This window comes from Leuciscus leuciscus (assembly GCF_965113295.1).
Source record: "Leuciscus leuciscus genome assembly, chromosome: 4".
In the NCBI taxonomy this organism is placed as follows: domain Eukaryota; kingdom Metazoa; phylum Chordata; class Actinopteri; order Cypriniformes; family Leuciscidae; genus Leuciscus; species Leuciscus leuciscus.
This window is the reverse complement of record NC_138728.1, coordinates 11,923,371-11,995,459: the sequence shown is the minus strand read 5'-3', so window position 1 is coordinate 11,995,459 and position 72,089 is coordinate 11,923,371. Positions and strand designations below refer to the sequence as shown.

Sequence of the window (72,089 nt, the reverse complement as noted above, 5' to 3'; positions counted from 1 at the left end):
GCTACAGACACCGAAACGGCCCGTCTGAAGGAAGCTCATTCTGGGACTGGCTTGTAGTGGCTATAATTCTGCACCGAGGCTGAATTTTTGGAAAGAGATTTCAGATACAGTACTAGGGACCACTAAGGCCTATATTAAAGCCTACAAAAAGTAGCAGGTCATGGGACCTTTAACTACAGGGCTATATATAGAAAAACCATTTGGAATATAGATTTTGTTGTTGTTGTAGTTGTTGACATAAAATAGATACAATCTGAAGATATTTTAAACATGGACAACTTGTTTACGCCAGTAAATGATAGTTTAGCATACAAAATAATCTAAAACCTAAATAACTCTCACTACCACAGATCAGGATTCTACAATCAGATCTGTCATCCTGGACTTTTGATGCATACCACCCTTGATCACAGGTCAGTGATCATTTTATAAAGAAATGAAAACCACATGTGTACAATCTTCTTCAGTCCACATCCTTGTTTATAGGTAGACCTGCCAAACTGGGTGGCCTGAAGCTCCTGATATAAGACCTGACCTGCCTTCAGCCTCGGGGCTTAACGTTTGTTATAGGCTGCACTGCCAGGGGTCACAACCTCCCATGTCACGCTCTAATTATGATTGTCACATTGATGAGCCAAAGATGGGCATGTAAATAGTTTGTGAGCAAACATTTTTTTTTTCGTTGATAGTAGGGGATGAATGCCGTCTCATGTGTCCTAGTGAAAAGTAAGCCAATAAAAAATAAAAAAACATTTTACCATGTTTACCATTTTACCAAGCTCATTCACACCAAGAACGATATAAAGATACTTTAGCGATAAATATTTTAGCATCCACACCAGCGAACAAAATATTCTGTTTATTCTAAGAGTGCGCTACAGTTTTGTCGTCTGCCGCTTTAAATGCTCAAGCTCTTTAAAGCAGGATGAATTCTGATTGGCTGTCAATGTTTTAATCGTTCAGCAGCTGGAAAAAATTGCTCTGAAAGTGATTCCAATGATATATTTTCTCTGTTCTCTCTCTGTTCTAATGATAATTCTCATTATCATTATAGTTATGCTGTGGACTCTGCTATTCTTTTGCATTTAGATACATTTTTAGAACTATATCTTTATCGTTATAGTTATCGACCTTGGTGTGAGCGGGCCTTTACTCCTAAAATCAGAAGAAAAAAAAAAAATCCTTTTAAAAAGCTTTTAAAAATCCTATAGCTCTCTGCGTACATGAAAACTTACAGCAACACATGTACATACAAACACCCCCAGATTCATTCTTTAGTGTCATGCACACCATGTCAGAAAAAGAATTAGTCTCTTCCCCTCCTTTCATTCAAGGCCATCTATGATCCCATTGGGAGACTGTTTCATATTGGGCAGTTCAGCCTTTGGTTTTATAGTCAAAGCTCGTAAAACACGAGCAGGGGGAACGGGGAGTGACTGTCTGCCACACTTACATCAAATATGCTGCGCTCGGCTGAAGAGGTTCAGCGCTCTGAGAAAACACTGAATGAAGTGCAATGAAGTGCAAGCCTATGTTGTTGCACGTAAATCAAAGACGGAGACGGGTCGAGGCCATTTTTATTTCTCTGTGAAAGATTTATACAGCTAAACAAAGAGAGACAAAGAACCTTCAGTCTTTGTTCAGCTGAGAAAGAAAAAAATGATGATAGAATGTAAGTATACTTAGTGTTGCTTGTTAATGCAAGACTTTCTTACTAATGCTCAAACTTGAGATAAAGCAATCAGACTTAAAATGGAAAAGAACATTGGGCAGACAAAGAATGCCACAGCCATTTCTGGACTTGAAGGTGGGCTCTTTTGACTTGAGCCACCAACTACTCAGAATACACTAGCAACCGCATAGCAACTGCACTGAAATATCCTGGCAATAACCACAATAACCCAGCATCATGGAGACATGTTGCGCATGTTACGATTATTAGTGCATAGCGAAAAGCTGCCACTATTTAAATTTTAAACATGCATGTACCAATTTTGAACAAAGCTTTCATGAAGTCCTGAAGTTCATAATCTCTAAATGTGAGGTCACATTTACAGTTGTTCAGTGAATGTTTTGCAGGCACAATCGAGTAATTTCTATAGGATCTACACAATCAGGAATTTCGTGTGAGTGGGAAAGATGTCCCCCATGCAGATTTTGCAATGGGTTCAAGACCAACAAAAAGTTGCTTGGTTTGAAATTGAGTTCATACATTGCTACACTGTTCTCAGACTCAAAAATGTTGCTGAAAATTCACTAATGTGACCACACCTCAAGTCTGTAAATGTAAAAAGGATATAGAAAAAACCTGTCAGCTAATGTATAAAAAGGGGATCATTGCAGGGTCTGTAGTTTTCTTCATTATTTAACGGTGCAAAAAGCCCTATTCTGCTTGTCTACACTTTATGCCTACTTACTTTTTGTTTTTACATGTTTGATCATTATATTGTTCTCTTCCATGAGCAGAAAGTCATGGAAAGGCAAGAAGGCTATGAATCTGTGTTTGTGTAGTCTTGGCAAAGTCCCCCACACTCCCAATCATCCCTGTTCCAAGAATAAAACAGCACAAAGCAAAATGAGTTCAATTCATTTTTCACTTGTATCTGATTCAAAGAGCAGCTGTTCATAAATATGTCTGCATTCTCTAGGGTTTGGAGGAAAACTGGGCTTTTTTTTATTTTATTTTTTTAAGCACACTCATTGTTATGTTAGTTTTAGTTCCTCCTCCAACTATAGGGGTTTGTGAGTGTTTTTACTGCTAGAAAAAAATATGTGTGTTTAATCTATGTATCATTTTCCAAAGCCCCTGCAAGACTGCTAAATGCAGAAGCGTCTTTGAAGACTATTTGGCATGAGTAGCCAAATGCATGTCTTACAAACACAAGCACCCTATGCCCATTAATCAGTCAGATTAATCTCCGAGAAAACAAAGGAAGAGACTCCTTAACCATTTCCAACAGAGGTTGTGTCAGAAAACAGACGTTGCAAGGTTATAGGATTCATCAGATCATATTTCATCAATCCATGCATTCATCCATTTCATACTAACCTTTTGTTTTCAAGGGCCTCATTCTTTCTAGGTTCCTCTTGCGCATCACTGGAGTTCCTGTCAATCTTCTTAGAAACACTTGTTCCCCTTTAGACTTGGATGGATTAGGGTTAGGGTCATCTCTGATAATCTTGCCTATAAACACAAGATGGTTAACATAGACTCAGACCAATAAATATGTGTCCTCACAAGTGTGTATTCATCAGTATAATTATTTTACCATTATAATGCACAACAATGGCTCAATTTTAAAGTGACTCAGATTAGACAATAGCAGCTTTTATTCGTCTTGAGCCAATGAAACAAATTATCTTTATATAAATCCTTATGTATTTGTGTTTAAAAGAGTTGCTTAGTAGATAATTCAATCCAAAACAAAGCATTACTCTCAACCAATGAAATGTTAAAACCTTGTCAGTGAGATCAGGGGCATTCTGGGTTGAAAGGTTAATGCATGCATGCTACTCACCAATGACTAGCTGGGGCAAAATCTGTTGTCACGGTAAATAGTGCCGTCTATTTGTTGTTCAGACAGGTGCATGTGCAATCCATATCCCAAAACAACTGGGGGGCATCAGTGAAAGACAATCCTGAAAGAGAGGAATAGAGAAGAAAGTGAATGTCCACAACATGAAAACACTGAATCAAACATGCCTAAAGGTTAAGGGCCGACCTTTGTTCACAAATAACTTCTCAGTAGGAAATGTTGTGCATGATTCATTTTAGGGTTAAAGAGAGCTCTGGGGGCTATATGAAAAATGTGATGTTGTAAAACACAGACTTACAGATCTTGACAAGAGTGGGCTGCACTGCAGGTGTCTGCCAAGGGACATACAGTAAAGTGCCCGCACACACGGAATGTAAGAGTCATAGAAAGTTCACGAGTATATATGAAATCCCCTATGCTAAATATATATGAAGTCTGAATGATATACAGGGTCAAAAAGTCTGAGACCAAATGCTGCTATTGTCAGTGCATCCAATTTAAACCTGGAAATAATATTTAATATTAATAATAGTAATATTTAGACTACTGAAAAACTTTGGTTAGGATATGGTCCAGAAGAAACATGATAACCAACCTAGAATGATCAAGGGCCTTTGTGTCAAAAAAAAAAAACAGAAAGAGAAAAGTAGATTAAGGCTCTTGTGACCATATAAAAACCTCTTGTGTGAGTTTTTATTTCATGTTCAGTAACTTCAGTATTCTGTGTTGTGCTTGTGGTAAGTTATTCATTAATTGGCATGTGCACGCACAACATTCAGCCCCCCATACTGGGGGTCTGACCTAACTCCAGCTGTGAATCAATGCAGCAAGTGAGAGAGGTTCAATAATGCCTCATCATGGTGGTTTCAATGCCGTATTGATCTGTAATGCCACAGATGCTCTGCAGTGAGAGTTTGAGCCTCACGTCACCTCTTGTATGCCACGAAACTCACTGCCTTTGCAATATTCTTTTGAAATGAATGTGTAAAATCATCCAAACATGTTTAATAATGATTGAAGGGCTAGGTCACCCCAAAAAAATAAACATTCTGTCATCATCTACTCAACATCATGTCATTCCCAACCCGTATGACTTTTCTTTCTTATGAAGCTCCAAAAAGCAAAACAAGCACCATAAAACCATCATAAACATTCATCATAACATCTGTCCTCTTCATAACATCTGTATGCTCCAAGAAATATGACAGCTTTGTCTAAGAAATTTTAAGTCTTGAAAATCTTGACTGGCAGCCATAGTCACCATTCACTTTCATTGTATGAAAATAAAAATTGGAAATTTTTCCTTAAATTTCTCCTTTTGTAGAAGAAAGAAAGATATTCCATTTTACAAGAAATAAAGACAGAATTTGATTTTTTGGGTGAATTATCCCTTTAACTTTCCCAGGCTCGTCTCACCAATAAATGACACATGTTAATTGAGACAATAAAATTACAATATTGACCTAAAAACATAGCAAGACACATTCCTGTATACATTAAATAACTTTATATACTGTAAATAATGGGGCTGTAAATGCCGATTTAATCCTTCGACATCATAAATTACACTTTCACATAAAACTGCACATAATAGCTGACCCCTATTAGGGCATATAACATATTTGCATTGACTATACATCACAGCAGGGGGTTAAATACTGCCCTATTTTAGAGCAGTACAGCCCTGGCACATGAATAATCTAGCAAATGAGGTTAATTGCAGCCATTGTTTAATGATGCTCTGGTCTCGTTATTGTATTATTTGTGAAGCTACCTCTAATCTGACAGGTCGATCCCACAGCGGGAAAATAACTTTCCAACCCCAATCCCAAACACATATACAAACAGAAGAGCCATTGGAAAAGAGGATGGTGAACAGCCCTTTTGGAACAACACACACAGTTAGTGGTGACACACAGGGTTCTGTTGAGGACAGGTTGACACCAAATCCCTTTGTGAACCAATGGTTCGTTAGTAACAGCTGCAGTGTTTTTATACGGGCCTGAGGGCTGCATTATCCATGAACCAAAGTGTAAACAAATGACCAGGGTTTGGGAGGGGGAGCCTGGATCTTCCCTGGGGCTGTGCCAACATATGGAGGACAGAAGAACAATACTTGCATGTATGCAATAATGTTTAGGCTGGTTTAAACTATTTAATTCATTTTGGTATATTCAGGGTATTCATTAAAAGCAGAGAAGGCACCAGATTAATCATTTATAGGTGTAAACTCTAAATTTAGGGTGATGAGTGCCCCTTAAAAATGTCATTAATAATTTATTAATTTGAAAAAAAAAAATTGAATTGAATGCATGAATGGGAATGCATTATTTGAATAAAGGTTTCCTTTATGTTAAGACTTACAATTTAAGTCTTTAAAATGCATAATATAAATCACTTTATAAATTGACATATAAATATATTATAAATTAATATTTAAAAATGTAACAATAAAAGTATACATTAATAAATAATGTTTAAGTGCAAATATATTAAAAAGAAGTTTAAAAAATGTATTATAAGAAAATGCATCAATATATTATTGAAAACATAGCTTGAAAGCCATAGTCACTATTCACTTCCATTGGACATTAAATTTAAAATCCTTTTGTGCAAAAAAGAAAATCATACAATTTCACAAGACATGAAGGTGAGTAATGATGAAAATACAATTAGCTGGGTTTTTTAACGGCTTTGCACTTAAAATGATATATTACTGTATTGTCTATAAACTACTTTAAATATACTCGCACTTAAAAATTATTTTAAAAAGCATTTAAAGTTTTTTTCATCCTTTTAATCCATTTGCCAGATGCTTTTCTTTATCCAAACTAATTACATTCTAATTATTCATCAGAAATAATTCACATTGCAACACCCTTCTAATTATTACATGAAATTAAAACTTTCATGTAATTATGACTCAACGTATTTTGCTCTTTTTTGACTTATTTAACATGGACAAAACAACCAGGGCTGTGTTTCCAAAAGCATCGTGAGCTAAGTTGATCGTAGAGCCCATTGGTGGCAATTTGTCTACGATCTACTTAGGCTTACAATGCTTTTGGGAAATGCAGCCCAGGTCTCCTACATGTGAAATGTGATTAAAGTCTTAAATTCAATCATTTTAAATGGTTTAAGCTAAAAAGCTACACTAAAGGGTTAAAGATGCAGACTTGTGATACTGCCGTCCCTGTGGTCACACATTTGGTTACTTTGGCCATGATGTGGCCACTGAGCGGCCAAAAATGAGCCTAATAGATGATGTATGTTGGTCTGTCAGATGGAAAGGCGCCTTGTTGGCAATGTTCATCCATCATGATGCCCAGCCATCCATTTAGCCTCTGACACTACACCAACCAAACAGCCTAATCCAATTGCTCACGCTAAAGGGACAAGTTTAGGGTGATAGGGTGACTTTTCCTAAGGGGTTCCGGTGGCTCTCTTTTGACTCTAAAAATATGAATGTATTTTGTTTAGAATTGTAAAAATGTAGTCCATGAATGTGAAAATGATAATGAATGAACAAAGGCAATGATCTTTTAAATAGAATGTGTGTCTGAAATTCATTCTTTTAATGTTTTCCTTCAGATAACTGTAAGCAGACCTGCAGGTTTGTGCTTAAACATTGTGTCTCTCAAATCAATGTGTGGGTGTGTATAATAATTTGTCCACCTTCTTAATGATGAAGTCAGACCCCATTAGTCTACCGAACGCCTCAGTCTCCTCAGCCACTGGGGTGTCGCCACTGTTTCCCTCTGGGACAGACGACCTCTGACTTTAGCAGAGTAAAGGTTGTCTCCGTGGGGAACCCTGCAGCTTTGGGGGCATGTTCCTGCGGAGAGAAGAAAGAAGCATGTAAACACACAGTTGGAGATATCCAGAAAACACTCAAATGAGACAGTGAGAGTGTTCGTACCAGTCAAGAGCCAATCCCACCCAATCCACATCCAACTCACTGATGTATGTCTGACTGAACTGTTTTGTTTTACGATTAATCTCTTATGAAGTATTGCATGATTATATCTTACACATCAATATTACTTTCATAGCCGTGAACAAATGAACAAATTGGTGCTCAAGAACCATTTCTTATTTTATTATCAATTCTGAAAACAGCTGGGCTCCCTAATATTTTTATATCTTTGTGGAAACGATACTTTTTTTTAGGATTTTTTGATGGAAAATAAATACATTTATGTTCATTTAAAAAGACAAATAAAACTTGTATTCACTGTTAAGTGTTAGTAAAGTTGAGACAAGATGGCTGGTGACAAACAATGTTAGCTTCACACCCAATAAAAAAAAATATTAAGCTTTATTGATTTCATATTTGCCACTCCCTTTTCATCATCCAACACAAGCGTTTTTAGAGCTCAGAGTGTTTTGTCGAAACCTTATTAATTTCAGTAATAAGTAACAAATGATTAATGTTGTATTCCTTGGCTGTCAAGCTAAGTGCAGAAAAACACATACAGTGCTGTTATATATGGCAGCCATGATGAAGACTTTCACTTCAAACTGGTAGGAGAGGTCTGGAGGCCCGAGATCTGTTTATGCTTTGTTTAAAACCCTCTCTCACATTTGTTCAGCTGGGTTGCTTTTCTTGGCATTAAACCATGAGGGCCCAGTACCGCAAAATCCAAATCCCCCTCAACCAGGTCCTCTCTTGGCTCCATTGACAGTCTGCACCTTGCCAAGAAGAGATGAGGAAATATACATGTATGTAAAATGTAAAAAACACATTATAGGTCTAACTTTAGCATTAAAACATTTTATCCATGCATATTTGTTCTGCTCCAGTTCGTAACAACCTCTGATACTGTTGAAACCCCCATGATCCATTGCAACATCAGGGGAGTCCATGAGCCCACGGCAAGTTTTTTGTGGTTACTTGTGGGATTATTATTCCCTGTGGAATGTGTATCTCTTTGTTTCAAGGGCATCTAGTTTGTGATTCATGGAATGGAGGGGTGTGTTGGACATGACTGTAGTCATTAAGTCTAAGTAAACAATGACTCTGTAAGTACGTTGAAAATAAGGGCTCTTCTGTTCATATGATAAGAGGATGTTGATGGAAAGGTAATGCGAAGCATGTTGACGACCGATCTTTGTGGGTCTTGGCTCTTTTGCCGTGGCTTTCTCTTTTATTCTTTGTCGCTCCCTTTGTTATTTTCCTTATTGTTGTAAAATACAATATTTGTAACACACCACATTGAAGGATCATGTGACACTGAAGACTGGAGTAATGGCTGCTGAAAATACAGCTTTGTTTCACAGTAATTTAAAATATATTCAAATATTTATTTTAAATTGTAAAAATATTTGACAATATTATTGTTATGGCAATTGATTCAAAAACAGCTCATGATATCTAGATTATTTCCAAATGTCACACGTCAGGTGCGTTGGTGGCGCCATTTCAGATAAAGTGCCGGCATGAATTGAATGTGAAAGGCGCCAGAGGTTTCACCTATTCTCATGGCTGCTAGTCCATTTGGCGTGACCCAGACTGGCTGGGGGTTTTTCATAAGGGCATCATGACAGATGATTAGTGAGGACACATGCAGTCAGAGATTGTGGTATGAGAGAACGTGGTGTCCTGGATAGCAGAGGGTAGGTGTCAAAATGTTTATCCATACCACGTAGAGAACATATGACAAAGCTACATACCACTCTATCCTCAAAGCTCCCAAACAGCGTATTATTAACTCCACACGTCATTTTGAAAGGACTGCTGCAAATCACCTCATCTCTTCATGGAACCTTGAATAAATCATCTAGTTCATCAATCCAAACCAGATGAGCTCTGAAGAGGCGGATGAGTCTTTAAATCAGGCCAATATGAAGTGACATTCTGCATTCTGTGTCAGGGCTGAATCAGACATTAGACATGCCCAGAGTCAAGTCTGACACTTTAAGCCTGTTCAGTAGCACTCAGAGCAGGTCAAGCACTGATCAACAGAGTACACAAAATGAGATCACAGTGAATTCCATTTTGAGTCACTGCATGTCATTTTAATTTGGCACATTGCTCCTTAGATTTTGAATATAACTTCAGAATATATTTGATAATCAGCATGATCTTTTTGCTTTGGTTCATCAAACAAAATTAAACATTATATATAGGTTATTCCTTTCTCCTTTGATCATGTCTTAGAGCATCAAGTGAGTCTGGATTGCCACTAGCGCCCCTTAAGAAAGAATGAAAGAAAAAGCAAGCAAGTAAGTAAATAAATAAATAAATTTCTCATTAAACAAAACTATCAACATCTGAACCCCTTGGGAGCTGAATTTTTTTCCACTGTGTAATTTGGTCATTTGTTTAGTGTGTGTGTGTCTGTGTGTGTGTGTGTGTGTGTGTGTGTGTGTGTGTGTGTGTGTGTGTGTGTGTGTGTGTGTGTGTGTGTGTGTGTGTGTGTGTGTGTGTGTGTGTGTTCAAATAACAGGAAAGGAAGAAAAATTGTCTCAAGGGCTTCGTTCCAGGTGCATCTGGTATTTTGTACAGCTTGGCATCCACACTGAGGTTGCTAATGGATCGATATGAATTACAGAAGGAAGATTCCTAGACAACATGTAATCAAGTTCTAAAACAAGTTTCTTATGCCCATTGTAAATTCTCACTGTCCTAAATGCAAAAAAAGACAAAAGCGCACTTTTCCATAACAACTTTTAGCAACTTAAGAAAATGAGTCACATTGAATTTCATGACACCAATTTGCTACGGTTTTTAAAGCTAGCTTCACATTTCAGCAAATAATATCTGAAAATCAGACAGGAGCTTCTTTGCATTTCTTCGCCGGAGATACATAAATGCAAAACGGTTTGCTGTTTTTCCTCATAGAATCCCAGTCACCGAAATAAAGATTGCTGAGAGTGAGGAGAACGATTAACATATCCGAAGTGTATCTATAATGATTTTACAGTGTGCGCCTATCCTCCGGAATAGTTTGTGAGCAGAGCATAGCGCTAAAGGAGCAGAGATTACATTCTACACACGTTCAGCTGTTTTCGCTGGCACAGGTCTGTGTTTACATAGTTGTGAGAATGGTGAGAGATGCCGTGCTCCGTTGTGGAAATCCACTGTGCTTGTGGAAACTGAAAAGCCGTCTACCTCAGCCCTGAGGTGACAAGCCACTTCCAAACTGGTTAACAAAGTTTAAAAGCCAAAGCTTTTAAACACAGATGTGCCTTTGGAATTTTCTCTGTAAAGTAACTGTCAATGCAGTGTGGTTTGATTCCACTTAATCAGTGAGATTAGACCGTTAAAGATGACAAGTGCCTTTTCTGGACAATATGATTGATACAAGCAGGAAATATGTCATAGATATTCATAGTGCTGAGTTAAGTTGAGAATCTACTTGTGTGTTTGTAAGTTGGCACTAGGAAGCCATCTGTCAGGCCAAATATGGCAATGAGAATGTATACTGGATTGGAGAAAGTGGGGAGGAGAAGGTCCTCTGTGATTAATTAGAGATCCTGATGGCAAGGACAGGTGCAGTCTGGAGAGAAAGAGAGAGAAAGACTGGTGAACAGTCCTTTGGGAACAAAACACTCTAACACACACAACATTCTATCTGAGCACTTAGAAAGGGCACCTCGCTTTAAGCACCAACACTTTTAGATACATAGACACTCGTTTATCATAATGCCATCATGTTTTGCCCTGCTATTCTCAGCAAAAGGTAAATTATCACACAGGGGAAGAATATATGTGTCTGTTACTATCTGTCTGTCTGTCTAGCTTTGTGTTGTGCCAACATTCAAAATGTGTTTACACAAGGAATATTTGGACATTTTGGAATATATGGTTAAATTTGTCAACCCAGCACATTAAAGCATTTATTTGAAGGAAAATGTAATTATTCTGTAATCAAGTGCACATTTGTTTGTGTGTAACTCATGAGTGAGAAGAGCAGAGGTGTGCTGCTCATTATTTAGACAGTGGCCCTTAAAGGGATACTCCACTTTTTTGGGAAATAGGCTCATTTTACAACTCCCCCAGATTTAAACAGTTGAGTCTTACCGTTTTCGAATCCATTCAGCCGAACTCCGGGTCTGGCGGTACCACCGACGGAAAATGAAAAGTTGCGATCTTCTAGGCTGATATGGCAAGGACCTATACTCTCATTCCTGCGTAATAATCAAGAAACTTTGCTGCCGTACCATGAGTCCAGCAGGCGTAATGATATGACGCAGTGCCTGAAAATAGTCCCCAGCTCGATAACTTCCAACATGACCGGGACTAAGTTTGACTAACCTATTAGACCTATTTTCAGACGCTGCGTCATATCATTACGCCTGCTGCACTCATGGTACGGCAGCAAAGTTGCTTGATTATTACGCAGGAATGAGAGTATAGTTCCTAGCCATATCAGCCTAGAAAATCACAACTTTACATTTTCCGTCGGTCTTAGTACACGATGTAACTACAGAAGAGTCAAGTTTTAAATAGGAAAAATATCGAAAACTCTTTGGTCATTTTTTTGAGAGAGATGCTAATGGTCCTGTCCGATTCAATGATCTATGCTAAGCTATGCTAAAAGTGGTACCGCCAGACCCGGAGATCGGCTGAATGGATTCGAAAACGGTAAAACTCAAACATAACTCTGGGGGAGTTGTAAAATGAGCCTATTTCCAAAAAAAGTGGAGTATCCCTTTAACACTGACTATCACACTAATGTGTGTTTTTAAATGTCTCTGGCCTGCAGTGTTGGGGAACATGCATTACAACTTACAATTAATGTGAGTTAATTAGATTACTTTTTTCAATTAACTAGTAAAGCAACTTCTTTTAAATTTACAAAATATCTGAGTTACTTCTTCAAATAAGTAATGCAAGTTACTTTGTTTTCCCATTTATTGACTGACACCTCTACTGTCCACATGTGGAGAGAAATCGTGAGTGAGGTGCAAAGGCAACGTGTGTGCTGTAAACATGATGGTTATTGTAGTTCTAGACTAGGGGTGCCCAATCCTGCTCCTGCCGATCGACTGTCCTGCACAGTTCATCTCCAACCCTAATCAAACACACCTGCCTTTAATTTTCAAGTGATCCTGAAGACCTTAATTGGTTGCTTCAGGTGTGTTTGATTAGGGTTGGAGATGAACTGTGCAGGACAGTCGATCGGCAGAAGCAGGATTGGGCACCCCTGTTCTAGATGAACTGTGAGCACTTTTTCACTATTGTTCAAGTAAAAGATTTCCTGTATCATAAATCGATTAACTTTTGCTTAAAAACAACGAAAAACTTAATTCCTCTAAGTTGAAAAAAAGGTCACTCCAGATTACAAAAATTTGGAACAACTATAAAAAAATGTTCCTGCTTATAGGTAGCACTTCCTAAAACTTTCTGCAACTGTTTAGAATTTTCTAGAAATGTTTTTCTAGACCCAGAGGCGGCGTCAGCCAATTTTGCCGGGGCTTCAGCCCCGAATGTTTTGAGTGTTGCCCCGAATGTATTTTGAAAAGTTGACTGACAAATATGAAACCGGACAATAGCCAAACCCCCGAAATCATAAGTTGCCTTATTTCATTGTGCTTTGGCTTTGCTGCTGTCTCTGACTGGTGATTGTTGAAATCTGTCTCTCACACAGAGACGCACCACGTGAGTGATTTCAGCCTATCCTAGAATATCTCCAGGATTTGCGCAACAGAAAACAATCTCACAGCAATTAAAAAAATGAATAAATAACGCAGTCAGCACCGCCGCACAGTCCTCTGTCATACCAGATGTTGTCAGGCTATATGTCAGTAAAACTCGAACTTTCCTGACGTATCAGCCGTGTGCTCGCGCCGTGCACTTTTCAATATAACGCGCAAATGCGGCGCGCCCTGTATCACGCAAAAGAAACTACGAGTGCTCTGTCGTCAATTAAGTATTGAAATAACCAAAAGGGAGATTAAAGCTGCGTCAAAACTCTATGTCGGGGCTTTTATATTCTTTTGTAGGCTACATAAATGTTACACATTTTGGCGTAGTCCTACTCATTTTTCATAATTAATATTCTAACATTTGATCAATATTGCAAAGTCATCAAAACTGACTCGTGTCATAAAAAATATATATATTTTGTGACCAAAAATGTGAAAAATACATCTAGCCTAAATGATCGTTCATGACATTCTTTTAACTATAAGCAACGCAATTTGTCTAGATCTGTAATATTATTTCCTTTCTATAATGAGCTTGTCTTTGTTTAAAATGATATTGTATTTTTATTGTGAGTGTGAACTGCTGCACAGTCGTGTGATTTAGTCAGCTTGATTAACATTATTACAATGTATTCCTATTTAACACAGATGTTATTTGTTAATTACAGAAACTCCGCTTGTCTGTGTTTGCGCAACTTGCATCATTAAGCCAGTAGATGGCGACAATTGACTGTCTTTATGTGTGAACAATTGAATTTAACTGAACTGATTAGTCCAAAAACATTGATTAACTCAAGAAAGAAACAAGTTGCTGAAACCAATCTTTAATGCTAATATATAAATTGTTCATTTGCCTCTGGACACAAAAAGATTGCACTGCTGTTTGATTGAAATGTACCATCTATGCAAAATAATCCTTGAAAGATTTCTCATTTAAGGCCATTCCTGTTTGGAATATGTGATTGTGTATTGTCAACAATAAGCAAAGACATTCTGCATTTCCATTTTGTAGTGTGGATCATTCATTTCAACATTTATCCTTATTCTCATGTTTAATCTGTTATCTGCTTGACAAATCATTTATGCTACTGCCCACTGACATGCTTTTAAAGCTATTGTTATCCAATTTTTTTGGCCTTCAAACACCTTAAGATGCACATATGTAGGTCAGAGAAATCCACATTTTCTTGGGGGAACATGCCCCCGAACCCCACTAACTACCCCACATTTGAATGTGCGTGTCTGTGGGGTGATGTGGGCTGGTGTGGCTACATTGCCAAGGCTGAATTTATGAACCAGTCTGCCCTCTGCATATAGGCCGATATGTTTAGTTGAGCTAAGCTTTTTACTATACGGGTGTGAATTTGCATTTCCTTTTGCATTTGCACTTTTTGTGTGATGTAAAGGGCCTTTACATTTGCCAAAAACAGAACTTTGAATGGAAACATAACGCAAAACCAACGTAATGCATTACTTGCCATAAAAAGTAACTAAGTAATACAATATTGTAACTCTTTAAAAAGTAACTTTCCCCAACACTGCTGGCCTGGCTTCACTTCAGCCAACAGTCATAGTGATGAGCATGCACTTAAGCTCCTACAGGTTTGTTCAGTGTCAGTTCTTGTTTGCGTGTGTGGCAGGGAGAAAATCAGAGAGGGAGATGACACAGAAAGACAGATAAGGATAAGTGCACGTCTGAACAGATGAATGAGTGCAGATAAAGATCAACTTCTACAGAGAATTGTGTACACTAGTTTGGAATGGAAGATGGAGAATAAAATGAAAAATGAAAATGGATGTAGAAATCTTGGAAAGGGGGCCAAACAGAAGACGAGAACAAAGAGAAAAGGAGAGAGGTTGTGTAAATGATTTAGTGAGAATAGGAAGTCCAAAAGTGACAGTGAAAGTTTTCATTCTGAATTTACTTGATGGATTTGGCCTGAATGTATTTAAAGTTACAGTCTTTACAAAAAACGATTTACAAAATGTATATAATAAGTGAGAATCTTTCCAAACCATGTTTTGGTCTTATCCTGCATCACTACAGTACACCAATAATAAGTGTTTATATCCAGACTATTTTAGATGGGTCATACCACTGCGGAGTACCCCAGTACCTGTGTGACTTGTCATAGACATAAACAGAGAGAAGTAGCTCCGGCTACAATGTTCTTCCACAAGACGCATGCAGTTATGTTTATTAACCGGTAGAGCGCCAAAAGTAGCGAACTGCTGCTTTAAGAAAAAAATGGCTGATGTCTCACAGATAAGACCAGATTTTGGTTTCTTCTCTACAATTTAAAATAACTGTTTTCTATTTGGATATATTTTAAAATGTAATTTATTCATGGCAAAGCTGAATTTTCAGCAGCCATAACTCCAGTCTTCAGAGTCACATGATCCTTCAGAAATCATTATAATATGCTGATTTGGTGCTCAAGAAACATTTATATTAATCATTGTTGAAAGCTGTTTTTGCTGCTTAATATTTTTGTGGAAATCCTCCACAACTATTCAAAAGTTTGGGGTACATATATTCTTTTTTTAAAGAAATGAATATTCAGTTTTAAATTCATAAAATTTTGTTATAACATGATAATGACAAGGATTCCAGATATCGCCATCTTCGGATATCAGAGATAGTGCTTTACCCAACAAACTCACGAAATATTAGTTTAAGAAAAGGCAAAGAGAAATGAGATCAGCTTGAATCTGGAGAAATGTGGCGGGTAAGGAGTAAAAAAAGAATGATAGATGTGTGGCGAAAGAAAAAGAAGAGAAAAGATAAAGTGCCCAAATTCCACAGAAAGGCAGACATACTGAGTGAAAAAGATTAAGAAATGGTTATCACACAGTTACAATGAGGGATAGACCAAAACAGAGTGAAAGAGACAGAAACCTCTATGACTGGATCTGCTTTAGGAACATGGAGAAAGGGCTGGTCTCAGCAAGGCCCCATGTAGAGTGTTTTCCGTTTTCCCTGAACAGCCATTTCTCAAAGCCTCTCCTAGAGGTGAGGACAGAGGCCGTCTGGCACATGCTCAACAGATGTCTCTTCAGAAACTGTCTTTTAACTACAGGGACAAAACTATCTGTATTCCCAGCCTGGACACTCCAAAGCTGAGAGTAATTACCCTAGAAAACCAACCAATGGATGAAAGATTAATTTCAGACAGTTAGAAATTATATATAAAAATAAAAAAAATCAGATGCATGCATCATTGCTTTATGTTTTGAGAGTCTGTTTTATTTTAACTGTCATCCGAAGTTGAACTATTTGTATAACCCTGATTACTTTGAAATTTGTGTTCATTGCTCAAGGCTTGAATTATTGGGTTCATGGACAATGGCAATCTTTCTTACAGTAGGATCTATGATTAAGCCTTGTAATGCATCCATTTTTACCGGCTGAACTATAAAACACAGGGTTTAACATCAGGCTCAGACATGTGTGCGTGAATGTGGACTCTTCTGTGTCGTCACACATCCTTAAAGGGACAGTTCACCACAAAATTAAATGTATTATCATTTATTCACCCATTCATCACCTTCTAACTCAAAAGAGCTTCTGCAGAATGTACAAACTGGAAAGAAAAAGTAGTTACAACAATAATGTTTCGTAATGTAAAATATATTAGCAAGACGGAAAACAAGATGTCTAGGGGTTAATTAACCCAAAAAGTGTAACATATCATATGGTGCTGCAAATGCAATTGACCTCAAACGAGCCATGACGGAAAACTCCAGAGAGACCAAAGAAACAAACAAACTCCAAACACACTAATTAAACAATTATCTTTTTAACCTATCAAAATGGTCCAAACTGGCACAATGGGGTGAGGAAATAAACTTTGTAACTAAATGAGAGAGAGAAAGAAAGAGAAAGAAAGAAAGAAAGAAAGAAAGAAAGAAAGAAAGAAAGAAAGAAAGAAAGAAAGAAAGAAAGAAAGAAAGAAAGAAAGAAAGAAAGAAAGAAAGAAAGAAAGAAAGAAAGATTAACTTTTAGGATCTCTTCTAGATCCTCTGGTTGCGGGTGGTCACAGGTAGAGGAGGAGGATAAAGGTTCAGGGTTTCACGGCTGCAAGTTTCACACCAAAAGCAAAGCCCTCCCTTAAGAGTGTCCTGTGACCGCTGGGTCAGGAGAGGGGCAGAAACTCAAACCCAGAGAGACTGAATGGGGAGAGCTAGACTTCCTCCTGATCTTCACCTCAGCCTGGTGCAGACAGCCTATTAGAGGCGCTCACAGTCTCACAGGCCGGCTTATCTCAGAAACATGAGAGAAGCCGTTTGTCAGGGGAGCGGGGTGCGATCCTCCCAAAATCTGCTTTGGATTTTGGTTACAGCCTTTGGTTCATTTTAGCTCTGAGTACTTGCAGAGGCTTCATATAATTGAGTGTGCTTTACATGGCCTAAAGAAAGTCACGGTTTTGTTTGTTTGTTTGTTTGTTTTTTCTTCTAAATTCACCAGTATAGTAAAACTAAATTGTAATCGAAATTTTATATGAAGGATTTTTGAAGCACTAATGTTCAAGCATTTGAGAACAAGAAAAAATGGTTAATGAGGTCTGGGTTACTGGGACTTTGTAGTGTTTAATCTCCACAGTCAAATACCAAAAAGAATTGTTGACTGAGCTCTTCAAATGCTTAGTTGTCAGAGCATCACAAAAACAAAACAAAACAAATTAACAAGGTTGCTTAAAGTCTCAAAAAAGTTATCTTCATAGCATCTGCAGATTAAAAAAAAATAGTTTTAGGCTGTTTGAAGTCCCTCAGCCCTCATAAAGGCTGAGAGAATCTCAGTTTGGTGTTCAACATTTTAGTTTCTCTCCTACATTTCCCTCTCCGCATTTGCATTCCCCCATTCCCTCCTTCCTATCCCCTGACTCGTTGGCCTCTGCTTTGCCCTTGGCTCTCTTATACGACTGTGACATTCCACAGGACAACCTGGAGCTCTGTGACGCCCTTCACTTCCTCCCTGCCAAGATGGGAAAACAACCTTCACTCCAAGAAGCCTTTGGGCTCTGCGTCCAAAACGAGAAAATCAAGATCAACCAACACATGCTGCAGATTAGAAGCTATTCACAGAAATATGAAGAATTTACTGCGGCAAAACAAAGGTTTTAAACTCAAAGTTTAGAGGTTTTAAAATAAAACAACTGCCTGAAAAATTTAGAAAAGCGCATGATCAAATGAACAAGTAGTCAGATGAGATGAATTTGAGACAGACTTTAGGGTGGTGTGGTGTCTTCTTCCATTTTTCCCTCTTTTTCACTGTTTGTCTCAGTTTTCCTCAGTAAACATCAACCCAAAAGATGAGACCCAGCCCAATACCCCCATCCTATCAAACCACACTATTTTACTACCCAAGGCCAAGCAGGAAACAATTTAGATATTTGCTTGGTCCTGTCCACAACCACCCACAATTTGTTTTACATTCCAATCAATGATCTAGCACAGTTCCGGTTAGTCTTCCAAGTATCAGTGATAGTCTCACCCTGGGTTTTGTTTGTTTAGGCGGTTTCATAAGTACTGAACTGAAATCCATTGGGTTAATATTGGTTTAAAGAGTGTCAAGAGAGATAATGATGTTAATGAGAGATCTGGCATTAACAGCGAGCCAGAGTTGATGCTATGGTTTTAGTCAACAGGATGATGAACTGTAAAGAAGTGAAGCAGAACCAGTGACAGCAAAGAACACAAATCAGGTGTAAAACCGCACTTGTCGAAATGCCAAATATTTCATTATACCTCACTAATGAAAGACTGGAAACAATGTGTGACCAAGCGTTAGAGCCCCACAACTCTGAAACAAACATCTCCGAGCAGCACTTGGGCTCGGAGTTCAATGGAAATGAAAACTCAATTTGCACTCATTATATGGAAAACTCCACAGCAGTTCAGTTGTACTCAACTGGAACCAGAGAAACAGAGAAAAACACACAACTTTCAAGCCTGGTCCTGCACACTGACTTTTGCAACCCTATAGATCATCATAATGACGTTGATTGTTTAAACATGCAGTTTTCTCAAAACATAATTTTAGAGGTAAAGTGGAAAATAGATGAGATTTTTTTTATGATATTGTAATATGCTGATTTGGTGTTCAAGAAACATTTCTTATTAAACAGTCGTGCTGCTTAATATAAACAATATAACCAAATTGTATGCTCATAAAATAATTTGTAATGGGGGAAAAATGTATTGAAGTAAAAAAAATATTTTTTTATTAAATTTGACACTAGTGGTCTTTCTGAACCCATTGTATGTTTTTATCTTTGTCTTAATATTTGACGGTGAAACCTTAAACAAAAAAGAAAAGAAAGCAGCAAACTGCTCTAGTTATAAAAGTTCCCTCTGTTAAACAGACTGTCCAATTACAACAAAGATAATCTGACCTAATTGAGGAAAGTTTGCAAAGCCTTGGCTTGGTTCTTAGTCCTTGACATTAAGTCCCCTGAAATCATCTGCATCCGGACCTCAAAAGAGCAGCTGACTTCAGTATGTGCAGCAAACTTCCGTTCTGTCAATTATGTCCAGAGAAAAACGCTAATTAAAGCCTCTCTAATAGGGCATAGAAGGGACCAGATTGACTTTATGTGATGGGTAGACCAGGCGGTGAAGTATTTAAGTGTGCTTGACCTGTTTTGAAAGTAAGTCTGGATCCTGCACCAAGAGTCTAATTAAGGTTAGATTGGAAGTGAACTCAGTAGGAATGAACTGAAGCATCAAGACTCCTAAAAGGGATTAAGGAGGAACAAGAATACAATGACTTTCCTTCACAGGTCTGACAAAAATAACAAATGGCAGGAGCAGTCGAGTCCATGAATGTGTGTGTGTTTTTCAAGACCCCTAAACATATTTGGCACACAACTCATCCTGTACCGGAAACAACAGATGCAAAATTTCAAATCGGATTTTCACATGGTGGATGGTAAAATGAGAAAAACAATCCAATGTCTAGTAACCATCCAGAACACCCTAGCAAGTTCATATGCAAACACACAGAGTCAGAATATGTCAAAATGTAGATATTTCACAGCCACATGAGTGAAATGAATTACACAAAAGAGAACATCACATTAAACATTTGTTTGGAATAGAAAGTAGGACATTTCAGCTGACTCAGACTGCGTATAGAGCCATGTGTTTTACCCAGAGTAATAAGAGACCCTCTCTGCACATCAACAGGCTCTTTGTTTTGGTCAAAGGGCAGAGTTTAAGTGTGTGGGGTACACAGAAAGCAGGGTGCATAACTGGTGCTGGTCTGACTTATGAGTTAACACCCCCTCCCACCCCCTTAATGAAACATTAATGACTACTTGCCATGCATTCTTGCCAGGGACTGAATATGCAGGGAAGAAATGAAAAGAATCCATTGGGTTTAGTTTTACAGAGACATGAGTCATCTGAAAAGTCTATAAACCTACTGACCCTCTCACATGCAACAAAATGGATTACTGGGTCACAACCCAAATCTCAGACTATCGATTCGACAACAGCGTGAAGGAGTGATTACCCTCAAATCATCACGCATATAACGTATAACTCATGTGCTACATGATATGTCATGGCTATTTGAGTAGATCCGTTTCTGAAATTCTAACACTCTTAATGTAATTAGATCACTTGCTACTTTTGGCAGGGTCAGATTCTTCATTAGATTGATTAAGTGTGGCACATGTGTAGTTTCACTGGCTTTGAAGCCATCTTAAACCACCTTTGAAGCAACAAGGACACAGAAATCGATGTCATGTCAGTTCAGAAAGCAACCCCTGACCTGCAGCATTTAGAAAACAAAATACCTGTGATTTGATCTGTCCTGATGTTGGGTTTGACAGTGTTCTACTGCTAAGGGTCAATGATGTGACACTCGTTTTGTCTTCTCTATTAGTATATTCAAAAATACATTAAAAACCCAATTCATTTGCATATACATTGTCTATATGCAGCATGTTTTTAAATTATGATTTAAATGTATTATAATTCATCAAAAATGTCAGGGTGATCTATTTGTCTTAATATTATCATGAAGAAAAAAAGCCTAATTAAACCTCTAAGTAATTGAGCATGAAATGTTATGTTTTGTTCTTAAAATATATATATTTTAGCAAAACTGCTTCACAACTTATTAAAGTTTTGTCTGCCAAATCGAAGTCATGTGATGCCACTAACATGCAGGGGGGAAAAAACTAAACAAGAAATAATATAATATAATAGACATGTAATAATATAATAATAGATGGTCAAGGGCAATAAGACCATTTCTCTGGTTCTAAGAGGTTAGTTCAGGATGTAAATGTCATGTGGAGTTACTTTATGAATGAATAATTCATGATATTTGCAACAACAAAAAAAAACTATTTACCTACATAAAATGTATTTATTTTATATATTTAAATCCATTTACTGTATATATTTATATAGTACACTACTTAAAGGTATAGTTCACCCAAATATGAAAATGTTGTCATCATTTACTCTCATGTTGTTCCAAACCTGTATGAGTTTCTTTCTTCTGTTAAACACAAAAGATACAGTATTTTGAAGAATGTCAGTAACCAGACAGTTGACAGCAGCCATTGACTTCCATAGTGTTCAATTCAATTCACTTTTTTTGGAAAAAAGGGTAGATTTATTTATTTTTTTACCTTTTTTCTTAATTGTTAATTACACCACATTACATTTTTAGAGTTCTAAAAAAAAAAATCTTGAAAATGAAAATAAAAGTTTTTCAAAATCATTGGAAATCAACATGAATTAAAAGAGAACATATTGGCAAATGTTTTAAACCAGACTTTTCTTTATCGTGGACAATCTTATATGGCACTGAGCCACACACATCTGCGTTCATGAAGCACAACATGGCAGTTATAGGGGACAAACTGACCCCTCACTCTTAGTCAGATGTGTGCTCTGCCGAGTTAATCTGCACTTCCCTTCGCTCCCAGCATGTGTATAGTCTTACCTTTTATGCCCCACTGTAAATAGGATTAGTGTTTCAGTTGTCTGTGGGATACATAAAGGCCTAAAGCGCTGTTAGGGGTCCTTGTCTATGAAGAGCAGGTGGAGAGAGGAAAAAGAGATAGGGAGAGAAAACGATCTTCAAGCTGACTCTACGTTTCCAATTATGGGAGGTGTGCACAGTATGTGTGTCAGTGTGCAGAGTTAAGATGAATAGGGGAGATAAGCCTCTGAGATTAAAATGTATGGTAGACAGGGGTTTCTGTTGTCATTGTGTATGTGTGTTGGGGGCAGCTCTGTGAATTAGGTCAGGGGCCCAGGCCGTCTGCTGTCAAGAGCTGCGGAGCCGGTTCTGTCAAGGTGTCAGAAAAGTGATGTTTCTGTACTCTAAAGCTGTAAAGTGAACGTCTCAGCACAAACACACACAGTAACAAGGTACTGATGGACAGGACAGACGAGACTGTTAGCTGAAGAAACTCAGCTGGGTAGCATTAACCTGTCAACATTCCAGTTAATGCATTGAACTAATTGCACTTTGAGTCAGGAATTATTGATGTGCAATAACTATTTGATTGATATGAATCAAAGATCTGTCACTTATTTTAAATCTTCAATCAAACACGGTATAGGGTGGAGGGTAAGTGCCCTTGAGCGAGCCACTTCACTTCGGGGAGCCTCAAGAGTGCAGTAAATCTCTCTCCCTGCCTCCCTATTTTTCTCAGACACAGTGCCAAAGAACTGGGGTGTTTTTTGCCCTGAAAATATGGTGCTTCAAGACTTGTCGCATCAGGTTTGATGCCAATGACATGAAGTGTTATTGGTTCACGCATGTCTTGTCATTGAAATCAGTACTGATGCGGTGCGTGTTGACATTTAAATATACACAAGTGCACATGATATTTGAGAGCTACTGATGCTTTTTGTTTGTGGACTATTGTCGTTTTTGGGGGAAATGCAACAGACAAAATGTTGCTTTCCTGATAAATAAATATGGAATAACAATACAAAACATCAAGAACTGTATCATTGCACAAATGTTAAAGTAAAGTGAACCTATAGGGATTTTTAAAAGCAAAATCAATGTTTAATTCCAGCTCTTTGTCTATTTATAGTATAAAATATTCTTGTCATTTTGCTTAAAATACATAAAATGATCTAGGTGTTTTGTATAAATGGACTTAAGAAACAACTATTAAAATATTGTCAAAGAGATTTTTATTTATAATCATTTATGGCTGTAGCCTATAGTACAAATAAAGCATATTTTAGTGTCCCTATACATATTTAGATAATATGTGAACGGGTTAAGATTCGGATTTCGCCCCTATATCGCAACTATCAAAGCGCATTCATTCGTCCGATGATGTTTAATTTATTTTGGACCCCACAGTAAGAGAGAGGAGAAGCAAGAATGTGAGTGTGTGGAAGGATTGGTTGGGCCGCGCGTCTCAGCCAATCAGCGCAGAGTATCGCTCATGTCATTTCAGCGCACTGAACACACTGGCTCTTTAACTGACTGCATACTGCATGTTTACTCATCGCAGCTGGGATTCAAACTCGCTTTCTGCGTCTCCACTATGCTGACCCGTTGGTTTGCGCTATTTGGATACTGAACAGCTCCACGTCCTCTACAAAGACCACTGTTTACTTTCTGTCATCTGGACTCGAGCAAATGACACCAGTTGTGAATATTTTCTAACAGCAACGGAATAAATCAGCACATTTCGTCCCCGTAAGTATATGCTTGTGCATTCTGAATGCCCTTAAAATAGGTTGATTTGTTTTGTTTAAAATGTTACGGGATCGTAAATATCGATTTCAAGTATTATAACGTGCAAACACACGGAAAAATCAGAAACAATCTTTTTTCAGATGCGTATGCTAGGGAATAAATGGGAACTAATGCGTGAACTAATAGCCATACGAACTTTGTGCGCGCGTTTGGGTCAGTGAAAAATAAAAAGATAATGATGAAAATGATCAATATTTAAGTTAGGTTCTTCAAAAATGTAATCGTTTTATTCATGTTGGTTTTAAAAAAGCGTTTATAACAATTTGACATTTCCACACAACAATTATGGGGATCTAAAGTGGCCCGCACTGTTTTATGTTTATTTTTCCCACACTAATACAAATAGGCTCTCTGTATGTTGTTTTTACACTGACCTGACTTTGTTTTTAAAGTATTAATATTGTCTGGCAAACCAAAGTTGCTTCACTTTTTAAAAAATAAATAAATAATAGGCAAAAAAAAAACATGCCAAAAGACTTTCCAAGTCTCCGGACAGTTAAACCGCCTAGACATTTTCATTCAGAACTCAGAAATTGAAAACATTTTTTTATGCATGATATTTAAAAAATGTAGCCTATTTATGTGTTGCCCATAGACTGTAAAAAAAGTATTGCCTAATTAAGACAATAAATGTAACGTTAGAGGAAAAAAATTAGCCACTGACCCATGGTCGCTTTAAAAACGCCCGTCTGACTGAATGAACACAAATAAATCTGGATGTAACGTTAACGTTAATTGCAATTATGTGAGAATGAACTCGGTACATGGACGTGTGTAACATAACTTAAACTGTAGTAACACAGCACTTTACCTACCAACTAGTGCGTAAAGACGCCCGGTGGGTAACAGCATATGGATGTCTATAGTGTGAAGCCCTGCGTGTGTCCAGATGTGTGTATACACACACTCAGCTGTTCCTTGTCACTCAGATCACTACCGGCATTAAAGTGTCTCTCTTTCCTGTCAATCAGGGTGCCGTTTGTCTCCTGACCTGCAGCTCACGAATCCATGACCCAGAGACTCACCTTTTCCATAATAAAAAGAAAAGAATGCTGTTAGTTGTTAAATACTAGCCGTTGGGGACCATTTCCATATAAGGCAAAAGAGACTTTACCTTCGCGGTTCTCTGTTGAAAGATTTGTTTGAGCGCGAATTTGCCTGAATGACGCACATAGTTTTACTACACCTTTCGTAAGAGCATTATTTTGATAAAATATACTCTTAAACCCCTTAATATCCGTATGTATCTTATTTTTTGAACGTGAGCGAGTTTGCTGTAGGCCTACATTAGGTGTTGGTGTCCCCTAGCGGTTGCTCTGCTCGTGCAGATTTGGCCTGTGACGATGTCGTAGTGTCCGTTGCTCAAAAACCGTTGCTCAGCAACAGTTACGTAGAAAAAACATTACTTATTGAACATAACATTATTGAACTTTATTGGCTAACTTGTTTAAAAAAAGTATCCATTTCATAAACCTAGTGCACCCCAGATATATTTTATCCTATAGGAATGTTTAACCCGAAAATAAAACTCATTTAGGCTAATCACTCTCATGCTGCATGGTTTGTGAGTGATAGGCTGAATGACAGCATTGCATCAACGAAAATTAATGATGAAAAAGTACATTTTTGTCACACGTAAAAATAATATATATATAAAAAACTGTCATAACAGTTGTATTAACTCACATAACAGTGAGTAAAATGCCAGAATTAGGTCTTTTTAAAGCAGTGCCTGGTATTTTAAAAGAGACTCCATCTGGGAGTGAATGACAAACCAGTTAACTAGACCCCTGGGGCTTCTCAGGTGACTTGAGTGGAAATGGCAGATTTCCAAATGTGGCACCGAACAGGGATCTGAGTTTGTTATGTAAAGACTCGGTTAATTGATGAACCATTACGACCACATGTGAAGCTCGGATTCAGCTGACGGTACTAGAGAGTGATGTAGTGTGTCCTCATGGGTTGGTCTAAATATCTCTCAGATGTGTTTGAAGTTGTTGTCAAAACGAGTACAAGAAATCAGGATTGTATTGAGAAAAACCCATAAACAATTTAGACAGTGAGTGGATATGTGAATTTCCATGTGGTTAAAGATAGGAAAATCTTGTAAATGTTTGTAAAATTGCATGTTTTGGAAATAAACAAAACAAAGCAGCATTATTTAAACTTTTCAAGTTTGGGTTAGTTAAGCTAGAGCCGTGTTTGGAATTTATATGATAAATAAATTTGTCTAGTATGTGAAATAAAGGGATATTTGTGTGAGAACAAGTCTGTGTGTGAGAGTGTAGCTACTAGAACGACAGAAGGAACGATTCTAACCCCAGATCCCAGCCCACAGGATATGCTCTGAGGAGTGCTTGTATATGTATCTGTGTTGATTTACTAGCGGTGAGCAGAGGAGGTTCACAGTGCCCTGTTTATGCTGGGAGGCCCTGACGTGTGCTCACCTATGCAAATCACCCCACACCTCAAACACATTTGGCAGCTTTCTATCTCTTCTGTTGCCCGGCCTGTGAATGCTGCCAAGCATGGAGAGGGGGACAGAGACAAGCTTCTCTTTAGTTGAGCTGAAAGAGTCAAACAGTCAGGTCCTGATACAGGCCAGCTGGTACTTAAACTAGCAACTTTAGACAACAGATATTTCCTCAGATAGCAACGAGAACAACATCCCAGTGAAGCCAAATAGTCTAAAGCAATGCAAGTCAATGCTAGTAGCTGTTTGATTTAATATATACTTAATGATGCCATTTTGGTCTTTGGTGCCAGTTTAATCATATCGACAGTAAACAAAGAGAGTGGGAAATGATCAGCAAATCACGCAAGCCAAATTTAAACTTGGAACTTGGTGCTCATTGCCAAGTCATGACTCTGGCATAATTGTTTTCTATTATATATATATATATATATATATGAAGAGTTCAGATGCAAAAGCCTCTAAATGCCATCTGAAATTTTCTCATAGAATGATCATTTTTATCAAGCTCGTATATTTAAATTCAATAATTTCACTTAAATGGCAATGAAGATTACCTATTAATTGTCATTTAAGTGAAATTACTGAACTTAAATATACAAGCTTGATAAAAATTATCATTCTATGAGAAAATTTCAGATGGCATTTAGAGGCTTTTGCATCTGAACTCTTCATATATATATATATATATATATATATATATATATATATATATATATATATATACTACCGATCAAAAGTTTGGGGTCAGTAAAGGATTTTCTTTTTCTTTCTTTTTTAAGAAAAAAAAAAATCAACATTAAATCAATCAAAGGTGAAATAATTATTTCGTAACAATGTACAAGTCTACTCTAATTCAAGTCTATTCTTTCCATTCGTAAAAGAATCCTGAAAAAAATGCATTGTGGTTTCCACAAAAACAGCAGCACAACTGTTTTCAGCATTGATGTTTCTTGAGCAGCACATCAGCATATTAATGATTTCTGAAGGATAAGTAATGGCTTCTCACATTTTAAAATATATTAAAACAGTTATTTTAAATTGCAATAATATTTCACAATATTCGTTTTTACTGTATTTTTGATCAAATAAATGCCACCTTAAGAGACATCTTTAAAAAAATATATAAAAAACTTCACCGACCCCAAACTATTGAACAGTAGTGTTGCAAACAGCACAAACCCTATTGACAGCTACGGAAAGTTGATCACATGTCAAGTCAAGTCAAGTTTATTTGTATAGCGCTTTTCACAATACAGATTGTATCAAAGCAGCTTCACAGTATTAAATTTAAATAATACAACAAAGTTTATTTCAAGAGGAATTTATTGATTGATAAAATTAAATTAAATATCCCCAAAATATCCCCAAAATATCCCCATGTGAGCGCATAAAAACTGAGAAAATGGAAATTACCCGCCATGACTGACAGCTTGTAGGTCAACGCACTTGTCTGGCTCACTGTGGGAGATGCTTGAGTTGTTTCTAATTATTCGGTGCCTGAAAATGAAACACAAATGTCTGGCCTTGGCTTACTCATGAAACCACATCATATTCACGGGTTCTTCATGTATCACATCCACGTGTTGGGGAACAGCGGTTCTATATTAAAACGTCATATCGCCACAATCCAACTTGAAGGAATACACAAGGGAAGAGACCAAAATTGAGCTATGAGTATGAGGTAAGAACAAGTCAATCTTTTGCAAAGCCAATGGATAAGTGTAATTGATTTGATTATTTTTCTTCCTTCTTGTTTAGTTTTTTGTAAATGCAAGTGAGAGCAAGTTGATTTGGCACCGCAGTAATTACCCACAACAAGCCGTATCAGAGCAGGAGATTAAAGGCAGGTAATGATTTGGCTCAGTCAGACAGCCGGCTGCCGGCAGTTGCCTTATAATCAGAGTGTGAGGATGAGACAAGGTAAACATGTACGGCAGACGTTCAGCAGCCGACCGCTTCTGACAGCATGGAGATAAGGGCATCATTCTCAACTGCTGAGGAGATGATCCTGACAGCTGAAAGGCGGCATGTTGCCTGAATTACAGTTGTTTGGATTGAGAAGTAGCACAGATCAATGCTTCCGCCGGCATGATAACCGATTTGCATTGTGATTAAATATACTTTTACATCTCAACTACAAGAGCAGGTGTGATATTTCAAAAGCAGATTTCGTGGCGTGTGCGCAAATGGATTTCCCGCTTAATTCCTCCTCTGATTACTCTCATGTGAATGGTCACATTTCCAGGCCTTAAAAAGCTAATGCTGATTCAATCAGGACATGCATTTTTAAGTACATGTAAACTTCTTTTTTTTTACCTTTCCTTCTCTCTCATGCACATTTGATGTCTCTTGTTCTCAGAATGTTCTTCCTTACCAAAATAAAATAGGTCTTGCATAGTCATATTGCATAGTATTCTGAATGCAAAAACAAATAATTAAAACCATTATCTAATAAGTGGAAGCAATTTGGAGCAATTGGAAAAATCAAGGAATTTCATTGGTCAAAAGGTGTAGAGAAACAAAGAGTGTATGAACAACTTACTTAATATGCAGCGACACCTATTTGAACATCAAAAACAAAAGATAAACATTTCAACGTTGAGATACTGTAATGGCTTTTTCCGCATAGCGTGGGATGGAAGACATGCTCATAAATTTTCTGTGGTTTACTAATGAATGCTTGGGGCTTTCCAGCACACTGCAACCAAACAGAGATTTTATTGTGTGCTTGTTTGGCCAGTAAAGGTATGGGGGTTTAATAGCTAGCATAAGTAACAAGTTGTAAAGAATCATCCTGTGTGCTATGAATGAACCCCGGAAACCAGACCGTTTGCTTTTCTATGAAAAGAAAAACGTCAGGACAAGATTCATTATCTAAACACATTCAGCTGTGAAATGCAACATGCAAAGGCTTGTTTTGGAGTCTCATCCTTTCTGCTTCATGGTTTTCATGCCATGAAGCTGCTGAAATTCACACTGTGACTTATATATGTGTGCGCATGTGTGCAGTTTACTTCGCTGAGAAACCCAGAATACCCCAAAGGGCCACTGACATCTGTTTGGAGACAGAGGACTTTACCTTTCAATAGCACTTGTTGCTCCTCAGAGAGACTTGATGAAGACCATTGTGCATTGCACTCCCATGAACCATATCTTCAATGCCTAATGAGCTGAAATGTATTTCTCTCTTTCTCTCTGCATATTCATTTAAACAGATCTCACAACATATCATAAATAAGATGACAATCAGACCAAAGTAGTACAAATTACGATATCAGTGTCTTTGCAGCACCAAAGATGTGGCGTATCTCTTTACAATAACTACATGCCCACAAAAAAGATTAGGCTATGGAGGAAGTAAAGCTTCAGCCCAGGTTTAAGGAACAGAATAGCATTATTTTGTCAGAGGGGCCCCTGACACAGACAGGCATTATGTGAGGATTACTATATCATCCGATGGTGTTGAATTACATATCATCACCACCACCCCAATGCGGCACTATTCTAACAGGTATAAATAGCCTTGCAGTGAAAGTAAAGTACAGTCTTGTTGGTCAAAAAGTAGGGTTGGTGATTAGCACCAGGCTTGTCATGTTACTACCAGTTGATGGATTATGTGAAACAGACTGGATTGTATAACAGCGTATGTGTGTTTTAAGCCCAAACAATCAACCTGCCCTGGGGGTCTAGTGTCATCACGGTTGCATTCTCCCCTCTTCGGTTTTCTGGCTTGCATTTCCCTGCTGAGAGAGGAGTAATTACCTTCCAAATGGGGATGATGCAAGATAACATTCACAGTTGCACAATTTATCATCAGAATGACTGAGGTCTGTGTTTGGCACTCTCAAAGTGGTGTGTAGGTGGCCTCCGCTACGTCCCCATATCGCTTACTAACACTTGACCAAATGTGCCAAAAATAGGCTTGCTAACTTCAGCCGATGAACATAATGGATACTCTTGGTTCAATTTAAGATTTTAGGACCACAAATGCCATTTGAGATTTAACTTCATGATACAAATGAAGTAGTGACAGATCTTTTCCTCCGTACACTCTTAAAATGAAGGTTATTTACTGGCATCTATGGTTCCATGAAGAACCTTTAACATTTGTCAAACCTTTCCACAAAAGTCTCTTATAGGTGGAAAAGGGTTCTTTAGACTTTCAAAATGTTGTTCATTCATACTGAGAAAAATTATTATTTTAAGAACTGTTCATTGAAAGGTTCTTTGGGGAACCATTCTTCTAAATGGCATCACGCTGAGAAATTAGATGGAGGCGGATCGAAATGTAAGCCTGCAGTAAATTGTAAGAAAAGGGCAGGTTTTAAGCCGACAAAATGATTGGAGAAGTCCTGCATATATCACCAGAGAAAAGTCTGTCAGCTCACCAACATCAAGTTATGACATTTTGATAAAAAATTTGAAGCCAACTTTAAAGGTGAACTAAGTAACTTTTTTACCTTAACCGAACAGCTTCGGCATCATTGGAATAGTTATATGACTTTTTTCGGGTAGATAGGTGGTCGTCTCGCACCCCCCCAAGCGCATGTGAGCCGAAAAACCACCCTTGCGACTTTGGGCCGGCGAGCCCAGGAAATATCGCGTGATTTCAGGTCTCGCGATGTAACAAATTGCTTTACGGCAAAAAAATCCGCAAAAATTCTGTCATTATTGCGCTCCCTCACGCTGTTCGAACTCGAATGAAGAAGACGTTTTAAAGAATGTCCCATCTGCTTTGATGTCGTTGATCTACTAGCCTCTGGTATCTGAGAGTCGCCAACGAGTTTTTCGACAGAGTTGTCAAATATCTATTCCGAAGCTGTAGGGGGAGCTCTATGGAGAAACCTGCGAGCAAAAAGCGAGAGTACAGAGAAGAAATTCCCGAAACTGCATAGCCCTGCTTTAAGCCATTCTAGGTGACAAATGGCATTATGTAAACTAAACTAAAATGCTACACAGTCAAAGTATACAGCAAAAGCTGTGCATTTGTTTAAAAATTATACTCACCGCTTGACTGAATTCAAAGTCAGTTCACTCGGCAGCCATCTTGGAAATGCCCCTACTTCCAGTTATGCAAGTACAGCTCTTATCTATTTGAGTAAAGACCAAAATCTTTAAAACTGTTTGTATTTAATAACTCATTTCAAATCAGACATTAAAATCTGCACAAAACTTGCAAACATTAGCATTTTTCAGGTTTGTCAAACTAACACACATTCAAACGTAAACAGACATTGGCTCCTTTAATTGTGAGGTCGGACCATTCTTATAAAAATTTGGCTGTTATTATAACTGTAAAACAAGACCGCAGCTGAGCGTTGCGATTTGTGAAAGTAATACTATTTTGTCGTATAGATGACTAGCCAAAAGATAGAGTGACTGAAGTGATCATTAAAACTCATTAACAAAAGTTGTTTACTTAGAGGCAGAGCCTGCAAATCTCCAAACATTAGCTAGATGTGCTTCGCTGTTTTTGTTACAGCCACATGAGTGTAAACTGACGTAAGACTGTGAGGTTCGTCAACCACATTAAGTCAATGATCTCTTCATCAGCACCTGGTTAAACGGCATGCCAGGATCCTGAGCCAGGAAAAACAGACTAATGAACTAGCAAAACATATCAGGCTCATTGCTTCAACATGTTGCAGTGTATCCTCGCTAATAAAAACAAATCGCACGGACTTGTACCTCTCCTTGTGATTCCTGTCTGTTGTGCTTCCTCTGTGTGTCGACCTGGGAGTAAATTCTCTTTAATAATCACAGTCAGCAGCATTAGGAGCAGATGTTCTGTGTTCGTTTGGTATGAGGCAAATGATTGTAATTAGGAGATGTAGAGGTAAGGGGCCGTTGCGCTCAGTGGAAACCCGGTCGAGTTTGAGGAGGGTTGTTGTTGGGCTGGGTGGTCTTCAGCTCTCTACATGAGGCCCTCAAGACATTTTTCAGACCACCTCTAATTATACATGATTTTGTGGTTTCAGGACTTTAAAAATGTCGTCTCATTACTAGTAATGAATGCACATATGTACAACATATTATACATTTACAAATTAAAAATTGCTGGCTGTCAGACACAAGCCCTGGTGGCCATTGCACGCATGCCTTATCTATGCAGTCGATTTTATTCGGTCTTATATTTCTTTCACACTTGCACATGCCATTTCTCGATCACATTCCCCTCAATCTCCCTGTGTGAACCTTACACTGTAAAAAATTATATGATCAATAAGTTATGACATTTTTACATTAAAATAAGTTAATGAGTTATTCAAGATTCAACACATTTTTAAGTCAGTTTAATGTAATTTAAGTTGAAATGACAAACATCCAAGTTGATTGTACTTAAAAATGTATGGCAGCAACTTTTTTTTTTTACAGTGTACCAATCCAGACTGATATCTCAATCCATATGGTGTCACAAGGCAAACAATCTTTATAATCTTAAAAATAAGTGAAATTATCTTTATGCAAAAAATATAATTTCTTATATAACTTCAAAGCAAACTGTTTTTTCGTATTAAATGAGACCTGGGTATTATTGTAGCAAACAATTAAACAAAATTGATGGTTTTGTGCATGCCTTTTATGTCATTGTTGAACTTATGTGTATATCTTCTGCAGGTAAGCCCACCTGTGTCTGGAGAGGTTAGCGTGACCTCTCCTTTTTTAAAGTGGAATGTATCAGTTAACAATATCAAATTAGGCTGGCAGGATAGGGCGCAGAGGCCAGTAATAAAACAAGGTCCATTATGAACTAAATGCATGCACACACGCAGCTGGATCCCTGTAGATGAGAAGCCAGACACGCTCTGCATATATCATCATTACTATAATCTTCTCCACATTATACTGTATACTTTTATAATGCAGTCACACCTAAATGCAATTACAGTATTTTAAAGTCTTAATTACAGTATTTTACAGTCAACAAAGGTTCAGGTCAGGATTTCCACACTGAATGGACATGTTCATTCATCCACAAGAGGACACAATCTATCTTTTTAGCCCAGAGGACTCGTTCTTTTCAGTCTAGTGCAATACATATAATTTATGTGGCAATCATCTTGAATAATGTTGTTTTTACTGTACTACGGCACTATCAATACTGGCTTATGTAACAATACGCTATGAATCCCCATGGGATTAGCATAGGAAGGCAATGTTTTTTTTTATTCGGAGACCTTTATGTACTTGTTAATTGTTTGAAATGGTGGCTGATTTCTAAAGGTTTTAAATTAGCTTGTGTGAAGTCCTTTAAAAAAAAAAGCTCTTTATCACACAATGTGTCTCTACACATTACAGCGTGTCTGTAATGCCGGCTAATCTGACCTTCTTTTCACTTGAAATCTATTCAGGAACACGACTGACGCCTTTTTATTAGGCTTCACAGCCCCGTGAAGGTGTCTTGCAAATATTTATTGCCGTGCTATAAAGTTTTGGCACACATAAGTTTGCCGTTTTCTTTTATGGCCCTATATCTCACACCAGCTTGTGTCTTTTTACTCTTCCGTGACTCTGAATATTAACAGAGCAGTGAGAAAAGCACTTGCTAAAGCATTGCTGATGGATGTGGGATTGTGGGGCTTTGACTGGCAGCAATGGTGAGACTTTAATCACTTTAATCAGACTTCAATGTCTGTAAAGCAGTTTAAAGGTGTGAATCAAGTCAATTCAAATTCAGACTTCAGGAGTCAGTTCAGTGTGCTAAATGTGAATGGGCTGATAATGGGTGTGAATTAGGACTTTGTCATTGGTGGGAAAGTAAATGCTTGTTGATCTGCACTGTGTAGTAAATGATATCAATGAACGTTTGAAATGGAGATGTTTAGGATTAAGTATTGTCACTATGTTTTACTGATTATCTGAGATCATTTTTTGCTGATTCTTTCGTAAATGATTTTAACCTGCCTTACTGCCAGGTTTTTGCAATGTTTTAGACCACCTAAATAGCACATAAGTTTGTCAAGGAAGTAAATTTATACCTATCTAGTTTCAACATGCACAGAGACGGAGCGCAGAAATGACCTGAATGTGGTTATAAATATATGCCATAGTTGAACTGATATGAGATACCATTGGAAGGCATACAAACTTTCCACATTTTCTTACTAAAAATCTTTTTAAAAAATATATTGGAATTATGGAAAATCTTGGTAAAAAACAATGTGGTAACACTTCACTTAAAGCCTTTACGTATACTGCTTTATAAAAGGATTTTTAATGCAGTAATTATGCCTTATAATGCACTGTATGGCCTCATGAATAATTCTAACCACAGTTATAATATATTATTATTATTATCTAATCATTGAATACACATTTAGAACGTGTAATTAACTGAAACAGATGACAAAAACAATTTCAGAAACAGCAAATATTATAATGCATTTTAACTTTGGTTTATGTAACTTAACTTTATGAAAAGATATAATGCATTATAACATACATTATGAATACCTTTATAATGCATTATACATACGGGTTTTAAGTAAAGTGCTACCAAAAGGGTATACAAGCTAAAATAATAATCCCTAAATCATTGTTGAAAAAACGAATAATATAAAAATTAATATTTTTGGCTAAAGTCGAACTTTCTTATTTGTTGCTCACATCTTTTCTCCTTTACTTTCTTTCAGCGATTTAGCGCACAAACCATGCGTAACCAGGCCAGTTGCATAATGAATATTAATGACAGTATGTGACATTCACCCTAAATGTTTAAAAACAGATGTTAGTAAGTGTTCATCCCATTGCTAAATTAACCATTTGACAGAGGCATCTGCTTGATCTTAAAATCATCATTTTACACAACTGACTACATTTCTGTTCGTCAACATGGCAAAAATGCTCAGACAGGGAAAATATGTCAGAGCGAGTCTGAGTCAATTCTCAGCTTTGCCCTGAAAGAGCATTCGATGCGTCATTGCTTCCTCCTCCGTAATCTTCAGCGTTACTAAAATTACAATGACTGATCTAAAGAAGTGGCATTCGAGAGACTGACTGCAGTTGTCAGGTGTAAACTGTCCTACATCACAGACACTCTGATGTGTTGTCCTGACAGTGTGAATTAAAACACACACGCCGTGAGACACTCTGATTCGGTCGTTATCAAATCAATAGTGCAATCACCATCCTACAGAGGCAGCGATAAAAAAAATAAAAAACAGGTTATCAAAAATGAATGATCAAAGCCTGAATGCAGAGAAAAGAGATTATTGTTTAATCCAAAAACCCTAGCTTGGCATTCCACACTTTATTTTTACACAAACATGACCTTATTTGCTTACAAATGTTGGTTTTGCAGTAATTGGAGCAGCTGCGTGTGAGCAATTGTGCCATGTTCCATTAGTTTGATGCCTTGTCATTAACATGGGAAGGAAAGAGCGAATCTAAAGACTTGGAGAGATGAGCAGAGGGAGCCGGGTGTGTGCGGGGGTCAGGGGTCACTGAAAAAAAGTGTCATTAGTTAGGTAGCACTGACATGTGAATGCAGCAGGGCAGCATCCATTCTTAAACACATGTCAATTGGTGTGGCAATGAGGTGAAATATGCGTTATCGCTTATAATGGCTTGCCAGGGGATGGTCGGGCCATTTTACAATAGGAAGAGGAGGATGTGAACATTAGGTGTTTCGCAAGTAGCTTCCCTTTCCTTTAAGATAGCACAGAGGTAACTGTGCAGGGTTTTGGGGTAATAGACAGCAACTTAAGCTTTCTAAGGAAGCAGGAAGGGTTGTGCTCTCCCATTCTTCATTGAAGAACCTGCTCCAGGAAATGATGGGAACATTGTCTGCTAATTGCGGTTTCTTTCTGTCTACATCTGGACAAACAGTCGCAGTAATGTGTCATTTCTAGATAAACAAGGTTATTACCCAGTTCTTCACCCGGTGTTATATTTCGCTTTTGCTAAGAATCGCCATGGCATTTTCTGCCATTTCAATGGTGTTACTGATAAACATCTTAAGCAGGGAAAAGGGTTTCTAACAAAGGTTATCTTGATAGGTAAGTGGTTCTTCATAGTTTCTGCCAAAAACCAAAGAGGAATCCATCTTGGTTTGTTTGTTCTCTCATTGCTATCTTATCTTGCGGTCTAAAACGACCTCTCAGATTTGGTAGATGCTCAAACTCAAGTTCTTCACGGTGACTTGAAATTTAACTGGGATGATTTGGCAATTGTTCAGCAATTTCACACAGGCTTAATGTGGCATTTCAACTGGATCGTGATGAAGTAGCTATGACCAAACAGAGATGCATGTGAAGATGGTCCAGCTTTTGTGTTTTGTAAGCAAAAACAGCACATTTATCACAGGATGCTTAGCCACAGTGGCATCGTGGAGCTTATGCTGCAATCCTTAAAATGGTTAGATGTTAGCATTATGAGAATAAATACAACCCTAAAACTTATTGATTATACTTGTTAACCATTATTCTTAAAGCTTCTTGAGAGAAGATGACTTCTCAGTGGTTTTTCCTTTGTGAGATTCCAGATTTGGAAAGGAATCAACACAATAAGGTCATTGTATTCAACTGAAGTGTGGAGGTGAGAGATGGCCATTGGGGCCATAGTCACTGTCAACACACTGAGCTCAGTCTGAAGGAATGAAGAGGAGGGGGATATTGAGCTTATGGAAATGCCTTGGAACTTGTGAGAAGTGACTCACAAGTAGGGTTGGGAACCAACCCGCATTACCGTTTATGTCTAATATGAGAACAAATGATTCTGAATTGATTCTTTTTAGTGAATTAACTAAATACAGAGCAACCAGTGCAATCGGATTCCCTAAAGAATAACCCTGAGTCAGTTCTTTTTAGTGAATCAAACACAAATAACAAAAAAACGAAATGTAAAAACGTAGTTACATTTAGATTATTGGTTTTGTCAGTATTTATAAAAATATGTATTACTTAAAAAAAATACTAAAAGAACAGTTAAGGAGATAGAATTGGTCACACTAAAACACTGAAATTATTTGATAATTCACTCATCCTCATGTCATTCCAAACCTTTATGACTTACTTTCTTCTGCAGAACACAAAAAATATATAATTTGAAAAATGTTTTTGTAAGTAAATGGGGTCTAATATTGTGTTGGACCCAATGACTTTCATTGTAAGTACAAAAATATTCTTCCAAATATCTTCTTTTGTGTTCTACAGAAGAAAGATAGCCATTCAGGTTTGGAACGATGTGAGGGTGAACGCCTCAATTTTGGACACAAATGCCTAAATTATTGTAACAAATTCTTACTTGAAATGCAGGTACTGAGAGGTACAGTAATGTTATATGATTCATTATGCCATTCCAATGTCTGATTCTGTGAGGTTAACATATTTCCTGAGCACACTCCATTCTTCCTTGACATGCCAAATGTTGGCTAGCTAAAATAACAGGAACTCTTGGCCATTGGTGGAAAACAACAAGCTCTTGATGCAACATTCAATGCCGAATGAACTCCTCCAGGATGTACTTGACTTTGAATGCTTAGGGACAAAACAAATGGCTCTGTGGATTGAAGAGAGTTTGTTGTGGGATGTGGACAGCTCTCTTACAGCAGGAATGTGGATGAAGGTTGTTTGGGGTGGGGGTGGATTTCAGTTTGAAGTATAGGGGGAGGGCTTAAATGTGAAGAGGGCTGTCCCGGGGTTGGCTCTGACTACAAGGAGACATGCTACTTGGCACACACATCGATACATTCATTTCAACGTTTTGAGAAACACAGGACACAACTAAATTCTCACTGACTATCCAAGCTACAAATTTTCAGGGGAATTTAGATGGAATTTACCCGATATCGTTGTAGACATGCTTGTTAGACTGTTCCTCTGCATCTTGCACTAATTGGAGGCTTTTCCTGAGTGCTCCAGGATGCATTACACACAGGTAAGATGCTTCTCGAAATGCAATCAAGTCTAAACTAGTCTCACACTGTAAATATGAAACTCTAGACTTTGCAGTGCATACAGTCACACAATCAGACTGATTGGGTGATAAGTATTTGATGACAGACAGAAAGCAGCAGTTAAAATAACATGTTAAGAGCATAATGCAGTTTTGGCATAAGGGAGCCGAGATCAAAAATTGGTCAAAAAATGGGATGTGATAGAGGATGACAAGTGCACTTGGAATATATCAGTCCCCATTTACATCTGATGTTAAGATTAATTTTGGTGGACAGCTCTGAAATTCAATAATTCATAGGTAGCTAGTCGGAACTGTAAAATTCAGTGAAATTTTGGATGATTTTTCTTTCTTTTTTTTTTTTTTTTACATTATCAACATGCAGTTACTAGGAACCCTTTTTAATACTGCAGATTAATTTCCATTTTCTTTGAACTTTGCTGAACTTAAGGGAAAGGATTTAACAAATTGTCCAAATGTAAAAGATTTAAAATCAGTCAAAATTGATCATGCATAAATCTGAGTATTGGGGGATATGTGCCATTCAGTTAGTAAGATTACATGCAGGTATAATTGAGCTACAGTGGTTTTTAGCTTGGTGGCCAAGAATACATGAAACAATAAATATAAAACAATATTTGAAAGATTAAATGCATGTTGCACATCATCTTATCTTTTTGCTGCTTTCACTCTACACAGAGGTCAACTGTAGTCAGATTAATGTGATTAATTAATTAAGTACTATAGGTTTCATTCAGCTCTATCTTTGGTCTCTACACTGCATGAATCAATGTAAATCGATGCATGTAGCATGTCAGACTCACTTAGCTTTACTGGACATTTGCATTACAGAAAATGTTATATCCCAGACCTGACAACAGAGGCACTGTGAAGCCCAGGCTTGTTGAATCTTAGCCTCAGGTGGAATGGTTGTAATCCAAACCTCAGTTAATCCTGACACCAGTCTCTGTTTATTTTATAAGTGTTTCATATTTGACACGGTAAAACCCGGTCAGCGCTCACTCCCCTGTCTGAGGTGCCCGTCAGATCAGTGGCGTACATCTGGAGTGTGTTTATATTTCTCTACCGTTGTGACTTTTTAAAAATGACCTCTCTTCAAATGTACTTTCCTCCTATGCATGTTTCTTTGAAAACAGGGCAGGGTAGAAAGTTCTGTTTTTGTTTTTGCCACAAAGACACACATTGTGTCGGTGCCAGAGAGTGACAAGGTGTAACGCGAGTGCTTGTGTATGTTGGCCCTGGAAGCCACTGCAGGCATTTCCTACACTGCAAGAATGTTTTAAGGAAAGCTGGCAGAGAAAGTTCCAAGGGTTTGATGTATAGCCTATAAATTGAATCACACACAAACACAAATATATAATCATAAAATCCTAGTCTACTCTTTTACTCATTGCTTAGTTTGAAGGATCCATATATGGTGCTGCATCTGACCGTTCATTCCCATTCAGGTGTGGTAATTGTGGCGAGAGGTTAGTGGACACTATTGTGAGAAGTTAATTTGCATTTGACTGGGGTCATAGAAGGTGAGCTGGATTGTGATTGAGGCCATCCAAATTACCACACTTCCCATTGAGAGAACAGGGAAAAGTGTTATCTGTAAGATACCCCTATCGATGCATCTTCGTATTGCAAATCTATTATCTTTGCTTCGTATCGTATAAATATGCAGAATAACAGGTAACTTACAACATGCACAAGAACCCATCTAAACTTATACTGGACAATGAAGACCTAAGATAAAACATCCATAATCTATCACATAATGGGCTAAGAGTACATAGGACTTTCCCTGTGACTCGGGGCAAACTGAGAGGGGGATCATCAAACTCCAACCTCAACCCAAACAAGGGCGTTCACACACTATACGGACTCATTTGCAATTCAAAACATTTGAAGTAGGAGTGTTCTTTTCAACACCTAGGGACCAAAGGCATTTTATCTGACAGAAAATACTCTGAAGTGCTTAAGCATCAAGATAAAGAAGGCCTGGAGAAAGAGCCACGAGTGTTTAATCCTGCTTCATGTACACATTGACATCTTATCTGCAAGCTTAAGGCTTGGCCTGAAAGGCAACACTCTGACATTTCAAAGCACAACTTCCCCATCGTTTTAAATATCTGGCAACTCTGAGGGCCCAGATAGATAAAGGAAACCCCACAATGGGAAGCAGCACTGGAAGTCGCTCACCATCTCCATTTTAAGATGTTCTGAGAACATTCTTCCACAAAGGATAATGCATATTTCATAAAACAGATGCAGTTGTAAACTTTGGGTATAACCCAATTTAATCTTTAACAACTAATACCTCTTTTTATTATCTGAACAGTGCCCCCATCTGATGAGTCTTGAAACTACATCAGGGATCTGGCCCATTACTCGGGCACCGGACATGAACTCAAGGGGAGCCAAAGTGGCACTTGGGTTTCAGAGGAGTTCAACCTCTGATGACGACTCTGGATGCGCTTTGGAGGAGTACACATGGGTTCCTCCTGGACTACGACCCGAGCAGGTAAACCTCGAGCCTCATATCTCCTTATTTGTGTAGATTTCTCATCAAAGTTGAGGGCAGGCAGCCATAACAAGTAAAAAGCATATCACATTGTTTATAATTCGCATTATCTGCAGACATCCCAAAAATCAGGAAGAAACGGTCTCTCCCTTTCTGACTCTACAGAAAGTGTCTTTATATCAGATTCTCAGCCAATTTAGGCTTTTGATATAAAACCAGCCAGTCAAGCTATTGAAGTCTGATGGCTGCCTTCACACTTGGGTATGAGATTTTCAAGAGGATCTGAGCTTGTACGTGAGGTTTAGACAGTGCATGCATCCTCAGTGTGTCATCTATCCTGAGACAAAGCAACACATGACCTTGCAGGGAGCCAACAGCTCTTAATGAATCTATTCTTTGACATGTGCAAAGTCTGGCAAGCTTTCTAAGTGGAAACTGGACACTCTCAACCTTGATATTGTGCACACATGCAACCTACAGTATATCTGACTGACAGCGTGTTGATGGGCAGCACAAAGCCAGCTGAAAGTAGACAAAATTTTTTAAAGGGCAGAACAACTAGTAAAAAAAATACAGAGAACTGACGTGAGTACTAGGAAAAGTCAAGCATTTTCCTTAGAAAAGAAATGCCATGTTGAGGAACAAGCATATGTGGTAATTGCTTTGAATCTTCCCTGCGGTGCACAGACTGTTGCAGGCATTTCATTTCCCCAAAGAAAGGAGTCTCTTAATGACAAAGTGAAGTCATTAATGGCCAAATGCTTAAACAAACTACTGAGATGATCTGGCATTAAAAGTAATAGCCTTGTTTTAAAAAAATATACCAAATGACATTTTAGTCATTGTTGTTCCAAGTTAACTACTGAATTAGATCAAGTTACCATACAGAACTTTATTGTAAAGTCTTTCCATTTTAAACATATTTCCACTCTCAAAGGTATGCTCCTCAGTGTGTTGGCTTAAACTACCCGCATTTTACTTGTGTGGTTCAAGCACCAGTCCCAACAAAACAGCCATTTAGATAACCTACTTTCTTGCCCTGCTGTATGCAGTAAGCAAACAGAACTGAGCCTGTGCCGAGGGGCTAGCTGGCACTTTCCTGACACAAGGCAATACACAAATACACACAGAACCAACGAGGGTGGAGGTAGGACTAGAGTGAAAGAAGGTCTGCAGTTAAGTTGAATGTGTTTTTCTAACACCCACCTTCTCCTCGTTTTTCAAAACGTAAAGTGGGAGGCCTGACATCCTCATGAAAGCTCTTCCCCCAGTTCTGTGAAAGGCACTGCAATGAGCTTAAAAAAAAAAAAAGTAACTTGAAGGCAAAAACATTCCTGAGAATTTAGGGCAATTTGTATGACAGCTCTCCATATCAAATCCCACTCATATCCCATATAGACCCAACCCCACAGTTACAGAAATAACAATCTGCCTTCATCTAGATAGTAACACTTAAACACAAGGAACATTCCAGCAGACATCTATCTTTGTGTCTTTGATGACGTACCGCCCCGTAAATATTCTTCAGGGTCGCCACTGACAGACACCACTGTTTAAACGCTTTATCCCAGTCAATGATATACCCACTTCCCCCTTGTTGGGGGAGACAATCGGGAGAAGCCTGTATGACAGGTTGAATGATGTAGCACCAATTGAGGCTGGTGTCTCATTTCAGCTTTCAGCTGTTGAAAGCAAACCCTAATCCTCTCACTCTCTGTGTGCCTTCTTTCCCCATCAGGTTCAGATCTACTTTTCTTGCCTGCCAGAGGAGAAGGTGCCATATGTCAACAGTCCTGGAGAAAAACACAGGATCAGACAACTACTCTATCAGCTGCCACCACATGACAATGAGGTATGAGGGGAAAAAAGAGAACAATGAAAGTGACAGAGAAGACATTTATGCTGCTAGAATACACAACAGCTTTACTAGAGGACTTTATGATCTTGCAGATAAATGTTCATACAAATCCTTTTCGAGTTTGCATATAAAGATGTTTTAGTGGTATGCATCACAGAGGGACATCTTTCTCCTTTACACTAGCAGCAATAAAATGTTTTATGGTGCTTGCTGTAAGACCTGGAACTGTTTACTTTAGCAAATTCCTGGCATGACTGCGGGTTACAGATCTAAAAAGCCCTTCACGTGTGGCATCATTGTTTACCCCCCTGCAGGGCCAAACAGAGCAAATTATTTGTCTTTTGTCATTTTGTATGAGTTCCACAAGTCTGTTGTAAAATCTTTGATTTGTGTACTTTTCAACTTAGCCCCAGAAAAGTGGGAAAATTTAAACAACTTTGGCTTCAAGCCTTTGATAAAACTTACTGCAGCTATTCATCTGTTCTTCATTTAGGCACACAAACAAATTTTTTTTATACCTTTGCTTCAACACAGATCCGATACTGCCAGTCCCTCAGTGATGAGGAGAGACGAGAACTCCACATGTTCAGCATTCAGAGGAAAAAAGAGGCACTCGGGAGGGGAACCCCAAAACTGCTTCCCAGAGCCCTGCAGCACATTTGTGAGCATGTATGTATAAATGTTCCTGCTCTTTTTCCCACAAAGTTAAAGGTAGTGCACAAAAGAGGCCACATTCAAACTCCTAAAGGTCATTTGATTAACTGCCACCTTGGAAGATCTGTAGTTGTTTCTGTGACCATTAATTCTGGCCATATCAAGTTTACTTTGATGGTTTCTGCTTCATGCTACATTCCCTTGGAAGCAATGTTGACTTGTCATGGCAAATCAGACAACTTGGAATCATGCAAATGGTCCAATTATGGCCTAAAGACAACCAAAGCACAGAGAAAATTCATGGAAAAGATTAAGTATTACAACACACAGTCTTTGGCCGAAGACCATCTCCTTCAGGGGCTGGAGTTAGCACATGAGAGCCAGTGCAGAGGGTTGTTTCCTGTTGAGAAGACTATAAACACAAACCAAAAAAGTCTAGCATCATAATACCTCAGAAAAACAGATGTATCCCTTCACCACAAATTGCCACACACGACATTGCAGAGCAGTGCTAATCTCGGGTCTCTGGTTTCCGTTGCCGAAAAAATTTGCGGGACACTCAACACCCCTGTTTCCAAGGCCAACGGCCATGTAGTAATAATGGGAAGCAGCTGTGAAATGAATACTTTGGCAAAAGTACTTATAAAAAGACTCATGATCATGCATTTGGCCATGCTCAGTTGGTCTTTAGAGGACCACTTCAACAGATATGGGGGTCCATTTTAATTAAAACTTAAAAGTCTCTTTCCAAATAAATATGAAGAGTAAGATCCAATAAGTAAGGATCCAAGTAAGATGACTTTGTATGACTTAAGCAGCCATATGCCAGCCCTTGATTCTCATAAAATCTTACTATGAATTGCAGTGCAAAGAGAACATCAAGGGTGGAGAGATGGCAGTGTTTGCTTCACGAGCAGGCCCCAGCCTGTGCTGGCACCCAGCATGCTTTACTTGCTCCACCTGTCATGAACTTATGGTAGACCTCATCTATTTCTACCACAATGGCAAAATCTACTGTGGTAGACATCATGCAGAGCTTCTAAAGCCACGGTGTTCAGCTTGTGATGAGGTGAGGATACAAATCCTTTTCTAAAGAGCCAATACACAAAGAAAGATTTGGCCAAGAAGAATTTAAAAAAATGTCTCTCTTCACAGATAATCTTTGCTGATGAGTGTACTGAAGCTGAGGGACGTCACTGGCACATGAAACATTTCTCTTGCTTTGAGTGCGAGACTATTTTAGGAGGACAGAGATACATCATGAAGGATGGCCGACCTTTCTGTTGTGGATGCTTTGAGTCCCTGTATGCAGAGTACTGCGAGGCCTGTGGGGAGAATATTGGTGAGTTACCTCTGTAAGAACTGAACTTGTATGGCAGGAATGTCCATTCCTGCACCTGAAGGGCCACTTTCTTGCAGAGTTTAGCTCCAATCCAGTCTAACATACCTGCTAGAACAGGGGTTTTCAAACTATGGGTTGCAACCCATTTGTGGGACGCAGAATGGGGAAAGGGTGGGTTGCGCAAAGTCACTTGGCTAAATTTACGCTTCAGTGAATGAGTGACACACACACACACACTGTACTGTGTTCTGCATGAGAATGCATTACACATGGAAATTCAAATGTCACGAAAGGCCCATTTCTTGAGTCTTTTTTAGGTCTGAGGTGTGAAAGACCAGTGCTGCAACGTTACATGACACTTTAAGGGCTCCCTGTAGTTTTCCGCCAAAATAAAAGCTTGATGGTTTAATCAATGTCTGTAAATGAAGAAATTAAAATGTAAATTTTAGTATTGAAACGTTACAGTTGTACTATAAAATACAATTATTTTTATTAAATACTTGATTTCTGTACTTAGTACAGTACTACAATACAGTACTATTGGAGCACCCCATTTTTTTTTTCATTTATTTTGCCATGTCGGTGTAAATCAGTTGAGGCAGCAGACTGAAACTACTCAGTTATTCTTCTCATTATTTCAACATAGACAGGCTGCTATTTTTATGGGTTAATATAATTTTTGATAATGTACCACAAGTCTTTTATCCCTCCGGTGAGTTTTGAGATGGATTATACTTGAATAGGTGAGTCCTGAATAGAAACGTTTGGGAACCCCTGTGCTAGAAAGTATAGAGTAATTCTGAAGACCTTGATTAGCCGGTTTAAGTTTGTTTAATTAGAGTAGGAGCAAACCTCTGCAGGAAGATGGCCTTCCAGGTACAGGATTGTATGTTTATCTGGTTGAAAAAGTACTGAATTTCTCACTTTTATACATTTTCTTTTATTCAGGTGTCGACCATGCTCAAATGACATATGAGGGTGTACACTGGCATGCTACTGACAAATGCTTCTGTTGTGCCCAATGCAAAACTTCCCTGCTGGGCTGTCCCTTCCTTCCAAAAGAGGGCCGGATCTACTGCTCTAAGGACTGTAGCCTAGGTGAGGATGTCCATGCTTCTGACTCTTCAGATTCAGCCTTTCAGTCCGCCAGATCACGGGAATCTAGGCGTAGCATACGAATGGGCAAGAGTAGTCGCCCTACAGAGCAGTGCCAGCAGACAAAACTCTATTCCGCAACAGATTGCAGGACCTCTAGTTTCTGTGGTGACAACACAGAGACTATGTGTAATCAGTTGGAGAGAATCAACTTGGCAGAGGACAACTACTGGAGAGACCGGGATGAACAGGAAGCCCCTGAGGACTCTGTGGAAGATTGGGCTGAGCATGAGGACTATATGACTCAGCTGCTCCTGAAATTTGGAGACCGTGGTGTCATCCACATGGAGGACACCAGGCCAGCTGAGCCATGGATGACGAAAGACTCTGAGACCAACAGGACCAAACCAGAGATGAAGATCAGCGGCCACAATTTGTCAATTAAGAAGCACCACACCGATATGTATTGGGCTCAGTCTCAGGATGGACTTGGAGACTCTGCCTATGGTAGTCACCCTGGCCCCGCTAGTGCTAGAAAGATTCAAGAGCTGGAGATGGATCAGGGAGCAGTGCCTGGATTCTGGTCTGAGCCTAGGCAATGGTATGAAGACTCACTGGAGTGCATTACAAGTGAACTCCGGAAGGCAGAACACAACATTGGAGATTCTATGGATTCTCTAGCTCTCTCAAATATTACAGGTAGGAACATCTTCAAACAGTCTCTATCAGAGTCATGCATTTCTTGTCCCTTCTTAAATGAATCAATTACTCATATCTTTAATTTCTCAGGAGCCTCAGTGGATGGAGAGAGAGAAGACAGACAGACCATCTACTCCCTCCAAAACATGAAAGAGCAGGAGAGAGAGATGGAAGAGTGTGATAACATTAGTAACATGGGCACACTTAACTCCTCAATGCTCCACAGAAGTGCTAATTCATTGAGGAGTTTAAACTCTGAGCTGGACCGTGATGAGACACTGGAACAAGGAGGGAGAGAAGACAGGGAAGAAGAGGACAGAATTCCACCTTATTTTGGAGAGGAACTACCCTCTCCTCTGCATCTTCCAGTGCTGAGAAGGACCAAGTCTCAATCTCAGACCCAATCCAGACCTCAGCAAGTGAAGTTCTCTGATGATGTTATGGATAGAGGATATTATGGCGGACTAGGCTTAAGGCAACCACCAATGAGCGAGAGGACCCACAGACGGACCTACCACATGGAGGAGGAAACACAGAGACGTCCTGCTAACAGACATCATCACAAACGCAGACAGGGCCGGAAAACACGTTCAGAAAATGCCTTGCACCTGCCTTCCAAAAATCGGGGTAAATTGCATGTTGTGCCTCAGGTAATTGGCTCAAGCATACCAGAACCCAGGAATGGTATTCTTCTAAACCACTCGGCACACAGTCAGCACCCTTATCATCAAACCACATCAGACTTTGCGCAGCAGGGCATGGTGAGAAAAGACCACTTCCAAGACTTTTGCGATGATGATGATGATGACGACGACTGGTGTTCGACATGCTCCTCTTCATCTTCAGAGTCTGAGGAGGAGGGGTTCTTTCTTGGCCAGCCAATTCCTAAACCCCGATCCCAAAGCTTTCATTATTATACAGAGGACTATCCAACTCGCGTGACCGCTTTAACACCTCCTTTCGGATCACGGACCAAACTGAAAAAGAAAGGTCACAAGGGCAAAAACTGCATAATTTCTTAGACTTGAGACTGAAAGCATGCCTATTGTTGCCGCTGGAACATAAACATGACTGATCCTAAAGAAGCTGGACAACAAAACTTTTTTTCTTGAGTTTTAAGTTGTCTTTACAATTGCAGAGTGTCAGTTGTGTTGCTGGTATGATATGAACAATGAAAGCAACATGTAATATTTCCTTGTACATTGTATAGCAAAAGCATTATTCCCAAAAGCAAAATTACTGGGTAGCATGTAGACTAACTGAATAATTATTTAATAGTGCACGCAATGTATATTTGTTAAATTAAGATTGGAATACTGATATTTTTATATCCAAATATGTTAAATGATTAATTACAATTCCTGGGCTCAAGATTTTTTTTTTTTTTATGATTATTAATTAACAAAATTGAGGTCTGCCATTTTTTTGACCAGGGGTTTGCAAATGCAAAATATATATGCACTATTCAAGTTTGATGGTCTCGTTACATTACTCTGCAGGTGTAATAACTGCACCCTTAAACATTTCTCTCTCCACAATTTGCTTATGCGCTTAAACAGTGTTGGGGTAATCTTCCCTCTACTATGTACATTTCACCACAGGTAACCATAATATCCCTTTTTAACATTAAGATGTCAATAAAATAATTCAAGAGAGATTTAATACATTCCCTTGCAACTTGATTTTTTTTCCCATTTATTCACTGACTGCTTGAGAAAACTACAAAATATATTTGATTACTAAACACAGCGTTCACAAAAAGGGTGTATTACATCAAAAGGAAAAACATGCATTATAGTAACTTCAAGACAAGTTCTTTAATACTATACAAAGAAAAACTACACAAATACTTGTGTTGGGCTTCATAATATAGTGACTGGAAATCTTGATTTTGAAATAAAATGAAAATGCATTATTTTCAGCTGCACAGCTTAACCGTACTACAGATAGCAGCAATTAACTGAACCCATAAAGATTACTTACCATAATTCATTCATCAACATTTATCATTGCTCTGTAAGAATTTAGGTGATTTAATTGGCAACAACATGGAACCCTTTCAATTTATACATACTTGATTAGGACAACCAATCTACTCAATGGGTTAATAAACCTTAGCTTCTGCAATAAATAAGGAACAGAGCAAACCCTCTTCTGGCATTCATTTCCTTGTGTTTGCAATCTATTTTCTTTTTTATTACTCCTTAATGTTGAAAGGTTACAAAGAGATTATACAATCTATCATCAATGGATAAACGGGACTGCATAAATGAAAAATATAAAGAGATTTTCCTTGCCCCAGGAAGATTTCTTTTAGGGGGACACATAAGTCATAAAAACAATGAAGGACTCTTGTGTAGGTTCAGAGATAAACAACAAAACTGCTGGTCAAGTAAAATGGGGCCATCTTAGACAGCAGGTTCAGGCTGTCGTACCACCTCATCGAGTTCAGCAATGAAGTGTTGCAAGTCCGCAAGGCATCGCTCACGGATCTCAACCAGGTTCTCTTTTAGTGGGTTCTGCAGGTTCTTCTCTAAGGTGGGTTCCTTGGACACAAGCATCTTCACCACCATGCCAAACGTCTCACAGTCCTGGCGATAGACCTATACAACACACAGCCCAATGTTTGAAATTATAATGCCGCAAAAATGTCCAACAGGATGATTTAAGAAAATGTATGCATCTGCTTTAAAATGAGGATTGTGTGCATTCAAATGTTAATCAAATGTTAAACCCAAATCACCACATTACAGTAAATGTCTAGCCACTTACAAAAACTACAACTCAAAAAATGAGAAGGAACTTAAAAGAAAAGGTATTGTAAAGAAAGTTAAATGTGCTGTATTGAGTCATTTTTATTTCCATTTGACTTTCTAACCAACACAGAAACACATGCCTTGATATGCTCAGACAATTTCTTGAAAATAAAAATTAATCCTGGAGCTCAAGAATACGATTTTTTTCACCGGCTTGCCCAGGTATCATACTTGTATTTTACTTGGCAAATGCATTGTGTGGACAATCAGAGCATGGTCTCAAGAACCATCTAACTTTTAATCTAACTTTTTCGGTTCACAGAAGTCATGAGGATAGAGCGTGGTTTTGTTGTGTATGTGGGAGAACGTTCTGTCTTTCTGATCTGCCATCCAGACGATAGTACAAAGCCCCAAACCAAAACTCTCAGAGCTCAGTTATGTTTACTGTGGTTGGATAATCAAACACTTCTGGACATCAAAGCAATGCTTCAGACCCAGGGGAGTCTGCATAACCTCTGCAATTACCTTCACTTACACACAGCCCTTAGGACATGTAACTTATAGCTGAAGATCATATCTTGAAATTTACTCTACAATTTACATAAGAAGACCGATATAAAAATCAGACTGTCATGAATTTACGATGGTACAGAGCAACACAATACACCCAACTGAACTAAAAGAAAATGAAACTGGTTAAAGATCTCAACATAGCTTTTGACATGGCCCCAACATTACATAACCAGACAACAACATCTGGAAGTACTTAAAATATAACAGGAACTAAAAAATTGGGCATAATAATAATATTAAAATAAATAAAGACAATTCATATCCTCAGTGATTCCCACTACCTGCCCCCACAAGCTCTAGGTCTGGAAAGAAATGTGCCCACCCAACTAATTGTGCTGACTAATAATTTTAGCAGTGAGCTCCTCATTAGCTTTCACATGGGCTCTTTCCCATGGCTGAGTCAGGTACTAGTAAAATGAGATCACCTGGTTCCAGGAATCACAGAGGCCCACACACAAAGCCCACAAAGTTCTTGTGTGAGAACTGCCTCTAATAGTCATTTAGTCAAATAGGTTCAATGAGAAGACTCTAATAGTCAATTAGAACATTCCAGAATAGAATGGATAAATGATGTAGAAAGGAAGTTCTCTGTAACCCGAGGCTGCGCATTATGAGAGACTGCAGTTACAGAGTCAATCTGTGTGACTGTTTAAACTGCATTAACGCTCAGCCAATAAACCTTATAGCCTACAATGCAAGAAGCACAGCTCACATAGAAGTCAAACCAAACCACGCAGCATTCTGTTGGTAAATGTGGTGAATTTGTGTGAAAAACTTGAACAAGAAATCCGTGTGGGGAAATGTTTCACCCTTACATAAAATTTGTGATTGCGTAAACTCCTATTAAAATGACAGGATTTCATCAGCGGAATTTCAGCAAGGAGAGGTAAATATGACCACACCTTTAGCCTCTATGATTTTCGAGTCCTTACAATCTATGGGATTTATATTAGCCGGAACTGTTTAAGCACAAGTAGTGTCTCCACGAAACACACGATTTGAGGTGCCATTTATACCTGCAGTACAAATTGTGCTAATACTTTGGGGTTAATGGTTTGTTTAAATCTGTAAGCAAATATGAGTAACAGGTCCTGGACCTGCAAATGGAAACACAAGATAAAGTCAGTATACAAGCTTACCATGAATAACTTTTATAAAAAGAAAAGACCGACAACTACATGTGTGGCCTAATGCAATTCACAATGCCATCCGAGTACAGTATAAAAGACTTCTAGGCTCAGAATAAACCACCACTAAACTCAGTAGGAAGGTTGGCCGAGGTTAACAAAGTTTCGAAAGACCACAATTTTTAAAGTGAATGCTACTTCTGCTGCTTTAGAACAATTAAACATTTTAACAGCATCAGTTGTGATTCATGAATCTAATTTTAGGAAAAAATATCTGAACACCTATTGCTGTGTCCTATTATGAGCTGCTTTATAACCTTGAACATACAAAGCCACTAGAACCACGCTAAGATTAAATAATTCATAACAATGCCGAGAATGCTGGGAAGTGATTTCCTGGTGCATGCTCTACTTCCATACACTTCCTATGAACCCCACCTCTGTTACCCAATCAAACAGGAAGGCTGAACGGGACCTCGCGAGTGTGTGTGTGTTCTTGGTCAGCCTTTCATGTGTCATTTTTGTACTGTGGGAGGCTGATTCCTGATTCCGGGTAAAGATAGCAGAGAATTATTCAGGAAGGGTGGGAGAGACAAGGAGGGAAAAGTGGGAAAGTATCTATACACTAATAACTTTCAGAGTGGTTCACTGAAAGTTCACTTATAGTTTAGTAAGACCAAAGCTGGTTTTATTATATAAAAGTATTACATTTTGGTGCATGGTATTTCAATATATTCAGCTGTACGCCCAGCATTATAGACTAAATACAGTGAGGAAAATAAGTATTTGAACACCCTGCTATTTTGCAAGTTCTCCCACTTGGAAATCATGGAGGGGTCTGGAATTGTCATCGTAGGTGCATGTCCACTGTGAGATACATAATACAATTTTAAAAATCCAGAAATCACAATATATGATTTTTTTACTATTTATTTGTATGATACAGCTGCAAATAAGTATTTGAACACCTGTCTATCAGCTAGAATTCTGACCCTCAAAGACCTATTAAGCCGCTTGTCCACCAGCGTCTGATCAATTTTTGTTCCGACGCGACGCCTGTGACGTTTTCGCTGCTTTTCGCGCCGGGAAAAATGTACTTTAAATATGAAACCATAGCAACGCCCATACACAAATTCTCGCCGCCGAGTTTCCATTGGCTGCTGCCCCGCGTTTTGATGCTCTCATTTGCATAAAGTATCCACTGTTGACCAAATCGTCGCGTCAGAAATCGAGACGCTGGTGGACAAGCGGCTTTAGTCTGCCTTTAAGATGTCCACCTCCACTCCATTTATTATCCTAAATTAGATGCACCTGTTTGAGGTCGTTAGCTGCATAAAGACACCTGTCCACCCCATACAATCAGTAAGAATACAACTACTAACATGGCCAAGACCAAAGAGCTGTCCAAAGACACTAGAGACAAAATTGTACACCTCCACAAGGCTGGAAAGGGCTACGGGGAATTTGCCAAGCAGCTTGGTGAAAAAAGGTCCACTGTTGGAGCAATCATTAGAAAATGGAAGAAGCTAAACATGACTGTCAATCTCCCTCGGACTAGGGCTCCATGCAAGATCTCACCTCGTGGGGTCTCAATGATCCTAAGAAAGGTGAGAAATCAGCCCAGAACTACACAGGAGGAGCTGGTCAATGACCTGAAAAGAGCTGGGACCACCGTTTCCAAGGTTACTGTTGGTAATACACTAAGACGTCATGGTTTGAAATCATGCATGGCACGGAAGGTTCCCCTGCTTAAACCAGCACATGTCAAGGCCCGTCTTAAGTTTGCCACTGACCATTTGGATGATCCAGAGGAGTCATGGGAGAAAGTCATGTGGTCAGATGAGACCAAAATAGAACTTTTTGGTCATAATTCCACTAAACGTGTTTGGAGGAAGAAGAATGATGAGTTGGTACTCATCATTCTTCTTCCTCCAAACACGTTTAGTGGAATTAAACACCAATCCCAAGAACACCATCCCTACTGTGAAGCATGGGGGTGGTAGCATCATGCTTTGGGGGTGTTTTTCTGCACATGGGACAGGGCGACTGCACTGTATTAAGGAGAGGATGACCGGGGCCATGTATTGCGAGATTTTGGGGAACAACCTCCTTCCCTCAGTTAGAGCATTGAAGATGGGTCGAGGCTGGGTCTTCCAACATGACAATGACCCGAAGCACACAGCCAGGATAACCAAGGAGTGGCTCTGTAAGAAGCATAATGGTTCTGGCGTGGCCTAGCCAGTCTCCAGACCTAAACCCAATAGAGAATCTTTGGAGGGAGCTCAAACTCTGTGTTTCTCAGCGACAGCCCAGAAACCTGACTGATCTAGAGAAGATCTGTGTGGAGGAGTGGGCCAAAATCCCTCCTGCAGTGTGTGCAAACCTGGTGAAAAACTACAGGAAACGTTTGACCTCTGTAATTGCAAACAAAGGCTACTGTACCAAATATTAACATAGATTTTCTCAGGTGTTCAAATACTTATTTGCAGCTGTATCATACAAATAAATAGTTAAAAAATCATACATTGTGATTTCTGGATTTTTTTTATTTTTTATTATGTCTCTCACAGTGGACATGCACCTACGATGACAATTTCAGACCCTTCCATGATTTCTAAGTGGGAGAACTTGCAAAATAGCAGGGTGTTCAAATACTTATTTTCCTCACTGTATATGAAGGCTACAGCTAACATCAGTTAAATGCAATGAAATTCTCCAATGGAATCGTTTCTGTCATCAAATTTATTGTACATACATTAGAATAGAGATGTCCTCAAAGCTAGCAGACATGCACTAAAAACCACAAAGCACTAATTTACAATCCCAAATAATGTTGTTGTTTTTTTTTGTAAAGATGCATATTCAAATTGATAAGAGCAAAAAGAGGTATACTCTAATGTCTGTGTTCTGGAACAGGAGCATAGAAAACATACGTATAGCAAAAAACATGTAAGGGGATGGTCTTTAGAGGTAACTGTGTATCAGTCTATTATTTTATTTGATCTGACATTTTCAGATCAGGCACATCAAACGCGATTAAAGAACGAAGGAATCAAACATCCCTTATGGACCTCAAAAGCTAAGCTTCAGACCCAGATTAAGCCTCACCGTGGACTGCAGAACTATCACAACAAAGATGCCCTACTTACAGTTCTTTAGCAGCAAGGAATTCAGTCTTGTTAGAATTCACACGGGCTCATTTGTAAAATAAACCTCTTGCTGGTCATAACAAAACATTCTAGATTCCTCTTTGAGCATGACTTGAACTGAACTTGTTTGAAGAATACGCTCACTTTCATGAAGAAACATAACTAGTAAATAAAAAGGCAATAATATTGATTACAATAGAGAGAGAAAAACTAAGGAATATTTTTTTCCATAAATGAAACTTCTTTCATTTACTCACCCTCATGTTGCCAATTTTAGCTGTATATGGCAGTCTCATTGATCAATATAATAACGTTGCACTACTTTGCTCTTTATCTAAATATGTAAAACAGAACACGCGAGAGAGACCCAGCATGCGAGAGAGCGAGTGAATCAACGGTTTCAGTTTCAATCAACGGTTACAGTTTCTGCACTGTGCCGAACTGTGCCTGCACAAACACCGGGACGCACACTGTTATAGTCTTGTTATAGTCTGGTTATAGTCAGGTATAGTCAGTGACAGCAGCTTTACATCACCGTTCGTTCCAAGTTTATGGAAACACACGGCCGGTTCGCGACAGGCTCCATTTCGTCTGGCCGAGAACAGGCTCTGGCTCTAGAACGCAAACCATTCTAGTGGAAAAGGGGTATCAGTGAGTTGAACCCAAGAACCAGATCAGTCTCATTCATTAATGGATAATTCAGATAAGCTTCTGAACTGAACAGTTTAAACTTAGAACTATTTGTTATCGAATCAGAGATCTGACTTGTCACATAAACTCTCATGATCGAGTCAAGGAGAGCTGGGCCGATTTAAAATTTCTTGTTTTTCACACAAAGCCATCATACGGTTTCAGAAGACATGGAATCTAGAGCATGACTCACTTGTATGATGCATTTGAAGCTTGAAGTCTTTAGACTGTGCTCAATAGTGTATTGAATGGAAAAGATTGACTGGCACATTTTTAAAGATTTCTCCTTTTGTTTCCCACAGACCTTTATATGTATATTGTTCAAGTGTATATAAAAAGCATGCTGTATAGAGCATGCAAGCTAAACATTTGTTAAAAAAAAAAGGTAAAGTAAAGAGTGTAGAGATGGCTAGACCAGATTGAAGGAGAAGCTAAACATCTGGTGGACACTTAAACAGAAACACACACACTTTGTGAAATAACAGGCTTTGGCCTGAAAGGCATCCACACACTGTCACTAAAGTATGTGTGTTCAGGGCAAATCAAAACACACTTCAACATCAATTGAAGAAAAGAAAAAAAAGAAAAAAAATCCTGAACAAATTACAGAAATGTAGATATGTCAGTCAATTATGCAGAAAAATATGCTTAAGTGATAGTTTGAGAATACAAAGAGCTATTCAAACACAAAAAGAGATTGATTCAAAGGGCCTCCTGTGAATTAAGAGGAAAACTTGGCCATGCATACACAAATCAGATGTGTTTTCTGTATATAAATAACCCAATAAAGCTCAAGGTTGGATCAAAAGCAGACAGTTAAAACTTGCAGCGTCAGCACCTAGGCTGTTGCTCAATAGGAGGGCTGGCTCACCGCTCCTGGGGGATCCCATCTCTCATTTAATAGGGCCAGTAAAGAGGAAGAGGAGAGAGCAGGAACTTAATTATGATCATTTTGAAGCTGAGACAGTGGGTGTTTTACCCTTGTCCTTAGTAGATGCAGTGACCAAAAAGGAGGGGAGAAAAGAAATGCATGCAAACGTATTTTAACTTACCGGTATGTTGTTATGATGCTGTTGAACAGAATAAATTCTCTAACTTCTATGTAATCAATCTCTCAATGCATTAAAGCATTAATTCACCTAAAAATTTAAATAGCTGAACTTTTTGTTTAACTCTGGCAGTCCTATTAATACAGCATCCTAAACAGGAGGCATTAAAACAAAAATGACAACACACTCTTGCCAACTATTTTAGTTACTCTCAGACCCACGGAAATAAAAGATTAAAAGGAACTGGAGCGTTTCTCAAACCTTCTCAATTTCCCGAGCCTTGGCAGCAATAGCTTGAGCTCGTCGCTCCTGAAAGTCGTCCATGACGGATGAAGCGTCATCCACAGTGGCCTGAACTTCATCTGTGGGCCCTTCCACCGATGGCATTTCCTCCTGTAGTTCACAGAACCAGGCATTGTTAAAGCTAGAATAATCCAGAAACATGTTCAGCATAAAACTGCTATAAAGATGCTGGAAATCATCATTCAGGAAAGTAGGAAAGAAAGAAGCCTTTTCCCCAGACAGAAAGCAGGCAAAGCAGAACATCACTGTGTGACAGGATGGAAACAAGTTGGCTCTATTTAGATCTACGTCTTGGACCTAAAAATACTTTTTGTCTCAAAAAATGCATCGTTTCATACCAATTTACCAAACTTAAACCAATAACAATAATTTGTTCTAATTGGGGAGGAATATAAATTTGAGAAAATAACTCCAAAAGGCATTGTAAACAAATATGAGCCCACCACAGCGAACTACATGCACTTCATTTGTTCTTTGTTCTTCAAAAAATGAATCCCCAAAACAAGTGTGTTTGTTGAACTAAAGAGACCGCCTATCGGGCCCAGTTTACACTGGCAAATTCTTTTCATCTAAGGCACAAGGTTATGGCTTATGCCCCATGAACAGAGCTATGGAAGAAGATCAAAGGCTCAAGGAGTGAGACGTCCACTAACTAGAAACAACTTTCATCTGCACATGGTTCAGAGGTGAAACTAAGTGATCAAACAAAAGAAACACACACACAGGTTCTTTAGTAAGGCATTTCATGTTGCTTTGGTTCACATTTCACAGAATTATTCTGGATAAATCTATTGGAGATGTTCAGATGTATTCATCCATGTTTAGGTGCAACCTCCCACTTCAGTTGCTTATATATATATATATGTGTGTGTGTGTGTGTGTGTGTGTGTGTGTGTGTGTGTGTGTGTGTAAATATTATACATTGTTATATCTTATTTATTATAAATAGCATTTATAATATTATAAATATTAAGATTATTTCTGCACATCACACAGAAACAATAAACCATTAGGGATTTGTTGGTGTTGCTAGCTACTAATAAGACCTACTTAAAATTATGAAAATATTTTTTAAAAGCATTTTGTCCACTATTTGGGTGACAGAAATGATATATTATAGATGTAACTGATAAAATGTACACACAATTATCTGTAATTAAAAAAGTTTAGAAAAAAGTTGTTAAGCTTCTTAAGGAAAGCAGTTCTGTCCCATGTCTTAAGAATCAGTAAAATAACTCAACTTGCATTACAGATAAAACTCCATAAATCACAGAGATTTAAAGAAGAAAATTAAATTTAAATCATTTTGTGAAAAAAGAAAAATTAGCAAAAATATTTTTGCATGATTGTTCTCTGATTCGGTTGACCTAAATGCACAAAAAAAAAGGGAAAAAGAGGAGAGTACATGAGAAATAAAGTTAAACAAATTTATTTTAGGCTCTCAGAGCTCCCTAGAGTATGTCCAGAGTGCTCTGAGCCTCCGATAAGATCTTGTGATAAAGGCGAGAGTTGAGCTAATGGATTTCACCCTCTTTTTTTAGCCTTGCTGCGGTCTGGGTGGCCCCATGATATCCACAAACTCTCCTTCAGCGACCCGCCGTGTTTTGTGTCAGAACCGTGCTTACAGTCTGAATAAACACGACACGGACCACTTGCCTTTCATGCGCCAAACAGGACCCTTTAAAACCCATCATATGAGGAGAGAGAGAGAGAGAGAGAGAGAGAGAGAGAGAGAGAGAGAGAGAGAGAGAGAGAGAGAGAGAGAGAGAGAGAGAGAGAGAGAGAGAGAGAGAGAGAGAGAGAGAGAGAGAGAGAGAGAGAGCACAAGCAAACAGCTTTTAAAAAGGAAAAAATCTCCAGTCACTGGTGGAAATTCAAAGAAGATTTGTGGGTTTTTTTGCCATCAGCTGAAATGGCTGGCATGTCACACTTATTATTATTTTTGCGGATGAAAGGGAGTGTTCTGGTAAGCACATCTGTTTGGGAGCTGTGTGTGTGCGCAACTCACCTTAGTGACTGATACGGAGCTATGGGGCGAACCGTCTCGTGATGCACTCACGGAGGGGACGGGGGGCCTTTCCTTGTCTGTAGAAGATGAAAGACTGGGATCAGAACGTAAGAAACAAAGCATCTGTTGTAGGACGCAAGCCAACAATGCAGCTATAGTTTGGACTTGGATCAACATCCCCCAGAAAGCCATGGAAAATGGCCTTGCTTGACTCATTTGGTGCAGTAAACGTTTTCGCATGCTGGAACGGATCCTGCTAGCTTTCCGAATATCCAGCTGGCATGCAGAACCAGGTGGTTCCCTCACTGCTGATCAGGGCTCTTCCCTGCAGGCAAACCACAGCCAGGTGCCTGCAGTGTCACCCCGTGACCCTCTCCGTGTGAGCTGTGGGCTCAACACCTACGGATTCGTTCGGAAAGAGATGGAGTGCTCGCCAAATTGATTCGGAGCGGAGAGGAGTCTATGACTAGAAGTTATGTTTAGATTTAAACAGATTTAAGATTCAAATCTAAACCTCCTTGCGATGTACATGGCATGCGATCAAACATCTGGCAAAGAAAAGTAAAAAGGGAACGGATAAAAGCTAGAAAAGAATGGAAGGTTTAGCAATCAGACACTGGAACACACGCCTGTAGACTTTTTACGATCCCCAGCCAAAGGAAGTGAGAGGAAAGCAGACAAACAAAACGAGGCTCTACGATGGTGCGATTAGCAACGCTTTCTCTCATGTTACTGTGACTGCAGGCTGACCTTTAACTTATAAAGCAAAGCGAAACAAAATCTCATTGTGTGTGAGCCATAAGCTTTCTTGATCAGGATTCAAGAAGAGTATGACTTTTTTCTTTTTCACAAATTTATTTATTCAGCAAGGATGCATTAAATTGGTCAAAATTAACGACGTTTATAATGTTTCAAAAGATTTATCATTTTTGCTTTTGAACTTTTTGTCAAAAAAAATCCTGAAAATAAATAAAGCAGTACAGCTGTTTTCAACACAGTTCATGTGACCCTGAAGACAGGAGAAATGACTGCTGAAAATTCAGCTTTGCCATCACAGGAATTACTTACATTTTCAGATATTTTTAAATAACTGTTCTATTTGAATTGTAATAATATTTCACATGATTACTGCTTTACTGTTACTCTTAACTAAGAGACATCTTTCAAAAACCAACCCCAAACCTTTCAACGGTAGTGTAGCTTTGCTAGTATGCCTCTCGTATTAATGTATTTATTTGGCAAGTACTGAGTCCTACACTCTTATTGTTAGCTTAAAATTAAGCAACATATTTAAAACTTTGTGACTAACAGGTGATAGAATTGTGCTGCATTCTGCAGGCTCAAATTCAGGTGGGACTTTTGATGCATAATAAATATGACGATCATCTGGATCACCCTTAAGGACAGTGTTTTACTCACCCGGTCCTCTGCCTAGCCCAATCGGCTCCTCGTATCCTGAAACAGAGGGAAAAAAATGTGTACATCATTAAAAAAAAATTTTGTGACCAACAATTCAGGTGTTTTTGATGCATTTCTTCCATCAGTAAAGAGGTTAGATCATACAGTGTCTGCTCCATCTTTTTAGAACAGCATAATCTAGAGACTCTTTTGGAGTATGTCAACCAAACCATGTGCATCCAATATTGGCTGCTCAAAGCGTCTCTCTGGAGCTTATTACTGAGGATCTCATTATAGTAACAGAGAACAGGGAAACAAACACAGATGGGAGTCTTTATTAGGACAGCTTGAGTGACATCATCTGTGATCTGAGGTCTGCAGTGGACACTTGGGTACAGTCATGTCCAAGCATGTCTATTTTCAAACACAACGACTCAAATCAATCCTGTCTAGGAAGCATTTAGGATGTTTATCAAGTTTATATGAGGAATAAAGTATCCAGGCAAAGTCTTTTCACTCTGCAGCTTGGCATATTAAAATGGCACGTAAATGAAGCGTGCAAATTAGTCAAGAAAGCCTTTAAATTAATCAACAGGCTTTCCCACGTCTCAAAAAGTCCATGACAGTTCAAATACTACACTGCAAGCTGTGCACTGACCCTTTGTATCATCTACAGTCTGTGTGTGAGGGAGATCCCACCAATGAGATTTCTACAATGAAATGGCGAAAGGCTTGGAATACTGTCAATACATGTGATGTGAACACCACTGGCATTAGTCAATTCAATTTAAATGATTTATGAAGGATCTTGTGACACTGAAGTCTGGAGAAACAGCTGGTGAAAATTCAGCTTTGCCATCACAGTAAAAAATTACATTTAAAAATAGTAAAATATAGAAATAGTTATATTAAAATGTAGTCATATTTTACTATTTTAGCTGTATTTTAAACGAGCATAAAATATATATATTTTTTTTTTTTTTTTTACTCACCAACCCCAAACTTATGTGTATGTAATATAAATCAAAATCAAATAAACACTAAGAAGTGACTAATCATGTAATTGACTGGAGATGTTTCATACTTTTCCCCTGCTGGGGCAAGATAGGGTGCGCTTTGCCCCGCTCTGGTGAGTAGCTGCGGCTGCTTATGCTGGACCCTGACCGACTGTGAGGGGAAGGGGGGACGTCCCGCCGGGCTGGAGAGCGTTCACGTACTGGCGGGAAGGGAGCCTTTCGTCTCACGTTGTCCCGCTCCTCCCTGTAACAGAGCACAAACACATTCAAGTTTTAAGTATGTGTTTCCTAGTAGAACAATATGGTGCATTTTACATAACATGTCTGAATACAAACCCCCGGTCCAGGTTCAAAATGGCCTGCATGAGATTGTCGTCTCCTGCATCGGGGGCTGTTGCAGGAAGAGACCTGGGCTGAGGGTAAGAGCCCTGGACTCGAGCGTTTGGGGGAGGACCAGCGCGATTACTCGGTCTGAACAGGGAAAGGAAAAAGAAGACAAATATTTGCATTCACATTATGGATAAAAAAATATTAGCATAAGATATTCTCAATAAACAGTTAAATAGCTTCTAAACCAAAACAGACAAAATTAAGAAAATGTACCTTAAAATAGTTTTAAATCAAAGTACGTGTGGTTAAAGTAGTTGCCTACTGTCCTCTGACAGTTTAAGAAGGAGGTTAAAGTGGGGACAGTCATTTAATCTTGTTTATATGAACCATGCCCTGTAGGGTCATACACTGAGTGTACTGAGAAGAACTGGTGTGACTGGGATGGTCATTTCAGATGTCTAAATAAATACTTTATATTTATGTTTTTGACCTGTACAATGTCAAATCTAACACTTATGACTTTCCATCCGCTGCGGAACACAAAAGAAGATATTTTAAAGAATGTTTCAATTGTTTTTGTCCATATTATGAATGCCAATGGGGTCCAAAACAACACTTGAACTCACTTTCATTCTATGTTGAATGATTTCTAAGGGTCACTGAATATTCAGAAAATCAGGGTCAATTATGCTTTAGTAATGTCCATAAAGACTTATTTGAAACCTATTAGTTATGCAGGGCACCCCTGGTCCTGATACAGAGGAGATTCTCTTAAACTAGTCTCCACACTGGGCTCTGCCTCATTTAAGACTTTACCTATATGTGTAAGACCATGCCAGAGGCTTCACATCCTGCTAGTAAATTGCAACTCAATATAAACTGCACAAAGAGGAGGGCAAAATGAGGCTTGTAAAAAGTTGCAGTGCTGCCTAACAGAGCAGCACCGCAGCTCTGCCGAGTTCACCCGCAACCAAGACATTCATTAACACACATCTGTTCTAGCGGCAGTAAAACCCCCTTCAGTTTACTCTGCTCCCCCTCGACTCGGTTTCCTTGCTAAGGCCCTCCGGTCGCGCAGGCCGATTACGTGCCACTTATATGGCCTGCCGCGCAGGAGAGCGGGACGTAAAAGAATCACAGGCACCTGGTCCGAGTGACCCTGGCCTGAACCCCAGCCAGGTTCCTCTCTCACAAACACACACGACAATGTGTCCGCACACAGTGACCTCGCAAAACTTTAATGACCCTCACATCTGTTTGAAGTGCAGGTGACCCTGTCTGCCCTGGACTAACAGAGCAAATTACCACATGTCTGTCTTTACTGCCAATATGAAGCCAGGATATTAGCCCAAGCCAAAAAAAAGGTTAACCTCGCACTCCCAATCGCAAGACATCACAATAGATTAAAGCACTGAAAAGGTCAAAACAAGTACTTTAAAGCATGTCTGCCATCCAAGATTATACGAATTAGCAGGAAAATGCTTTATATGGCCATATAAAGAACATTTATTTAAAAAGAAATCTTTAAAAATGTCTGATGTTAATATGAAGAGAGGCTTGGACAAGCATGCTTTACTGACTAAATACAAAAGCGCCACCAAGTGGTAAGACTGGGTTTTGTCCAAAAATTATTTTATTATAAATAATTAAATATACACAGAATTAAATATGTGTGTGAGTGTGTGTGTGTGTGTGTGTTTAAAATTAATTAAATATTTAATTGCATGTATATTTATTTATAGAATATATATATATATATATATATATATATATATATATATATATATATATATATATATATATATATATAAATATAAATAAATATAAATATATTTATATAAATATAATATAATATAAATATTAATATTATATATATATATATATATATATATATATATATATGTATATATGTATGTGTGTGTGTGTGTGTGTGTGTGTGTGTGTGTGTGTGTGTGCACAAAATTATATAAAATGTATCATTGTCAGCATGCTCAAAGTTTAGCCAGTGTCCTCATTTGTCAAATATGCAAGTGTATTCTGTTTCTACTTTTAAGAAAAAAACTGCATTCTTGTACAGACTCTGAATTTGACCAATTAAGAAAACCATGATGTCACCATTTAAAAGTTTTGCTGACGCTCTCTTTTAGAAGGGGTGGACCAACACGAGGTTCATTTGGCTGCCCTCCATCCCTGCTGTGAAAAGTTGCGATTCATTACTGGAAAGAGTCAGATTGAAGGGGTGGTTGAATATGATTTCACTTTTCTAACTTTATTTAGTGTGTAATGTTGCTGTTTGAGCATACACAACATCTGCAAAGTTACAACGCTCAAAGTTCAAAGCAAAGGAAGATATTTTCTTTTAAAGAAATTGCTTTTTAAGGACTACAACAAACGGCATCCCTAACCCTAAAATTTACATAAACCCACCCCCCGATTTATAGATTATAAAGACAGAATATGCTAATCAATGACTAGAAGATAACTACACAAGCAACATAAATTTACCAGCTAACCATTTAGAAATATTGTCTACATGTTGTCACTTCTTCTTGAGTCTCTCATTCTTTCTGACTTCGGTTTGAACATAAAAGACTAAAGGTTTTTGAAATGTCCAGTGCATGTCTGTGTGAGGTAAAAGGACACAAGCTCTTGTAGCTCCGCCCTCTGTGCATTTAAAGGAACAGACACAAAACACGGTGCGTTTTTGCTCACCCTCAAAAAGTGACAACTTTAACATGCTATATAAAAATATTAGTGGGGTATTTTTAGCTAAAACTTCACATACACTCTCTGGGGACATCAAAAACTTATTTTACATCTTGTGAAAGGGGCATTATACCAATGCTTTAAGACATACGGAAAACCACTGGGATGCTGGGTGACTGTCTGTGGGTATTTCCAAAGGAGCTGAACCAAAAAAACAAAAACAGAGAATGTAGGACAACTCAGAGTTTGATTTATGCTCTGTATTAAGAAACTTCACTTTGAGTGAGAGAAGAAGGGAAGCCAAGAAAGAAAGTATAAAAACAAGGCATTAAAGCTGGAGGGAACACAGCTTGTTTCCAAGAGGAACAGGTCTGCCATCTGCTGGGGAAATTAAATTAGTTTGAATGAACATCCCTCCCTACCCTTGACCCCGTTTACACTCCGTATAAAGATCCACAAGTGGGCAAAGAGGATTCAAAATGTTTTTTAAGGTCACTCAAACCACATTTGGAGGTTAACTTTCGCAAACTCTAATCTGAATATACGGCAAGAGAGAGTATTTCCTCAATTTCCAAAGAGTAAAAAGAAATAAAAGTCGTCTTAGTTTATTCAGAATAAGCCCATCATATAATACATATTTTCCTTTATGACAAGCTCGTGAAATACCTAAAGTCCATTTGGCGACCACCATGAGGTTCCTCTCTTGGCCCTCTGTAGTACTGGAAGTCTTCCTGCTGAAATGCAAAACACAACGCTATGATGAAAATGCAAGACACACAACTGTAAAGTGTTGAGTGTTTTCCATATATGATCTTTTAATTTTACATATCTTTTTCTTTTTATTGAACTGATTGATAACATTACAAAGAGTCATTTCAGGACAATCAAATAGCAATAAAATGTATATTACTAATATTAATATTCCTATAATACAAACAACACACAAAAGACACTAACACTAACTTAAAAAGAAAGTAAAAAATGAATCCATACCTGATCTTTGATGCTTACTCTTCGACCAGGTGGCCCACCCCTGTGGTCATTTGGAAATGAGTGATGGCTGTCTCCATGGTAACCTCTCTGATCATCTCCATGGTAGTTGCGAGGGGCACCGTTTGGGTAAAACCGAGGGCCATCGTAGTCAAAACCACCACGGCCATAGTCCTCGTCCGGCCGCCCAAAGGGAGGTCTCCTATCTCCTTGAGCTCCTCTTGGAAATGGACCCTGGAACGTCAAAAGAGCTCAAGCAAGGCTGTTTCTTTCACAGCATGATCCAAATGTCTGATCATGGCCAAAACAATTATGACAAATAAGTATTTACCGCTCTGTCTGGAGGAAACCGGTCCTCGTAAATATCTCTAATATTTCGATCTCTCCTAAAAGCCACTGAGGTACAAAAAAAAACAGACACAGATGACAAATTAACATTATTTAAACCACTGTAACAATATGGAACTTACACATGAGTTATCTAAAAATGTTATTACATCAAAGTTAAATTATTTTAAACTGTATCAAATTAAAACAAAAGAAAAGGCATTTATGACAACCAGAAAACCAATAAATAACTTTAAAGACTGCATAATATTGACAAATATTTTATATTTATTAATATAATCATATTAAATATTTTTTTTTATTATATTTTAATCAAACTTTAAAAAACATATTCCTCTAAATAACTTACTTTTAGTTTCTGGATGGAAAGTCGATGTCTTCAGTTGTATGACGGTTATCTAGTAACAAATGAGACAGAAATATGAATGTACCAATACCTAGGGCAGATAATTATTTATAGCCCATAATAACCATTTTTCTGGTCTGTTCCATGCTGTTGGAATGACCTGGCCATATATACAGTACAGGCCAAAAGTTTGGACACATTACTATTTTTAATGTTTTTGAAAGAAGTTTCATAACAATATACACTACTGGTCAGTAATTTGGGGTCAGTAATTTTTTTCTTTTTCTTTTTTTTGAAATAAATCAATACTTTTATTCAGCAAGGATGTGTTAAATTGATTAAAAGTGATAGTAAAGAAGATTTATATTATTAGAAAATATTTTTTTATTTTGAATAAATGCAGTTCTTTTGAACCTTTTATTCATCAAATATATTAGGTAGCAGAACTGTTTCAAACACTCATAATAAATCAGAATATAAGAATGATTTCTAAAGGATCATGTGATAGACTGGATGTCACATGTGACACTGAAGACTGGAGTAATGATCCTGAAAATTCAGCTTTGCATCACAGAAATAAATGATAATTTAAAGTATAATAAATTGAAAACCAATTATTTTAAATTGTAATAATATATCACAATATCACATTTTTTTCTGTATTTTTGATCAAATAAATGCAGGCTTGATGAGCAGAAGAAACTTCTTTCAAAAACATTAAAACTAGTAATGTTTCCAAACTTTTGTCCTGTACTGTATATATACTCATATATATAAAAAAAACATTTGCGGCAACACTTGATCCTTACGGGAAGGGTCATAGCACTTGCATATTGTTGTCCTATTGTTAGTTACATTGCTTCTATTGTTCTCATTTGTAAGTCACTTTGGATAAAAGCGTCTGCTAATGAATAAAAGTAACTGTAACTGTAACCATTAATTATTACTGATAAATATATAGAGTTTTGCCTAGCAGAAAATAGAAAAAATAAAACATGCCAAAAATAAAAGAAAAAAATAGCATTCACACTGACTTATTCACGTAACATGCAGGCTTTGCATTGTAGAAAATACACATTTTTTGTACTTCTAATACAAGATGAACTGTTTAAAAATAAAATATGAAAGGCTAGATGGCGTTGTTGGCGCACAACCCCTTTTTTTCATGAATGTATTTTACAATGCAGCAGGGCCCCGAGCTTATTATTGTTTTTGCAAAACAGTTGCTATTTGATTTTGAACACAAATCGTTACTGGTTTAATCCCGCTAAAATATACATTTCCTGACGTAAGAGAACGTTGCTATGCAACAAAAAAAACAACGATATGATGTAGATGCGCTGCGCATTGACAAGCTAATCGGGCTGAAATGCTGTATTGACCAATCAGTAACTAGACCTAAAACTTAACTTTTTATGATTTAATTGAAATAATAGCGTATAATATTGTATTATATTATCATCTGCTTTCAACATTGTGCTTATTAGATCGATAAGTAAAAATGCTCAGTGTAATCGAAACCTATATGTTTGTATCACAGAAAGCACGCGCTAATCCGAACCTTTCTTTATAACGTTAGCTCAGCTGCGTTGACCTGTTTGTTTGTGCTACAATTCACAGTCAACGAGGAATAAACTCCAATTTATAATAATTTGTGTTTTTACCCAAATGCATGTATCTCCAGCAAACACACTCTTATTTATAATAAACTCATTTAAATCAGACTCTGCAATACCGTTTTTCACCAGTACATACTACAACACATGCATAACCCCAAAACAAGCGTTTACATACCGTTCACGTGCTTTGCTTGACATATCTCCTGTCAGTTTACCATTTTTTAATCTTTCGTAGTCAAAAAACTTTTATGAAATAATAATTTTGAGACCAAACGTGGCGAAACACTCAGCCCGTTGACAAACAAAACTCCACAGCCCTCAATCAAAAACACGTTTCCGGATCCAGACCAAATATTTTTTTTCAAAATAATGACTGACAATCTTTAAAAAATAACTGCTAAATTAAAATCGATGCTATTGTTCACTATATATTTATTTTAATGTCTTTTAATGAGTCCTGTTGATTTATATTTGTAGAAATACATTTTGTGAATTTGTTTTCTGAGAGAGACTGCTATGTTGTGACAGCGGCTTCCTTTTTTAACTTCCGGGTCACGCTGAGCTGCTGATATTTTGAATTGGATTTACACGCTGGTTAAACATCTACATTTTAGACAAGTTAGACATGACAAACGCAGTTATTTTCATCATAGTTGACATGCTTTAAGTAAGAGTCTCGTGGTTAAGTAAGTCTGAAATGTGTTTTATTAAATTGCCCGTAAGCTCTTTTAGTACCATATTTTGCTTTATGAGTATATGCATGTTGTGATAAAGGTTATTTGTTCCTTTTCAGATATCAGAGATAAAGATGAGTGGTGGTTTAGCGCCCAGCAAAAGCACTGTTTATGTGTCGAACATCCCATTCTCCTTGACAAACAACGATTTGCACAAGGTACCCTGTTGCATGTTACAATTATGTTGACAATAAGTGGACCCATTAATTATATAGGGGAGAGTGGGGTAATATACATAATTATATTTCAGCTGAAATTAGAATAAAGCATCTATATCATATTGGGACCAAGAAATAGGACTTGGGGATAAGCTGTCTCATGTCATAGGGAAAGTCATTTGTGGAATACCTGTGCAGTTTGCATAACAATCTAAGGCATAGGAACATACAAAATGTTCCCTCATTGAGTTCTCAAAGCTTCTCTAACATATCATGTTGTGGGAAATCCATTATCATATTCTTGGGGTTCTTATCAGTGCTCTGTCTAAAGAAGAAATCCTGCTTGATGTTTTCAACAAGACCAGTAATTTCCTGCACTCGGATGCAAAGCTCACTATCACTAGTATAAGTTGAGCAAATGACACATCTTACCTTGAAGCATCTGACACACTTCACTGTTTATGTTGGGCACTCTCTAAATATTTGATTAAATATATGATTAAGTTTCTTAGAATGAGGGATATCTACTCCCCCTACATTATTTTACTACAGAATTTTTTGCATTTAATTTATAAATATCGTTTACTTATTTTTTGCAATTTCCCCACAGCTATGCTCGAAATATGGCAAGGTTGTCAAGTAAGTTTCCTTTGATCTGCAATGAAGAGATTGTTCTACTCATATCACTATATCAAAGTATATCTTGATCATAGTCACAATGTCATTTTCTGAAGGGTGACTGTTGTCAAAGATAAGCAGACGCGGATGAGTAAGGGAGTGGCGTTTGTGCTGTTCCTAGACAGAGAGACTGCTCATAATTGTGCCCGTTCGCTAAACAACAAACAGGTATGCTGTTTTAACATAACATTAAGACTTAGTAAGTGTCTGATTAAAAAAAACACACATGGAGCCAAAGTGCTTGATTGCTCTTTCAGTTGTTTGGGAGAACGGTGAAGGCCAGCATCGCCATTGACAATGGGAGAGCTACAGAATTCATCAGAAAGAGAAACTACACAGACAAATCCAAGTGTTATGAATGTGGGGTGAGTTATCTAATGTCTACTCCATTGATATTGTTGACGTGTTGTTTGTGTTGTATTTATCATAGAAAGATAGGATAGAACTTCCTATATGAACAATTTCACCTGTTTACTAATACGGTTTTAGTGAAGTCTTAAGAAAAGTTTTTGAGATTCTCACACTGTTTTGTCATGTCATTTGTCTCTGCTAGGAAGAAGGGCACTTGAGTTACGCCTGTCCCAAAAATTTACTTGGAGAGAGAGAACCTCCACCTAAAAAAGAAAAGAAAAAGAAGAAAAAGGTTCAGCAGCCTGAGGAGGTGTAAGTACTTCCTAGTAGAATTTATCATTTAAACTAGTACCTAGTATGCACTTAATGCAATTAATATTTTATATGTAATTAATTGAAAATAAATATGTTGTTTTTGTCCTTTTAGAGAACCAGAGGACAGTGAGGAAGAAGGAGAGGATCCAGCATTGGACAGTTTAAGTCAGGCAATTGCTTTCCAGGTCAGTGAATATTATATAAACTATGGTTCAGTCTTCATACATTAATATTCCCAGTAAAAATGGGCTCAAAGAGATATATAACTTTTTGCCTGTCATCATCAGCAAGCACACGTTGAGGAGGAGGAGAAGAGAAAAAAGCAGGTCACAGAGGATGCGTCTCACGCATCTACATCAGACGACACCCACAAGCCCAGGATCAAAAAGAGCACCTACTTCAGTGATGAGGAGGAGCTCAGTGACTGATTCATACTTTTATGTGCTCAGAACAGACTGCCTCTTCTCAACTGCTTTTAGGTCACATATTGATCTAAATTTCTAATTTTGTCAAACTATATGTTGTCATGAAAGGCAGAGAAAACTTATGCTAATCTTGATCTGAGATGTTGGTTGTGATTGTATGCTCCTCATTCAGATAATTACACCTCTAAATATTTGGTATATAGTATCGTGATTGTTTTTTATCTTGTAAATATAGTTTAGTTTTGTGCATTTTACATATACATTATTATTTTTGTTCCAGAAAGCATGGAAAATAAACTGTTTTAAAATAACTTTCTGTCTGCTCTCAGCTGTCATTTGAAAGCTTTTGAATGCATTTTGTTCACCCACTGATCTAATTCAAACACACTGGTCTTGATAACCAATAATATTTCATATTATTATCAAGGTTTAAAATAAGTGTCTGCATTCTCAGTAAGAAAGACATCAAACATCAAAAATAGCAGTTTACATTAATTGCATGATATTACTTCATATCATTAGCAGATGTAAGTTTGTGAAATTTCCACACATTTCATGAATATACATACAAAAAAAAGTGGAATTGAATACTCTAAAGATTAAAATAATACAAATCATAATTTAAATGAATGATTGAACTGACATTGTTCATTTTAGTAAAAATTACTGAGTACATTTGTCAGTCTCAAGTTCAACCAATCAACCCAGTTATCGAAGTTATTGTAAGAAGAAAAAAAAAATCATGCTAATATTCTTTTGGGAATGGAAAAATGGGGAAACATTTGGCTGCAAACTTGCTAGTCCTTATATAGCCAGAGACAAGGACTTTGTTATAGCCTAATTTAGGCTGAAATTGCAACCATCTTAACCATGTTTTTGTATTCTTTGTTTGTTTAGGTTTTATTTATTTTATAAACAGTATTTCCTTTTGATATTTGTTGTTAGAAAATAGCAAAACACAAATCAAGGTTTTAAGATGCATTTAGACCCATATTTTGGAAACATCATTGGAAAACAATAGAAAAACAAAATGGCTAATTTAAAAAGTTTTCACTGACTTTCATTTGCTAAAACAGAAAAACACTAGACTTTTTCGAGTTTAGGCACTGTTTTGTACCCTATTCGTGGGAAGTGCCAGGAACGAATGACTTTAATTTAAGTGGGGTGCAGTAAAACCCACGACCCTACTTTTGAGAAAATAAATCGACGCTGGATTGGTCGAGCACAGTCACGTGACCACCGCTGCGCTGGAGTTTTTCTACGACAGCTGGGAGCTGCGCGAGAGAGAGAGGACAGAGCGCGAGAGGCGGCTGTGCCTGCACGCTTCGCACAAAGTTTCTGCAGCATGGGAGACAAGAGGAGTCCGACGAGGTAAAAACAAACAGAAAGAAACTCCCACAGCCGTGGCTTCAAGACACACGAGGCCATCTCAGGACTCGAAACAGACCATTAGGCAGCGCGCGTGAATGAGAAAGACGCAACAAGAGTGGCCACCATGGCGGACTGGCTGTTTTATCAACCTAAAGTGTCATTTCATTAAAGAACGCGTCGCTTGCGCAGGCCTCCCGCTGACTTTTTGCATGGATAAAATCACATATGTGTTACGGAGCTTTCTACAGTCCGAGATGTGATGTTCTTTCTGTTTGTTTTGCTTTTTGAAGGCCGAAACGGCAAGCGAAGCCCTCCTCTGACGACGGCTACTGGGACTGCAGCGTGTGTACATTCAAGAACAGCGCCGAAGCGTTCAAATGCATGATGTGCGATGTCAGGAAGGGAACGTCAACGCGGTGAGTGCCACACGATGTCTGAATGCTAACAATTCTCAAATTTAGTGAGCTGCCTAACTGGACGTAATATTTGGACTTTATTCGGTAGCCAGAATAGCAGACCTGATAGCCAGCTCACTATGTTTTGAGACTCAGCCATTAGCCGTGTGTGTGTGTATTAATAATTACACAGTTAATACAATGTTTATAACCTCAGTAACAAATGTGAGCAATCAGTGTCACATTACCAAACAGCTCTGTTGGTTAAACATCAATGAAATCCTTATCAATTTAGGCTATTTCAGAAGTAATTGGGGTGTATTTCAGTTAATTTGTAATTCTAGACAAGTACATTGGCAAGTAATGACACAACCTATAAGCAAATCATTGTAAGTTGTTCTTTTGGCAGTTCAAACAACTTTGGGATTCACCAATCCTACCGTTAGTATCTACTCATGTCGTAAAATTGGAAGATTAATACTTTGTATCATTCATTGTTTCCAAGCATCTTGATGTAATGATGTGTTTGGTAAAGACCAGTTGAAAGCATGTTAGTGATTTGGAAGGATGAAAAGAGACCGCCTATTGCAATATGTGTAATAGAGCATTTTTAATGAAGAGGAACAAATTCAGCAGGACAAGCAATTAACTTTCAAAGAATTAATGCTTGGGTTAAGCTGTTCCTAAATGTGCGGTCAAATTTACTTTTGTTCAGAGATTTTTCATGGTCGAAATCAATGCATGTCATTTCCCAACACAGAT

The 72,089-nt window shown here is 38.1% G+C and overlaps 4 protein-coding genes across 7 annotated transcripts in view; 3 read left to right on the top strand and 1 right to left on the bottom strand.

Annotated features, from left to right (window-relative positions):
* Positions 1-23,648: 23,648 nt before the first annotated feature.
* On the top strand, positions 23,649-48,158 carry prickle1b (prickle homolog 1b). Of its 2 annotated transcripts, none has more exons than XM_082166683.1 (8): positions 23,649-23,883; positions 40,662-40,844; positions 42,583-42,696; positions 43,237-43,371; positions 44,222-44,425; positions 44,512-44,698; positions 45,647-46,492; positions 46,583-48,158. In XM_082166683.1, the coding sequence occupies exons 2-8, from the start codon at positions 40,674-40,676 to the stop codon at positions 47,512-47,514; spliced, it is 2,589 nt and encodes an 862-aa protein (XP_082022809.1). In that variant the 5' UTR covers positions 23,649-23,883; positions 40,662-40,673; the 3' UTR covers positions 47,515-48,158. The 2 variants fall into 2 exon arrangements, with proteins under 2 accessions (XP_082022809.1, XP_082022808.1); XM_082166682.1 differs by lacking the exon at positions 23,649-23,883 and adding an exon at positions 38,133-38,296.
* A 12-nt stretch (positions 48,159-48,170) lies between these two features.
* Positions 48,171-67,261, bottom strand: pphln1 (periphilin 1). 2 transcript variants are annotated; one of them, XM_082166700.1, is made up of 11 exons: positions 67,076-67,253; positions 65,285-65,333; positions 64,919-64,983; positions 64,591-64,821; positions 64,264-64,331; positions 60,898-61,032; positions 60,630-60,805; positions 59,567-59,602; positions 58,148-58,224; positions 56,098-56,229; positions 48,171-49,095 (listed from the first exon to the last, which is right to left on the bottom strand). In XM_082166700.1, coding segments are annotated over exons 2-11 (1,116 nt in total). In that variant the 5' UTR covers positions 65,286-65,333; positions 67,076-67,253; the 3' UTR covers positions 48,171-48,900. The 2 variants fall into 2 exon arrangements, with proteins under 2 accessions (XP_082022826.1, XP_082022827.1); XM_082166701.1 differs by having other exon boundaries at positions 48,291-49,095; positions 64,609-64,821; positions 67,076-67,261.
* Positions 67,262-67,442: 181 nt separating this feature from the next.
* zcrb1 (zinc finger CCHC-type and RNA binding motif 1) lies at positions 67,443-69,872 on the top strand. Of its 2 annotated transcripts, none has more exons than XM_082166703.1 (8): positions 67,443-67,567; positions 67,694-67,792; positions 68,403-68,431; positions 68,527-68,638; positions 68,728-68,835; positions 69,024-69,133; positions 69,249-69,321; positions 69,424-69,872. In XM_082166703.1, the coding sequence occupies exons 2-8, from the start codon at positions 67,709-67,711 to the stop codon at positions 69,562-69,564; spliced, it is 657 nt and encodes a 218-aa protein (XP_082022829.1). In that variant the 5' UTR covers positions 67,443-67,567; positions 67,694-67,708; the 3' UTR covers positions 69,565-69,872. The 2 variants fall into 2 exon arrangements, with proteins under 2 accessions (XP_082022829.1, XP_082022828.1); XM_082166702.1 differs by having other exon boundaries at positions 67,443-67,586.
* Positions 69,873-70,780: 908 nt separating this feature from the next.
* The window catches only part of yaf2 (YY1 associated factor 2), a 14,277-nt gene continuing 12,968 nt past the window's right edge, over positions 70,781-72,089 (top strand). The window contains exons 1-2 of the mRNA XM_082166729.1: positions 70,781-70,932; positions 71,223-71,348. Coding sequence (XP_082022855.1) covers positions 70,907-70,932; positions 71,223-71,348 — 152 coding nt within the window. The 5' untranslated portion in view covers positions 70,781-70,906. The remainder of the gene's footprint in view (positions 70,933-71,222; positions 71,349-72,089) is intronic.

Bases quoted from the DNA above. Each gene is read 5' to 3' on its own strand.
- pphln1 (XM_082166700.1), bottom strand. The intron at 64,822-64,918 runs GTAAATACTTAT...TTGACGTTCCAG, and splicing joins GGTTTCCTCCAGACAGAGCG to GGTCCATTTCCAAGAGGAGC. The intron at 58,225-59,566 runs GTGAGTAAAACA...CATCTTCTACAG, and splicing joins TGGGCTAGGCAGAGGACCGG to ACAAGGAAAGGCCCCCCGTC.
- prickle1b (XM_082166682.1), top strand. The intron at 40,845-42,582 runs GTAAACCTCGAG...TTTCCCCATCAG, and splicing joins CTGGACTACGACCCGAGCAG to GTTCAGATCTACTTTTCTTG. The intron at 43,372-44,221 runs GTATGTATAAAT...TATGAATTGCAG, and splicing joins TGCAGCACATTTGTGAGCAT to TGCAAAGAGAACATCAAGGG.
- zcrb1 (XM_082166703.1), top strand. From the start codon at position 67,709: ATGAGTGGTGGTTTAGCGCCCAGCAAAAGCACTGTTTATGTGTCGAAC. The intron at 68,639-68,727 runs GTATGCTGTTTT...TTGCTCTTTCAG, and splicing joins GTTCGCTAAACAACAAACAG to TTGTTTGGGAGAACGGTGAA. The intron at 68,836-69,023 runs GTGAGTTATCTA...TGTCTCTGCTAG, and splicing joins CCAAGTGTTATGAATGTGGG to GAAGAAGGGCACTTGAGTTA.